Source organism: Camelus ferus, chromosome 36, assembly GCF_009834535.1.
Source record: "Camelus ferus isolate YT-003-E chromosome 36, BCGSAC_Cfer_1.0, whole genome shotgun sequence".
Taxonomy (NCBI): domain Eukaryota; kingdom Metazoa; phylum Chordata; class Mammalia; order Artiodactyla; family Camelidae; genus Camelus; species Camelus ferus.
Window position 1 is genome coordinate 7,476,012 of NC_045731.1, and position 72,089 is coordinate 7,548,100.

The window sequence follows — 72,089 nt, forward strand, 5'->3', positions numbered from 1 at the left end:
TACCTCCCCATATATATGTATGGAGTGGAGATTGTGACTGGAAAGAAACTTTGTGTTTCCAACATGGAAGGTGAAGGACGGCTTTCACACACTCTTATAACTCAGAAATGAGCATGAGGAGAGACGTTCGTTCATCTAGCACACTGGGAACGGGTTGCAGGTGAAACTTTTACTCTGGTTTCTCAGGCTGTTTCCCAGTGCCGGTTTGAATTTCCTGCAGTTTTCACTGTAAAACCGAGTTGGAGCTAGGACCTCCCCATATAAATGTATGGAGTGGAATTTGCGACTGAAAATAAATTTGTATTCCCTACAAGGTAGTTGAAGGACGGCTTTCACCCACAATTATCTCTCAGAACAGAACATGTTGAGAGACGTTCGTTCATCTAGCACAAAGGGAACGGGTTGCAGGAGATATTTTTACTCTGGTTTCTCAGGCTTTTTCCTAGTGCCGGTTTGAACTTCCTGCTGTTTTCACTGTAAAACCTATTCGCAGCTAGTCCCTACCCATATATAAGCATGGAGTGGGATTTGCAACTGAAAAGAATCTATGTGTTCCCAATAAGCTAGTTGAATGACGGCTTTCACCCACACTGATCTCTCAGAAAAAATCATGATGAGAGACTTTCGTTCATCTAGCACAAAATGAACGGGTTGCGGGGGAAACCTGTATTCTTGTTTCTCAGAGTGTTTCCTAGTGCCGGTTTGAATTTCCTGCAGTTTTCACTGTAATAACGAGTTGGAGCTAGTACCTCCCCATAGATATGCATGGAGTGGAGTTTGCAACTGAAAAGAAACTTTGTGTTCCCAACAAGCTAGGTGAAGAACGGCTTTCACACACACTTATCTCTCAGAACAGAACCTGTTGAGAGACGTTCGTTCATCTAGCACAAAATGAACGGGTTGCAGGAGAAACCTTTTCTCTGGTTTCTCAGGCTGTTTCCTAGTGCCGGTTTGAAGTTCCTGCATTTTTCACTCTACAACCGAGTTAGAGCTAGTACCTCCCCATATATATGTATGGAGTGGAGATTTCGACTGAAAAGAAACTTTGTGTTTCCAACACGGAAGGTGAAGGACGGCTTTCACACACTCTTATCACTCAGAAATTAGCATGCGGAGAGACGTTCGTTCATCTAGCACAAATGGAACGTGTTGGAGGAGAAACTTTTACTCTGGTTTCTCAGGCTGTTTACTAGTGCCAGTTTGAATTTCCTGCAGTTTTCACTGTAAACCTGATTCGCAGCTAATCCCTACCCATATATATGCATGGAGTGGAGTTTGCAACTGAAAAGAAATTATGTGTTCCCAATAAGCTAGTTGAATTACGGCTTTTACCCACACTTATCTCTCAGAACAAAAGATGTTGAAAGACGTTCGATCATCTAGCACAAAATGAACGGGTTGCAGGGGAAAACTTTATTCTGGTTTCTCAGATTGTTTCCTAGTGCCGGTTTGAAGTTCCTGCAGTTTTCACAGTAAAACCGATTTGGAGCTAGGACTTCCCCATCTATATGTATGGAGTGGAGTTTTCGACTGAAAAGAAACTTTGATTTCCCAACAAGATAGGTGAAGGACGGCTTTCACACACACTTATCTCTCTGAACTGAGCATGTGGAGACACGTTCGTTCATCTAGCACAAAATGAACAGGTGGCTTGGGAAAACTCTACTCTGGGTTTTCAGTCTGATTCCTAGTGCCGGTTTGAATTTCCTGCAGTTTTCACTGAAATAATGAGTTGTAGCTAGAACCTCCCCATAGATATGCATGGAATGGAGTTTGCAACTGAAAAGAAACTTTGTGTTCCCAACAAGCCAAGTGAAGGACGGCTTTCACACACACTTATCTCTCAGAACTGAGCATGTGGTCAGACGTTGGTTCATCTAGCACAAAATGAACGGTTTGCAGGAGAAACCATTTCTCTTGTTTCTCAGGCTGTTTCCTAGTGCCTGTTTGAAGTTCCTGCATTTTGCACTGTACAACCGAGTTAGAGCTAGTACCTCCCCATATATATGTATGGAGTGGAAATTGCGACTGGAAAGAAACTTTGTGTTTCCAACATGGAAGGTGAAGGACGGCTTTCACACACTCTTATAACTCAGAAATGAGCATGAGGAGAGACGTTCGTTCATCTAGCACACTGGGAACGGGTTGCAGGTGAAACTTTTACTCTGGTTTCTCAGGCTGTTTCCCAGTGCCGGTTTGAACTTCCTGCAGTTTTCACTGTAAAAACGAGTTGGAGCTAGGACTTCCCCAAATATATGTATGGAGTGGAATTTGTGACTGAAAAGAAACTTTGTGTACCCAACAAGCTAGGTGAAGTACGGCATTCACACACAAATATCTCTCAGAACTGAGCATGTGGAGACACGTTCGTTCATCTAGCACAAATGAACGGGTTGCAGGAGAAAACTTTACTCTGGTTTCTCAGTCTGATTCCTAGTGCCTGTTTGAATTTCCTGCAGTTTTCACTGTAATATCGAGTTGGATCTAATACCTCCCCATAGATATGCATGGAGTGTAAGTTGCGACTGAAAAGTAACTTTGTGTTCCCAGCAAGCTAGGTGAAGGACGGCTTTCACCCACACATATCTCTCAGAAGAGAACCTGTTGAGAGACGTTCGTTCATCTAGCAGAAAATGAACGGGTTGCAGGAGAAACCATTTCTCTGGTTTCTCAAACTGTTTCTTAGTGCCGGTTTGAAATTCCTGCAGTTTTCACTGTAAAACAGAGTTGGAGCTAGGACTTCCCCATCTATATGTATGGAGTGGAGTTATCGACTGAAAATAAACTTTGTGTTCCCAACAAGGTAGGTGAAGTACGGCTTTCACACTCACTTAACTCTCAGAACTGAGTATGTTCGGAGACGTTCGTTCATCTAGCACAAATTGAATGGGTGGCAGGAGAAACTTTTACTCTGATTACTCAGGATGTTTCCTAGTGCCGGTTTGAAGTTCCTGCAGTTTTCAGTGTAAAACCGGGTTGGAGATAGTACCTAACCATAGATATGCATGGAGTGGAGTTTGCAACTGAAAAGAAACTTTGTGTTCCCAACAAGCTAGGTGAAGGACGGCTTTCACACACACTTATCTCTCAGATCTTAGCATGTGGAGACACGTTCGTTCATCTAGCACAAAATGAACGGGGTGCAGGAGAAAACATTACTCTGGTTTCTCAGTCTGATTCCTAATGCCGGTTTGAATTTCCTCTATTTTTCACTGTAATAACGAGTTGGAGCTAGAACCTCCCCATAGATATGCATGGAGTGGAGTTGGCAACCTAAAAGAATCTATGTGTTCCCAACAAGCTAGGTGAAGGACGGCTTTAACACTCACAGACCTGTCAGATCTGAGCATGTGGAGAGACGTTCGTTCATCTAGCACAAAATGAACGGGTTGCCGGAGAAACTTTTACTCTGGTTTCTCAGGCTGTTTCCTAGTGCCCGTTTGAAATTCCTGCAGTTTTCACTGTAAAACCGATTCGCAGCTAGTCCCTACCCATATATATGCATGGAGTGGAGTTTGCAACCGAAAAGAAACTATGTGTTCCCAATAAGCTAGTTAAATTACGGCTTTCACAAACACTTATCTCTCAGAACAAAACATGTTGAGAGACGTTCGTTCATCTAGCACAAAATGAACGGTTTGCAGGGGAAAACTTTACTCTGGTTTCTCAGAGTGTTTCCTAGTGCCGGTTTGATGTTCCTGCAGTTTTCAGTGTAAAACCGGGTTGGAGATAATACCAAAACATAGATATGCATGGAGTGGAGTTTGCAACTGAAAAGAAACTTTGTGTTCCCAACAAGCTAGGTGAAGGACGGCTTTCACACACACTTATCTCTCAGAACAGAACCTGTTGGGAGACGTTCGTTCATCTAGCACAAAATGAACGGGTTGCAGGAGAAACCTTTTCTCTGGTTTCTCAGGCTGTTTCCTAGTGCCGGTTTGAAGTTCCTGCATTTTTCACTGTACAACCGTGTTAGAGCTAGTACCTCCCCTTATGTATGTATGGAGTGGAGATTGCGACTGAAAAGAAACTTTGTGTTTCCAACAAGGAAGGTGAAGGACGGCTTTCACACACTCTTATCATTCAGAAATGAGCATGAGGAGAGACGTTCTTTCATCTAGAACAAAGGGAACGGGTTGCAGGAGAAACTTTTACTCTGGTTTCTCAGGCTGTTTCCTATTGCCGGTTGGAAGTTCCTGCAGTTCTCAATGTAAAACCGAGTCGCAGCTAGTCCCTACCCATATATATGCATCGAGTGGAGTTTGCAACTGAAAAGAAACTATATGTTCCCAATAAGCTAGGTGAAGGACGGCTTTCACACTCACTTATGTCTCAGAACTGAGCATGAGGAGAGACGTTCTTTCATCTAGCAAAATGGAACGTGTTGCAGGAGAAAACTTTACTCATTTTTCTCAGTCTGTTTCCTAGTGCCGGTTTGAATTTCCTGCAGTTTTCACTGTAAAACCGAGTTGGAGCTAGGACTTTCCCATCTATATGTATGGATTGGAGTTTACGACTGAAAAGAGTCTTTGTGTTCCCAACAAGGTAGGTGAAGGACGGCTTTCATACTCAATTACCTCTCAGAACTGAGCATGTGGGGAGAAGTTTGTTCATCTAGCACAAATTGAACGGGTGTCAATAGAAACTTTTTCTCTGATTACTCAGGATGTTTCCTAGTGCCGGTTTGAAGTTCCTGCAGTTTTCACTGTAAAACCGAGTTGGAGCTAGGACCTCCCCATATAAATGTATGGAGTGGAATTTGCGACTGAAAATAAATTTGTATTCCCTACAAGGTAGTTGAAGGACGGCTTTCACACACACTTATCTCTCAGAACTGAGCATGTGGAGACACGTTCGTTCATCTAGCACAAAATGAACGGGTTGCAGGAGAAAACTTTACTCCGTTGTCTCAGTCTGTTTCCTAGTGCCGGTTTGAATTTCCTGCAGTTTTCACTGTAATACCGAGTTGGAGCTAGGACCTCCCCATAGATATGCATGGAGTGGAATTTGCAAATGAAAAGAAACTTTTTGTTCCCAACAAGCTATGTGAAGGACGGCTTTCACACTCACTTACATCTCAGAACTGAGCATTTGGGGAGACGTTCGTTCATCTAGCACAAATTGAACGGTTTGCAGGAGAAACATTTTCTCTTGTTTCTCAGGCTGTTTCCTAGTGCCTGTTTGAAGTTCCTGCATTTTGCACTGTACAACCGATTTAGAGCTAGTACCTCCCCGTATATATGTACGGAGTGGAGATTGCGACTGGAAAGAAACTTTGTGTTTCCAACATGGAAGGTGAAGGAAGGCTTTCACACACTCTTATAACTCAGAAATGAGCATGAGGAGAGACGTTCGTTCATCTAGCACATAGGGAACGAGTTGCAGGTGAAAATTTTACTCTGGTTTCTCTGGCTTTTTCCTAGTGCTGGTTTGAAGTCCCTGCATTTTTCACTGTAAAAAAGAGTTGGAGATAGGACCTCCCCATATATATGTATGGAGTGGAGTTTGCGACTGAAAACAAATTTTGTGTTCCCAACAAGTTATGTGAAGGACGGCTTTCACACACACTTATCCCCCAGAAGTGAGCATGTGGAGAGACGTTCGTTCATCTATCACAAAATGAACGGGTTGCCGGAGAAACTTTTACTCTGGTTCTCAGTCTGTTTCCTAGTGCCGGTTTGAAGTTCCTGCAGTTTTCACTGTAAAACCGAGTTTGAACTAGGACCCTCCCCTTATATATGTATGGAGTGGAGTATGCGACTGAAAATAAATTTGTGTTCCCAACAAGCTAGTTGAAGGACGGCTTTCACACACACTTATCTCTCAGAACTGAGCATGTGGAGAGACGTTCGTTCAGCTAGCACAAATTGAACGGGTGTCAGGAGAAACTTTTACTCTGATTACTCAGGATGTTTCCTAGTGCCGGTTTGATGTTCCTGCAGTTTTCACTGTAAAACCGAGTTGGATCAAGGACCTCCCCATATAAATGTGTGGAGTGGAATCAGCGACTGAAAAGAAACTTTGTTTTCCCAACAAGCTAGTTGAAGGGCGGCTTTCACACACACTTATCTCTCAGAACTGAGCATGTGTAGACACGTTCGTTCATCTAGCACAAAATGAACGGTTTGCCGGAGAAACTTTTTCTCTGGTTCTCAGTCTGTTTCCTAGTGCCGGTTTGAAGTTCCTGCAGTTTTCACTGTAAAACCGAGTTTGAACTAGGGCCTCCCCTTATATATGTATGGAGTGGAGTATGCGACTTTAAATAAATTTGTATTCCCGACAAGCTAATTGAAGGACGGCTTTCCCACACACTTATCTCTCAGAACTGAGCATGTGGAGACACATTCGTTCTACTAGCACAAAGAGAACGGGTTGCAGGAAAAACTTTTACTCTGATTTCTCCGGCTGTTTCCTAGACACGGTCGGACGTTCCTGCAGTTTTCACTGTAAAACCGAGTTGCAGCAACTATCTCCCCATATATATGTATGAAGTGAAGTTTGCGACTGCAAAGAAACTTTTTTTTCCCAAAAAGCTAGGTGAAGGACGGCTTTCACACACACTTATCTCTCAGAACTGAGCATGTGGAGAGACGTTCGTTCAGCTAGCACAAAGGGAACGGGTTGCAGGAGAAACTTTTACTCTGGCTTCTCAGTCTGTTTCCTAGTGCCGTTTTGATGTTCCTGCATTTTTCACTGTAAAACCGAGTTGGAGCTAGTACCTCCCCATAGATATGCATGGAGTGGAGTTTGCAACTGAAAAGAAACTTTGTGTTCCCAACAAGCTATGTGAAGTACGGCTTTCACCCTCACATATCTCTCAGAACAGAACATGTAGAGAGAAGTTCGTTCATCTAGCACAAAATGAACCGGTTGCAGGAGAACACTTTTCTCTGCTTTCTCAGGCTGTTTCCTAGTGCCGGTTTGAAGTTCCTGCAGTTTACACAGTAAAAACGAGTTTGAACTAGGACCTCCCCTTATATATGTATGGAGTGGAGTATTCGACTTAAAATAAATTTGTATTCCCAACAAGCTAGTTGAAGGACGGATTTCACACACACTTATCTCTCAGAACTGAGCATGTGGAGACACATTCGTTCTACTAGCACAAAGGGAACGGGTTGCAGGAAAAACTTTTACTCTGATTTCTCCGGCTGTTTCCTAGAGACGGTTTGACGTTCCTGCACTTTTCACTGTAAAACCGAGTTGCAGCAACTACCTCCCCATATATATGTATCAACTGAAGTTTGCGACTGCAAAGAAACTTTTTTTTCCCAACAAGCTAGGTGAAGGACGGCTTTCACACACACTTATCTCTCAGAACTGAGCATGTGGAGAGACGTTCGTTCAGCTAGCACAAATGGAACGGATTGCAGGAGAAACTTTTACTCTGGTTTCTCAGTCTGTTTCCTAGTGTCGTTTTGATGTTCCTGCAGTTTTCACTGTAAAACCGAGTTGGAGCTAGTACCCTCCCCATAGATATGCATGGAGTGGAGTTTGCAACTGAAAAGAAACTTTGTGTTCCCAACAAGCTATGTGAAGGATGGCTTTCACCCTCACATATCTCTCAGAACAGAACATGTAGAGAGACGTTCGTTCATCTTGCACAAAATGAACGGGTTGCAGGAGAAAACTTTATTCTGGTTTCTCAGGCAGTTTCCTAGTGCCGGTTTGAAGTTCCTGCAGTTTTCACTGTAAAAAAGGGTTGGAGTTACTACCTCCCCATATATATGTATGGATTGGAATCTGCGAATGAAAAGAAACTTGGTTTTTTCAACAAGCTAGGTGAAGGACGGCTTACACACACTCTTATCTCTCAGAACTGAGTATGTGGAGAGACGTTCGTTCATCTAGAAGAAAATGAACCTGTGGAGGAGAAAACTTTACTCTGGTTTCTCAGAGTGTTTCCTAGTGCCGGTTTGAATTTCCTGCAGTTTTCACTGTAAAACCGAGTTGGAGCTAGGACTTTCCCATCTATATGTATGGATTGGAGTTTACGACTGAAAAGAGACTTTGTGTTCCCAACAAGGTAGGTGAAGGACGGCTTTCATACTCAATTACCTCTCAGAACTGAGCATGTGGGGAGAAGTTTGTTCATCTAGCACAAATTGAACGGGTGTCAATAGAAACTTTTTCTCTGATTACTCAGGATGTTTCCTAGTGCCGGTTTGAAGTTCCTGCAGTTTTCACTGTAAAACCGAGTTGGAGCTAGGACCTCCCCATATAAATGTATGGAGTGGAATTTGCGACTGAAAATAAATTTGTATTCCCTACAAGGTAGTTGAAGGACGGCTTTCACACACACTTATCTCTCAGAACTGAGCATGTGGAGACACGTTCGTTCATCTAGCACAAAATGAACGGGTTGCAGGAGAAAACTTTACTCCGTTGTCTCAGTCTGTTTCCTAGTGCCGGTTTGAATTTCCTGCAGTTTTCACTGTAATACCGAGTTGGAGCTAGGACCTCCCCATAGATATGCATGGAGTGGAATTTGCAAATGAAAAGAAACTTTTTGTTCCCAACAAGCTAGGTGAAGGACGGCTTTCACACTCACTTACATCTCAGAACTGAGCATTTGGGGAGACGTTCGTTCATCTAGCACAAATTGAACGGTTTGCAGGAGAAACATTTTCTCTTGTTTCTCAGGCTGTTTCCTAGTGCCTGTTTGAAGTTCCTGCATTTTGCACTGTACAACCGATTTAGAGCTAGTACCTCCCCGTATATATGTACGGAGTGGAGATTGCGACTGGAAAGAAACTTTGTGTTTCCAACATGGAAGGTGAAGGAAGGCTTTCACACACTCTTATAACTCAGAAATGAGCATGAGGAGAGACGTTCGTTCATCTAGCACAAAGGGAACGAGTTGCAGGTGAAAATTTTACTCTGGTTTCTCTGGCTTTTTCCTAGTGCTGGTTTGAAGTCCCTGCATTTTTCACTGTAAAAAAGAGTTGGAGATAGGACCTCCCCATATATATGTATGGAGTGGAGTTTGCGACTGAAAACAAACTTTGTGTTCCCAACAAGTTATGTGAAGGACGGCTTTCACACACACTTATCCCCCAGAAGTGAGCATGTGGAGAGACGTTCGTTCATCTATCACAAAATGAACGGGTTGCCGGAGAAACTTTTACTCTGGTTCTCAGTCTGTTTCCTAGTGCCGGTTTGAAGTTCCTGCAGTTTTCACTGTAAAACCGAGTTTGAACTAGGACCTCCCCTTATATATGTATGGAGTGGAGTATGCGACTGAAAATAAATTTGTGTTCCCAACAAGCTAGTTGAAGGACGGCTTTCACACACACTTATCTCTCAGAACTGAGCATGTGGAGAGACGTTCGTTCAGCTAGCACAAATTGAACGGGTGTCAGGAGAAACTTTTACTCTGATTACTCAGGATGTTTCCTAGTGCCGGTTTGATGTTCCTGCAGTTTTCACTGTAAAACCGAGTTGGATCAAGGACCTCCCCATATAAATGTGTGGAGTGGAATCAGCGACTGAAAAGAAACTTTGTTTTCCCAACAAGCTAGTTGAAGGGCGGCTTTCACACACACTTATCTCTCAGAACTGAGCATGTGTAGACACGTTCGTTCATCTAGCACAAAATGAACGGTTTGCCGGAGAAACTTTTTCTCTGGTTCTCAGTCTGTTTCCTAGTGCCGGTTTGAAGTTCCTGCAGTTTTCACTGTAAAACCGAGTTTGAACTAGGGCCTCCCCTTATATATGTATGGAGTGGAGTATTCGACTTAAAATAAATTTGTATTCCCGACAAGCTAATTGAAGGACGGCTTTCCCACACACTTATCTCTCAGAACTGAGTATGTGGAGACACATTGGTTCTACTAGCACAAAGAGAACGGGTTGCAGGAAAAACTTTTACTCTGATTTCTCCGGCTGTTTCCTAGACACGGTCGGACGTTCCTGCAGTTTTCACTGTAAAACCGAGTTGCAGCAACTATCTCCCCATATATATGTATGAAGTGAAGTTTGCGATTGCAAAGAAACTTTTTTTTCCCAAAAAGCTAGGTGAAGGACGGCTTTCACACACACTTATCTCTCAGAACTGAGCATGTGGAGAGACGTTCGTTCAGCTAGCACAAAGGGAACGGGTTGCAGGAGAAACTTTTACTCTGGCTTCTCAGTCTGTTTCCTAGTGCCGTTTTGATGTTCCTGCATTTTTCACTGTAAAACCGAGTTGGAGCTAGTACCTCCCCATAGATATGCATGGAGTGGAGTTTGCAACTGAAAAGAAACTTTGTGTTCCCAACAAGCTATGTGAAGTACGGCTTTCACCCTCACATATCTCTCAGAACAGAACATGTAGAGAGAAGTTCGTTCATCTAGCACAAAATGAACCGGTTGCAGGAGAACACTTTTCTCTGCTTTCTCAGGCTGTTTCCTAGTGCCGGTTTGAAGTTCCTGCAGTTTACACAGTAAAAACGAGTTTGAACTAGGACCTCCCCTTATATATGTATGGAGTGGAGTATTCGACTTAAAATAAATTTGTATTCCCAACAAGCTAGTTGAAGGACGGATTTCACACACACTTATCTCTCAGAACTGAGCATGTGGAGACACATTCGTTCTACTAGCACAAAGGGAACGGGTTTGCAGGAAAACTTTTACTCTGATTTCTCCGGCTGTTTCCTAGAGACGGTTTGACGTTCCTGCAGTTTTCACTGTAAAACCGAGTTGCAGCAACTACCTCCCCATATATATGTATCAACTGAAGTTTGCGACTGCAAAGAAACTTTTTTTTCCCAACAAGCTAGGTGAAGGACGGCTTTCACACACACTTATCTCTCAGAACTGAGCATGTGGAGAGACGTTCGTTCAGCTAGCACAAAGGGAACGGGTTGCAGGAGAAACTTTTACTCTGGTTTCTCAGTCTGTTTCCTAGTGTCGTTTTGATGTTCCTGCAGTTTTCACTGTAAAACCGAGTTGGAGCTAGTACCTCCCCATAGATATGCATGGAGTGGAGTTTGCAACTGAAAAGAAACTTTGTGTTCCCAACAAGCTATGTGAAGGATGGCTTTCACCCTCACATATCTCTCAGAACAGAACATGTAGAGAGACGTTCGTTCATCTTGCACAAAATGAACGGGTTGCAGGAGAAAACTTTATTCTTGTTTCTCAGGAAGTTTCCTAGTGCCGGTTTGAAGTTCCTGCAGTTTTCACTGTAAAAAAGGGTTGGAGTTACTACCTCCCCATATATATGTATGGATTGGAATCTGCGAATGAAAAGAAACTTGGTTTTTTCAACAAGCTAGGTGAAGGACGGCTTACACACACTCTTATCTCTCAGAACTGAGTATGTGGAGAGACGTTCGTTCATCTAGAAGAAAATGAACCTGTGGAGGAGAAAACTTTACTCTGGTTTCTCAGAGTGTTTCCTAGTGCCGGTTTGAAGTTCCTGCAGTTTTCACTGTAAAACTGGGTTGGAGATACTACCTAACCATAGATATGAATGGATTGGTGTTTGCAACTGAAAAGAAACTTTGTGTTCCCAACAAGCTAGGTGAAGGACGGCTTTCACACACACTTATCTCTCAGAACAGAACCTGTTGAGGGACGTTCGTTCATCTAGCACAAAATGCACGGGTTGCAGGTTAAACATTTTCTCTGTTTTCTCAGGCTGTTTCCTAGTGCCGGTTTAAATTTCCTGCAGTTTTCACTGTAAAACAGAGTTGGAGCTAGGACTTCCCCATCTATATGTATGGAGTGGATTTTTCGACTGAAAACAAACTTTGTGTTCCCAACAAGGTAGGTGAAGGACGGCTTTCACACTCACTTACCTCTCAGAACAGAGCATGTGGGGTGACGTTCGTTCATCTAGCACAAATTGAACAGGAGGCAGGAGAAACTTTTACTCTGATTACTCAGGATGTTTCCTAGTGCCGGTTTGAAGTTCCTGCAGTTTTCACTGTAAAACCGTGTTGGAGCTAGGAACTCCCCATATAAATGTATGGAGTGGAATTTGCGACTGTAAAGAAACTTTGTGTTCCCAACAAGCTAGTTGAAGGACGGCTTTCACACACACTTATTCTTAAGAACTGAGCATGTGGAGACACGTTCGTTCATCTAGCACAAAATGAACGGTTTGCAGGAGAAAATATTACTCTGGTTTCTCAGTCTGTTTCCTAGGGCCGGTTTGAATTTCCTGCAGTTTTCACTGTAATAAAGTGTTGGAGGTAGTACCTCCCCATAGATATGCATGGAGTGAAGTTTGCAACTGAAAAGAAGCTTTGTGTTCCCAACAAGCTAGGTGAAGGACGGCTTTAACCCACACATATCTCTCAGAACAGAACATGTTGAGAGACGTTCGTTCATCTAGCACAAAAGGAAATGGTTGCAGGAGAAACCTTTACTCTGGTTTCTCAGGCTGTTTCCTAATGCCGATTTGAAGTTCCTGCAGTTTTCACTGTAAAAGCGAGTTGGAGATAGGACATCCCCATATATATATATGGAGTGGAGTTTGCGAATGAAAACAAACTTTGTGTTCCCAACAAGTTATGTGAAGGTCGGATTTCACACAAACTTATCTCCCAGAACTGAGCATGTGGAGAGACGTTCGTTCATCTAGCACAAAATGAACCTTTGTAGGAGAAATTATTACTCTGGTTTCACAGAGTGTTTCCTAGTGCCGATTTGAAGTTCCTGCAGTTTTCAGTGAAAACCGGGTTGGAGTTAGTACCTAACCATAGATATGCATGGCATAGGGTTTGGAACGCAAAAGAACGTTTGTGTTCCCAACAAGCTAGGTGAAGGACGGCTTTCAAACACTCTTATATCTCAGAACTGAGCATGTGGAGAGACGTTCGTTCATCTAGAACAAAATGAATCTGTGGAGGAGAAAACTTTACTCTGGTTTCTCAGAGTGTTTCCTAGTGCCGGTTTGAAGTTCCTACAGTTTTCACTGTAAAACCGGGTTGGAGATCGTACCTAACCATAGATATGAATGGATTGGAATTTGCAAATGAAAAGAAAATTTGTGTTCCCAACAGGCTAGGTGAAGGACGGCTTTCACACTCACTTATCTCTCAGAACAGAACCTGTTGAGAGACGTTCGTTCATCTAGCACAAATTGAAATGGAGGCAGGAGAAACTTTTACTCTGATTACTCATGATGTTTCCTAGTGCCGGTTTGAAGTTCCTGCAGATTTCACTGTAAAACCGAGTTGGAGCTAGGACCTCCCCATATAAATATATGGAGTGGAATTTGCGACTGAAAAGAAACTTTGTGTTCCCAACAAGCTAGTTGAAGGACGTCATTCACACACATTTATCTCTAAGAACTGAGCATGTGGAGACACGTTCGTTCATCTAGCACAAAATGAACGGTTTGCAGGAGAAAATATTACTCTGGTTTCTCAGTCTGTTTCCTAGGGTCGGTTTGAATTTCCTGCAGTTTTCACTGTAATAAAGAGTTGGAGCTTGTACCACCCCATAGATGTGCATGGAGTGGAGTTTGCAACTGAAAAGAAACTTTGTGTTCCCAACAAGCTAGGTGAAGGACGGCTTTCACCCACACATATCTCTCAGAACAGAACATGTTGAGAGACGTTCGTTTATCTTACACAAAAGGAACGGATTGCAGGAGAAAACTTTACTCTGGTTTCTCAGGCTGTTTCCTAGTGCCGGTTTGAAGTTCCTGCAGTTTTCACTGTAAAAGCGAGTTGGAGATAGGACCTCCCCATATATATATATGGAGTGGAGTTTGCGACTGAAAATAAACTTTGTGTTCCAAACAAGTTATGTGAAGGTCGGCTTTCACACACACTTATCTCCCAGAACTGAGCATGTGGAGAGACGTTCGTTCATCTAGCACAAAATGAACCTTTGGAGGAGAAACTATTACTCTGGTTTCACAGAGTAATTCCTAGTGCCGGTTTGAAGTTCCTGCAGTTTTCAGTGTAAAACCGGGTTGGAATTAGTACCTAACCATAGATATGCATGGCAAAGAGTTTGGAACCCAAAAGAACCTTTGTGTTCCCAACAAGCTAGGTGAAGGACGGCTTTCACACACACTTATCTCTCTGAACAGAACCTGTTGAGAGACGTTCGTTCATCTAGAACAAAATGAACGGTTTGCAGGAGAAAACAATTCTCTGGTTTCTCAGGCTGTTTCCTAGTGCCGGTTTGAATTTCCTGCATTTTTCACTGTACAACCGAGTTAGAGCTAGTACCTCCCCATATATATATATGGAGTGGAGTTTGCGACTGAAAAGAAACTGTGTGTTCCCAAAAAGCTAGGTGAAGGAGGTTTTCAACACTCACAGTCCTGTCAGAACTGAGCATGTGGAGAGACGTTCTTTCATCTAGCACAAAAAGAACGGGTGTCCGAAGAATATTTACTTTGGTTTCTCAGGCTGTTTCCTAGTGCCGGTTTGAAGTTCCTGCAGTTTTCACTGTAAAACCGATTCGCAGCTAGTTCCTACCCATATATATGAAGGGGGTGGAGTTTGCAACTGAAAAGAGACTATGTGTTCCCAATAAGCTAATTGAATGACGTCTTTCACCCACACTTATCTCTCAGAACAAAACATGTTGAGTGACGTTCGTTCATCTAGCACAAAATGAACGGGTGGCAGGGGAAAACTTTATTCTGGTTTCTCAGATTTTTCCCTAGTGCCGGTTTGAATTTCCTGCAGTTTTCACTGTAAAACCGAGTTGGAGCTAGGACTTACCCATCTATATGTATGGAGTGGATTTTTCTACTGAAAAGAAACTTTGTTTTCCCAACAAGCTAGGTGAAGGATGGCTTTCACACTCACTTACATCTCAGAACTGAGCACGTGGGGAGACGTTAGTTCATCTAGCACAAATTTAACGGGTGACAGGAGAAACTTTTACTCTGATTACTCAGGATGTTTCCTAGTGCCGGTTTGAAGTTCCTGCAGTTTTCACTGTAAAAACGAGTTTGAGCTAGGACTTTCCCTTATATTGGTATGGAGTGGAATTTGCGACTGAAAATAAACTTTGTGTTCCCAACAATCTAGGTGAAGAATGGCTTTCACACACTCTTAGCTCTCAGAACTGAGCATGTGGAGAGACGTTCGTTCATCTAGAACAAAATGAAACTATGGAGGAGAAAACTTTACTCTGGTTTCTCCGAGTGTTTCCTAGTGCCGGTTTGAAGTTCCTGCAGTTTTCACTGTAAAACCGATTCACAGCTAGTCCCTACCCATATATATGCATGGAGTGTAGTTTGCAACTGAAAACAAACTTTGTGTTCCCAACAAGTTATGTGAAGGACGGCTTTCACACACACTTATCCCCCAGAAGTGAGCATGTGGAGAGACGTTCGTTCATCTATCACAAAATGAACGGGTTGCCGGAGAAACTTTTACTCTGGTTCTCAGTCTGTTTCCTAGTGCCGGTTTGAAGTTCCTGCAGTTTTCACTGTAAAACCGAGTTTGAACTAGGACCTCCCCTTATATATGTATGGAGTGGAGTATGCGACTGAAAATAAATTTGTGTTCCCAACAAGCTAGTTGAAGGACGGCTTTCACACACACTTATCTCTCAGAACTGAGCATGTGGAGAGACGTTCGTTCAGCTAGCACAAATTGAACGGGTGTCAGGAGAAACTTTTACTCTGATTACTCAGGATGTTTCCTAGTGCCGGTTTGATGTTCCTGCAGTTTTCACTGTAAAACCTAGTTGGATCAAGGACCTCCCCATATAAATGTGTGGAGTGGAATCAGCGACTGAAAAGAAACTTTGATTTCCCAACAAGCTAGTTGAAGGGCGGCTTTCACACACACTTATCTCTCAGAACTGAGCATGTGTAGACACGTTCGTTCATCTAGCACAAAATGAACGGTTTGCCGGAGAAACTTTTTCTCTGGTTCTCAGTCTGTTTCCTAGTGCCGGTTTGAAGTTCCTGCAGTTTTCACTGTAAAACCGAGTTTGAACTAGGGCCTCCCCTTATATATGTATGGAGTGGAGTATTCGACTTAAAATAAATTTGTATTCCCGACAAGCTAATTGAAGGACGGCTTTCCCACACACTTATCTCTCAGAACTGAGCATGTGGAGACACATTGGTTCTACTAGCACAAAGAGAACGGGTTGCAGGAAAAACTTTTACTCTGATTTCTCCGGCTGTTTCCTAGACACGGTCGGACGTTCCTGCAGTTTTCACTGTAAAACCGAGTTGCAGCAACTATCTCCCCATATATATGTATGAAGTGAAGTTTGCGATTGCAAAGAAACTTTTTTTTCCTAAAAAGCTAGGTGAAGGACGGCTTTCACACACACTTATCTCTCAGAACTGAGCATGTGGAGAGACGTTCGTTCAGCTAGCACAAAGGGAACGGGTTGCAGGAGAAACTTTTACTCTGGCTTCTCAGTCTGTTTCCTAGTGCCGTTTTGATGTTCCTGCATTTTTCACTGTAAAACCGAGTTGGAGCTAGTACCTCCCCATAGATATGCATGGAGTGGAGTTTGCAACTGAAAAGAAACTTTGTGTTCCCAACAAGCTATGTGAAGTACGGCTTTCACCCTCACATATCTCTCAGAACAGAACATGTAGAGAGAAGTTCGTTCATCTAGCACAAAATGAACCGGTTGCAGGAGAACACTTTTCTCTGCTTTCTCAGGCTGTTTCCTAGTGCCGGTTTGAAGTTCCTGCAGTTTACACAGTAAAAACGAGTTTGAACTAGGACCTCCCCTTATATATGTATGGAGTGGAGTATTCGACTTAAAATAAATTTGTATTCCCAACAAGCTAGTTGAAGGACGGATTTCACACACACTTATCTCTCAGAACTGAGCATGTGGAGACACATTCGTTCTACTAGCACAAAGGGAACGGGTTGCAGGAAAAACTTTTACTCTGATTTCTCCGGCTGTTTCCTAGAGACGGTTTGACGTTCCTGCAGTTTTCACTGTAAAACCGAGTTGCAGCAACTACCTCCCCATATATATGTATCAACTGAAGTTTGCGACTGCAAAGAAACTTTTTTTTCCCAACAAGCTAGGTGAAGGACGGCTTTCACACACACTTATCTCTCAGAACTGAGCATGTGGAGAGACGTTCGTTCAGCTAGCACAAAGGGAACGGGTTGCAGGAGAAACTTTTACTCTGGTTTCTCAGTCTGTTTCCTAGTGTCGTTTTGATGTTCCTGCAGTTTTCACTGTAAAACCGAGTTGGAGCTAGTACCTCCCCATAGATATGCATGGAGTGGAGTTTGCAACTGAAAAGAAACTTTGTGTTCCCAACAAGCTATGTGAAGGATGGCTTTCACCCTCACATATCTCTCAGAACAGAACATGTAGAGAGACGTTCGTTCATCTTGCACAAAATGAACGGGTTGCAGGAGAAAACTTTATTCTGGTTTCTCAGGCAGTTTCCTAGTGCCGGTTTGAAGTTCCTGCAGTTTTCACTGTAAAAAAGGGTTGGAGTTACTACCTCCCCATATATATGTATGGATTGGAATCTGCGAATGAAAAGAAACTTGGTTTTTTCAACAAGCTAGGTGAAGGACGGCTTACACACACTCTTATCTCTCAGAACTGAGTATGTGGAGAGACGTTCGTTCATCTAGAAGAAAATGAACCTGTGGAGGAGAAAACTTTACTCTGGTTTCTCAGAGTGTTTCCTAGTGCCAGTTTGAAGTTCCTGCAGTTTTCACTGTAAAACTGGGTTGGAGATACTACCTAACCATAGATATGAATGGATTGGTGTTTGCAACTGAAAAGAAACTTTGTGTTCCCAACAAGCTAGGTGAAGGACGGCTTTCACACACACTTATCTCTCAGAACAGAACCTGTTGAGGGACGTTCGTTCATCTAGCACAAAATGCACGGGTTGCAGGTTAAACATTTTCTCTGTTTTCTCAGGCTGTTTCCTAGTGCCGGTTTAAATTTCCTGCAGTTTTCACTGTAAAACAGAGTTGGAGCTAGGACTTCCCCATCTATATGTATGGAGTGGATTTTTCGACTGAAAAGAAACTTTGTGTTCCCAACAAGGTAGGTGAAGGACGGCTTTCACACTCACTTACCTCTCAGAACAGAGCATGTGGGGTGACGTTCGTTCATCTAGCACAAATTGAACGGGAGGCAGGAGAAACTTTTACTCTGATTACTCAGGATGTTTCCTAGTGCCGGTTTGAAGTTCCTGCAGTTTTCACTGTAAAACCGTGTTGGAGCTAGGAACTCCCCATATAAATGTATGGAGTGGAATTTGCGACTGTAAAGAAACTTTGTGTTCCCAACAAGCTAGTTGAAGGACGGCTTTCACACACACTTATTCTTAAGAACTGAGCATGTGGAGACACGTTCGTTCATCTAGCACAAAATGAATGGTTTGCAGGAGAAAATATTACTCTGGTTTCTCAGTCTGTTTCCTAGGGCCGGTTTGAATTTCCTGCAGTTTTCACTGTAATAAAGTGTTGGAGGTAGTACCTCCCCATAGATATGCATGGAGTGAAGTTTGCAACTGAAAAGAAGCTTTGTGTTCCCAACAAGCTAGGTGAAGGACGGCTTTAACCCACACATATCTCTCAGAACAGAACATGTTGAGAGACGTACGTTCATCTAGCACAAAAGGAAATGGTTGCAGGAGAAACCTTTACTCTGGTTTCTCAGGCTGTTTCCTAATGCCGATTTGAAGTTCCTGCAGTTTTCACTGTAAAAGCGAGTTGGAGATAGGACATCCCCATATATATATATGGAGTGGAGTTTGCGAATGAAAACAAACTTTGTGTTCCCAACAAGTTATGTGAAGGTCGGATTTCACACAAACTTATCTCCCAGAACTGAGCATGTGGAGAGACGTTCGTTCATCTAGCACAAAATGAACCTTTGTAGGAGAAATTATTACTCTGGTTTCACAGAGTGTTTCCTAGTGCCGATTTGAAGTTCCTGCAGTTTTCAGTGAAAAACCGGGTTGGAGTTAGTACCTAACCATAGATATGCATGGCATAGGGTTTGGAACGCAAAAGAACGTTTGTGTTCCCAACAAGCTAGGTGAAGGACGGCTTTCAAACACTCTTATATCTCAGAACTGAGCATGTGGAGAGACGTTCGTTCATCTAGAACAAAATGAATCTGTGGAGGAGAAAACTTTACTCTGGTTTCTCAGAGTGTTTCCTAGTGCCGGTTTGAAGTTCCTACAGTTTTCACTGTAAAACCGGGTTGGAGATCGTACCTAACCATAGATATGAATGGATTGGAATTTGCAAATGAAAAGAAAATTTGTGTTCCCAACAGGCTAGGTGAAGGACGGCTTTCACACTCACTTATCTCTCAGAACAGAACCTGTTGAGAGACGTTCGTTCATCTAGCACAAATTGAAATGGAGGCAGGAGAAACTTTTACTCTGATTACTCATGATGTTTCCTAGTGCCGGTTTGAAGTTCCTGCAGATTTCACTGTAAAACCGAGTTGGAGCTAGGACCTCCCCATATAAATATATGGAGTGAAATTTGCGACTGAAAAGAAACTTTGTGTTCCCAACAAGCTAGTTGAAGGACGTCATTCACACACATTTATCTCTAAGAACTGAGCATGTGGAGACACGTTCGTTCATCTAGCACAAAATGAACGGTTTGCAGGAGAAAATATTACTCTGGTTTCTCAGTCTGTTTCCTAGGGTCGGTTTGAATTTCCTGCAGTTTTCACTGTAATAAAGAGTTGGAGCTTGTACCACCCCATAGATGTGCATGGAGTGGAGTTTGCAACTGAAAAGAAACTTTGTGTTCCCAACAAGCTAGGTGAAGGACGGCTTTCACCCACACATATCTCTCAGAACAGAACATGTTGAGAGACGTTCGTTTATCTTACACAAAAGGAACGGATTGCAGGAGAAAACTTTACTCTGGTTTCTCAGGCTGTTTCCTAGTGCCGGTTTGAAGTTCCTGCAGTTTTCACTGTAAAAGCGAGTTGGAGATAGGACCTCCCCATATATATATATGGAGTGGAGTTTGCGACTGAAAATAAACTTTGTGTTCCGAACAAGTTATGTGAAGGTCGGCTTTCACACACACTTATCTCCCAGAACTGAGCATGTGGAGAGACGTTCGTTCATCTAGAACAAAATGAACCTTTGGAGGAGAAACTATTACTCTGGTTTCACAGAGTAATTCCTAGTGCCGGTTTGAAGTTCCTGCAGTTTTCAGTGTAAAACCGGGTTGGAATTAGTACCTAACCATAGATATGCATGGCAAAGAGTTTGGAACCCAAAAGAACCTTTGTGTTCCCAACAAGCTAGGTGAAGGACGGCTTTCACACACACTTATCTCTCTGAACAGAACCTGTTGAGAGACGTTCGTTCATCTAGAACAAAATGAACGGTTTGCAGGAGAAAACAATTCTCTGGTTTCTCAGGCTGTTTCCTAGTGCCGGTTTGAATTTCCTGCATTTTTCACTGTACAACCGAGTTAGAGCTAGTACCTCCCCATATATATATATGGAGTGGAGTTTGCGACTGAAAAGAAACTGTGTGTTCCCAAAAAGCTAGGTGAAGGAGGTTTTCAACACTCACAGTCCTGTCAGAACTGAGCATGTGGAGAGACGTTCTTTCATCTAGCACAAAAAGAACGGGTTTCCGAAGAATATTTACTTTGGTTTCTCAGGCTGTTTCCTAGTGCCGGTTTGAAGTTCCTGCAGTTTTCACTGTAAAACCGATTCGCAGCTAGTTCCTACCCATATATATGAAGGGGGTGGAGTTTGCAACTGAAAAGAAACTTTGTGTTCCCAACAAGCTAGGTGAAGGACGGCTTTCACCCACACATATCTCTCAGAACAGAACATGTTGAGAGACGTTCGTTTATCTTACACAAAAGGAACGGATTGCAGGAGAAAACTTTACTCTGGTTTCTCAGGCTGTTTCCTAGTGCCGGTTTGAAGTTCCTGCAGTTTTCACTGTAAAAGCGAGTTGGAGATAGGACCTCCCCATATATATATATGGAGTGGAGTTTGCGACTGAAAATAAACTTTGTGTTCCGAACAAGTTATGTGAAGGTCGGCTTTCACACACACTTATCTCCCAGAACTGAGCATGTGGAGAGACGTTCGTTCATCTAGCACAAAATGAACCTTTGGAGGAGAAACTATTACTCTGGTTTCACAGAGTAATTCCTAGTGCCGGTTTGAAGTTCCTGCAGTTTTCAGTGTAAAACCGGGTTGGAATTAGTACCTAACCATAGATATGCATGGCAAAGAGTTTGGAACCCAAAAGAACCTTTGTGTTCCCAACAAGCTAGGTGAAGGACGGCTTTCACACACACTTATCTCTCTGAACAGAACCTGTTGAGAGACGTTCGTTCATCTAGAACAAAATGAACGGTTTGCAGGAGAAAACAATTCTCTGGTTTCTCAGGCTGTTTCCTAGTGCCGGTTTGAATTTCCTGCATTTTTCACTGTACAACCGAGTTAGAGCTAGTACCTCCCCATATATATATATGGAGTGGAGTTTGCGACTGAAAAGAAACTGTGTGTTCCCAAAAAGCTAGGTGAAGGAGGTTTTCAACACTCACAGTCCTGTCAGAACTGAGCATGTGGAGAGACGTTCTTTCATCTAGCACAAAAAGAACGGGTTTCCGAAGAATATTTACTTTGGTTTCTCAGGCTGTTTCCTAGTGCCGGTTTGAAGTTCCTGCAGTTTTCACTGTAAAACCGATTCGCAGCTAGTTCCTACCCATATATATGAAGGGGGTGGAGTTTGCAACTGAAAAGAGACTATGTGTTCCCAATAAGCTAATTGAATGACGTCTTTCACCCACACTTATCTCTCAGAACAAAACATGTTGAGTGACGTTCGTTCATCTAGCACAAAATGAACGGGTGGCAGGGGAAAACTTTATTCTGGTTTCTCAGATTTTTCCCTAGTGCCGGTTTGAATTTCCTGCAGTTTTCACTGTAAAACCAAGTTGGAGCTAGGACTTACCCATCTATATGTATGGAGTGGATTTTTCTACTGAAAAGAAACTTTGTTTTCCCAACAAGCTAGGTGAAGGATGGCTTTCACACTCACTTACATCTCAGAACTGAGCACGTGGGGAGACGTTAGTTCATCTAGCACAAATTTAACGGGTGACAGGAGAAACTTTTACTCTGATTACTCAGGATGTTTCCTAGTGCCGGTTTGAAGTTCCTGCAGTTTTCACTGTAAAAACGAGTTTGAGCTAGGACTTTCCCTTATATTGGTATGGAGTGGAATTTGCGACTGAAAATAAACTTTGTGTTCCCAACAATCTAGGTGAAGAATGGCTTTCACACACTCTTAGCTCTCAGAACTGAGCATGTGGAGAGACGTTCGTTCATCTAGAACAAAATGAAACTATGGAGGAGAAAACTTTACTCTGGTTTCTCCGAGTGTTTCCTAGTGCCGGTTTGAAGTTCCTGCAGTTTTCACTGTAAAACCGATTCACAGCTAGTCCCTACCCATATATATGCATGGAGTGTAGTTTGCAACTGAAAAGAAACTATGTTTTCCCTACAAGCTAGTTGAATGCCGGCTTTCACCCAAACTTATCTCTCAGAACAGAACATGTTGAGAGACGTTCGTTCATCTAGCACAAAATGAACGGGTTGCAGGGGAAACATTTAATCTCTTTTCTCAGAGTGTTTCCTAGTGCCGGTTTGAAGTTCCTGCAGTTTTCACAGTAAAACCGAGTTGGAGCTAGTACCTCCCCATATATATGTATGGAGTGGAGGTTGTGACTGAAAAGAAACTTTGTGTTCCCAGCAAGCTAGTTGAAGGACCGCTTTCACACACTCATATCTCTCAGAAATGAGCATGTGGAGAGACGTTCGTTCATCTAGAACAAAATGAACCTATGGAGGAGAAAACTTTACTCTGGTTTCTCCGAGTGTTTCCTAGTGCCGGTTTGAAATTCCTGCAGTTTTCATTGTAAAACCGGTTTGGAAATAGTACATAACCATAGATATGCAAGGAGTGGAGTTTGCAACTAAAAAGAAACTTTGTGTTCCCAACAAGCAAGGTGAAGGAAGGCTTTCAAACACTCTTATCTCTCAGAACTTAAAATATGGAGAGACGTTCGTTCATCTAGCACAAAATGAACGGGCTGCAGGAGAAAACTTTTCTCTGGTTTCTCAGGCTGTTTCCTAGTGCCGGTTTGAATTTCCTGCAGTTTTCACTGTAAAACCGGGTTGGAGCTAGGACTTCCCCATCTATATGTATGGAGTGGAGTTTTCGACTGAATAGAAACTTTGTGTTCCCAACAAGCTTGGTGTAAAACGGCTTTCACACTCACATACTTCTCAGAACTGAGCATGGTGAAGACGTTCGTTCATCTAGCACAAATTGAACGGGTGGCAGGAGAAACTTTTACTCTGGTTTCTCATTCTGTTTCCTAATGCCGTTTTGAAGTTCCTGCAGTTTTCAGTGTACAACCGATTTGGAGCTAGGACATTCCTATATATATGTATGGAGTGGAGGTTTCGACTGAAAAGGAACTTTGTGTTCCCAGCAAGCTAGGTGATGGACCGCTTTCACACACTCATATCTCTCAGAACTGAGCATGTGTAGAGACGTTCATTCATCAAGCACAAAGGGAACGGGTTGCAGGAGAAACTTTTACTCTAGTTTCTCAGGCTGTTTCCTAGTGCCGGTTTGAATTTCCTGCAGTTTTCACTGTAAAACCGACTTGGAGCTAGTACCTCCCCAAAGATATGCATGGAGTGGAGTTTGCCACTGAAAAGAAACTTTGTGTTCCCAACAAGCAAGTTGAAGTACGGCTTTCACACACTCTTATCTCTCAGAACTGAGCATGTGGAGAGACGTTCGTTCATCTAGAACAAAATGAAACTGTGGAGGAGAATACTTTACTCTGGTTTCTCAGAGTGTTTCCTAGTGCCGGTTTGAAGTTCCTGCATTTTTCACTGTACAACCGAGTTAGAGCTAGTACCTCCCCATAGATATGCATGGAATGGAGTTTGCAACTGAAAAGAAACTTTGTGTTCCCAACAAGCCAAGTGAAGGACGGCTTTCACACACACTTATCTCTCAGAACTGAGCATGTGGTCAGACGTTGGTTCATCTAGCACAAAATGAACGGTTTGCAGGAGAAACCATTTCTCTTGTTTCTCAGGCTGTTTCCTAGTGCCTGTTTGAAGTTCCTGCATTTTGCACTGTACAACCGAGTTAGAGCTAGTACCTCCCCATATATATGTATGGATTGGAGATTGTGACTGGAAAGAAACTTTGTGTTTCCAACATGGAAGGTGAAGGACGGCTTTCACACACTCTTATAACTCAGAAATGAGCATGAGGAGAGACGTTCGTTCATCTAGCACACTGGGAACGGGTTGCAGGTGAAACTTTTACTCTGGTTTCTCAGGCTGTTTCCCAGTGCCGGTTTGAAGTTCCTGCAGTTTTCACTGTAAAACCGAGTTGGAGCTAGGACCTCCCCATATAAATGTATGGAGTGGAATTTGCGACTGAAAATAAATTTGTATTCCCTACAAGGTAGTTGAAGGACGGCTTTCACCCACAATTATCTCTCAGAACAGAACATGTTGAGAGACGTTCGTTCATCTAGCACAAAGGGAACGGGTTGCAGGAGATATTTTTACTCTGGTTTCTCAGGCTTTTTCCTAGTGCCGGTTTGAACTTCCTGCTGTTTTCACTGTAAAACCTATTCGCAGCTAGTCCCTACCCATATATAAGCATGGAGTGGGATTTGCAACTGAAAAGAATCTATGTGTTCCCAATAAGCTAGTTGAATGACGGCTTTCACCCACACTTATCTCTCAGAAAAAATCATGATGAGAGACTTTCGTTCATCTAGCACAAAATGAACGGGTTGCGGGGGAAACCTGTATTCTTGTTTCTCAGAGTGTTTCCTAGTGCCGGTTTGAATTTCCTGCAGTTTTCACTGTAATAACGAGTTGGAGCTAGTACCTCCCCATAGATATGCATGGAGTGGAGTTTGCAACTGAAAAGAAACTTTGTGTTCCCAACAAGCTAGGTGAAGAACGGCTTTCACACACACTTATCTCTCAGAACAGAACCTGTTGAGAGACGTTCGTTCATCTAGCACAAAATGAACGGGTTGCAGGAGAAACCTTTTCTCTGGTTTCTCAGGCTGTTTCCTAGTGCCGGTTTGAAGTTCCTGCATTTTTCACTCTACAACCGAGTTAGAGCTAGTACCTCCCCATATATATGTATGGAGTGGAGATTGCGACTGAAAAGAAACTTTGTGTTTCCAACACGGAAGGTGAAGGATGGCTTTCACACACTCTTATCACTCAGAAATTAGCATGCGGAGAGACGTTCGTTCATCTAGCACACTGGGAACGGGTTGGAGGAGAAACTTTTACTCTGGTTTCTCAGGCTGTTTACTAGTGCCAGTTTGAATTTCCTGCAGTTTTCACTGTAAACCTGATTCGCAGCTAATCCCTACCCATATATATGCATGGAGTGGAGTTTGCAACTGAAAAGAAATTATGTGTTCCCAATAAGCTAGTTGAATTACGGCTTTCACCCACACTTATCTCTCAGAACAAAAGATGTTGAAAGACGTTCGATCATCTAGCACAAAATGAACGGGTTGCAGGGGAAAGCTTTATTCTGGTTTCTCAGATTGTTTCCTAGTGCCGATTTGAAGTTCCTGCAGTTTTCACAGTAAAACCGATTTGGAGCTAGGACTTCCCCATCTATATGTATGGAGTGGAGTTTTCGACTGAAAAGAAACTTTGATTTCCCAACCAGATAGGTGAAGGACGGCTTTCACACACACTTATCTCTCTGAACTGAGCATGTGGAGACACGTTCGTTCATCTAGCACAAAATGAACAGGTGGCTTGGGAAAACTTTACTCTGGGTTTTCAGTCTGATTCCTAGTGCCGGTTTGAATTTCCTGCAGTTTTCACTGAAATAATGAGTTGTAGCTAGAACCTCCCCATAGATATGCATGGAATGGAGTTTGCAACTGAAAAGAAACTTTGTGTTCCCAACAAGCCAAGTGAAGGACGGCTTTCACACACACTTATCTCTCAGAACTGAGCATGTGGTCAGACGTTGGTTCATCTAGCACAAAATGAACGGTTTGCAGGAGAAACCATTTCTCTTGTTTCTCAGGCTGTTTCCTAGTGCCTGTTTGAAGTTCCTGCATTTTGCACTGTACAACCGAGTTAGAGCTAGTACCTCCCCATATATATGTATGGAGTGGAAATTGCGACTGGAAAGAAACTTTGTGTTTCCAACATGGAAGTTGAAGGACGGCTTTCACACACTCTTATAACTCAGAAATGAGCATGAGGAGAGACGTTCGTTCATCTAGCACACTGGGAACGGGTTGCAGGTGAAACTTTTACTCTGGTTTCTCAGGCTGTTTCCCAGTGCCGGTTTGAACTTCCTGCAGTTTTCACTGTAAAAACGAGTTGGAGCTAGGACTTCCCCAAATATATGTATGGAGTGGAATTGTGACTGAAAAGAAACTTTGTGTACCCAACAAGCTAGGTGAAGTACGGCATTCACACACAAATATCTCTCAGAACTGAGCATGTGGAGACACGTTCGTTCATCTAGCACAAATGAACGGGTTGCAGGAGAAAACTTTACTCTGGTTTCTCAGTCTGATTCCTAGTGCCTGTTTGAATTTCCTGCAGTTTTCACTGTAATATCGAGTTGGATCTAATACCTCCCCATAGATATGCATGGAGTGTAAGTTGCGACTGAAAAGTAACTTTGTGTTCCCAGCAAGCTAGGTGAAGGACGGCTTTCACCCACACATATCTCTCAGAAGAGAACCTGTTGAGAGACGTTCATTCATCTAGCACAAAATGAACGGGTTGCCGGAGAAATTTTACTCTGGTTTCTCAGGCTGTTTCCTAGTGCCGGTTTGAAATTCCTGCAATTTTCACTGTAAAACCGATTCACACCTAGTCCATACCCATATATATGCATGGAGTGGGGTTTGAAACTGAAAACAAACTATGTGTTCCCAATAAGCTTTTTGAATGACGGCTTTCACCCACACTTATCTCTCAGAACAAAACATGTTGAGAGACGTTCGTTCATCTAGCACAAAATGAACGGTTTGCAGGTGAAACCTTTATTCTGGTTTCTCAGAGTGTTTCCTTGTGCCGGTTTGAAGTTCCTGCATTTTTCACTGTAAAACGGAGTTGGAGCTGGGACTTCCCCATCTATATGTATGGAGTGGAATTTTCGACTGAAAAGAAACTTTGTGTTCCCAACAAGCTAGGTGAAGGACGGCTTTCACCCTCACTTACATCTCAGAATTGAGCATGTGGGGAGACGTTCGTCCATCTAGCACAAATTGAACGGGAGACAGGAGAAACTTTTACTATGATTACTCAGGATATTTCCTAGTGCCGGTTTGAAGTTCCTGCATGTTTCACTGTAAAAACGAGTTGGAGCTAGTACCTCCCCATATATATGTATGGAGTGGAATTTGCGACTGAAAAGAAACTTTGTGTTCCCAACAAGCTAGGTGAATGACGGCTTTCACACACTCTTATCGCTCAGAACTGAGAATGTGGAGAGACGTTCGTTCATCTAGAACAAAATGAACCTGTGGAGGAGAAAACTTTACTCTGGTTTCTCAGAGTGTTTCCTAGTGACTTTTTGAAGTTCCTGCAGTTTTCAGTGTAAAACCGGGTCGTAGATAATACCAAAACATAGATATGCATGGAGTGGAGTTTGCAACTGAAAAGAAAATTTGTGTTCCCAACAAGTTAGGTGAAGGACGGTTTTCACACACACATATCTCTCAGAACTGAGCAAATGGATAGAAGTTCGTTCAGCTAGTACAAAGGGAACGGGTTGCAGGAGAAACTTTTACTTTGGTTTCTCAGTCTGTTTCCTAGTGCCGTTTTGAAGTTCCTGCAGTTTTCACTGTACAACCGAGGTGGAGCTAGGACATCCCTATATATATGTATGGAGTGGAGGTTGCGACTGAAAAGAAACTTTGTGTTCCCAGCAAGCTAGGTGATGGACCGCTTTCACACACTCATAACTCTCAGAACTGAGCATGTGGAGAGACGTTCATTCATCTAGCACAAAGGGAACGGGTTGCAGGAGAAACTTTTACTGTAGTTTCTCAGGCTGTTTCCTAGTGCCGGTTTGAATTTTCTGCAGTTTTCTCTGTAAAACCGAGTTGGAGCTAGTACCTCCCCATAGATATGCATGGAGTGGAGTTTGCAACTGAAAAGAAACTTTGTGTTCCCAACAAGCAAGTTGAAGTGCGGCTTTCACACACTCTTATCTCTCAGAACTGAGCATGTGTAGAGACGTTCGTTCATCTAGAACAAAATGAACCTTTGGAGGAGAAATCTTTACTCTGGTTTCTCAGAGTGTTTCCTAGTGCCGGTTTGAAGTACCTGCATTTTTCACTGTACAACCGAGTTAGAGCTAGTACCTCCCCATATATATGTATGGTGTGGAGATTGCGACTGAACAGAAACTTTGTGTTCCCAACAAGCTAAGTGAAAGACGGCTTTCACACACACATATCCCTCAGAACATAGCATGTGGAGAGACGTTCGTTTATCTAGCACAAAATGAACGGGTTGCAGGGGAAACGTTTATTCTGGTTTCTCAGAATGTTTCCTAGTGCCGGTTTGAAGGTCCTGCAGTTTTCACAGTAAAACCGAGTTGGAGCTAGCACTTCCCCAACTATATGTATGGAGTGGAGTTTTCGACTGAAAAGAAACTTTGTTTTCCCAACAAGCTAGGTGAAGGACGGCTTTCACAAACACTTATCTCTCAGAACTGAGCATGTGGAGACACGTTCGTTCAACTAGCACAAAATGAACGGGTTGCAGGGGAAAACTTTACTGGGTTTTCAGTCTGATTCCTAGTGCCGGTTTGAATTTCCTGCAGTTTTCACTGTAATAACGAGTTGGAGCTAGTACCCTCCCCATAGATATGCATGGAGTGGAGTTTGCAACTGAAAAGAAACTTTGTGTTCCCAACAAGCTAGGTGAAGAAAGGCTTTCACACACACTTATCCCTCAGAACTGAGCATGTGGTCAGACGTTGGTTCATCTAGCACAAAATGAACGGTTTGCAGGAGAAAATTTTCTCTTTTTTCTCAGGCTGTTTCCTAGTGACTGTTTGAAGTTCCTGCAGTTTTCACTGTAAAACCTATTCGCAGCTAGTCCCTACCCATATATATGCATGGAGTGGATTTTGCAACTGAAAAGAAACTATGTGTTCCCAATAAGCTTGTTGAATTACGGTTTTCACCCACACTTATCTCTCAGAACAACACATGTTGAGAGACGTTCGTTCATCTAGCACAAAATGAACGGGTTGCAGGGAAACCTTTATTCTGGTTTCTCAGAATGTTTCCTAGTGCCGGTTTGAAATTCCTGCAGTTTTCACAGTAAAACCGAGTTGGAGCTAGCACTTCCCCATCTATATGTATTTAGTGGAGTTTTCGACTGAAAAGAAAATTTGTTTTCCCAACATGCTAGGTGAAGGACGGCTTTCACAAACACTTAACTCTCAGAACTGAGCATGTGAAGACACGTTCGTTCATCTAGCACAAAATGAACGGGTTGCAGGGGAAAACTTTACTCTGGGTTTTCAGTCTGATTCCTAGTGCCTGTTTGAAGTTCCTGCATTGCACTGTACAACCGAGTTAGAGCTAGTACCTCCCCATATATATGTATGGAGTGGGGATTTCGACTGGAAAGAAACTTTGTGTTTCCAACATGGAAGTTGAAGGACGGCTTTCACACACTCTTATAACTCAGAAATGAGCATGAGGAGAGACGTTCGTTCATCTAGCACACTGGGAACGGGTTGCAGGTGAAACTTTTACTCTGGTTTCTCAGGCTGTTTCCTAGTGCCGGTTTGAACTTCCTGCAGTTTTCACTGTAAAAACGAGTTGGAGCTAGGACTTCCCCAAATATATATATGGAGTGGAATTTGCGACTGAAAAGAAACTTTGTGTTCCCAACAAGAGAATGTGAAGTACGGCTTTCACACACACTTATCTCTCAGAACTGAGCATGTGGAGACACGTTCGTTCATCTAGCACAAATGAACGTGTTGCAGGAGAAAACTTTACTCTGGTTTCTCAGTCTGATTCCTAGTGCCGGTTTGAATTTCCTGCAGTTTTCACTGTAATATCGAGTTGGAGCTAATACCTCCCCATAGATATGCATGGAGTGGAGGTTGCGACTGAAAAGAAACTTTGTGTTCCCAGCAAGCTAGGTGAAGGACGGCTTTAACCCACACATATCTTTCAGGAGAGAACCTGTTGAGAGACCTTCATTCATCTAGCACAAAATGAACGGGTTTCAGGAGAAAACGTTACTCTGATTTCTCAGGCTGTTTCCTAGTGCCAGTTTGAAATTCCTGCATTTTTCACTGTACAAGCGAGTTAGAGCTATTACCTCCCCATATATATGTATGGAGTGGAGTTTGTGGCTGAAAAGGATCTATGTGTCCCAACAAGCTAGATGAAGTACGGCTTTCACACTCACAGACCTGTCAGAACTGAGCATGTGGAGATACGTTCGTTCATCTAGCACAAAATGAACAGGTTGCCGGAGAATCTTTTACTCTGGTTTCTCAGGCTGTTTCCTAGTGCCGGTTTGAAGTTCCTGCAGTTTTCACTGTAAAACCGATTCACACCTAGTCCATACCCATATATATGCATGGAGTGGTGTTTGCAACTGAAAAGAATCTATGTGTTCCCAATAAGCTAGTTGAATGACGGCTTTCACCCACACTTATCTCTCAGAACAGAACCTGTTGAGAGAAGTTCGTTCATCTAGCACAAAATGATCGGGTTGCAGGAGAAACATTTTCTCTGGTTTCTCAGGCTGTTTTATAGTGCCGGTTTGAAGTTCCTGCAGTTTTCACTGTAATAACGTGTTGGAGCTAGTACCTCCCCATAGATATGCATGGAGTGGAGTTTGCAACTGAAAAGAAACTTTGTGTTCCCAACAAGCTAGGTGAATGACCACTTTCACACTCACTTACTTCTCAGAACTGAGCATGAGGAGAGACGTTCGTTCATGTAGCACACTGGGAATGGGTTGCAGGTGAAATTTTTACTCTGGTTTCTCAGGCTGTTTCCTAGTGCCGGTTTGATCTTCCTGCTGTTTTCACTGTAAAAACGAGTTGGAGCTAGGACTTCCCCATATATATGTATGGATTGGAATTTGCGACCTAAAAGAAACTTTGTGTTCCCACAAGCTAGGTGAAGGACGGCTTCCACACACTCTTATTTCTCAGAAATGAGCATGTGGAGAGACGTTGGTTCATGTAGAACAAAATGAACTTGTGGAGGAGAAAACTTTACTCTGGTTTCTCAAAGTGTTTCCTAGTGCCGATTTGAAGTTCCAGCAGTTTACAGTGTAAAACCGGGTTGGAGATAGTACCTAACCATAGATATGCTTGGAGTGTAGTTTGCAACTGAAAAGAAACTTTGTGTTCCCAACAAGCTATGTGAAGGACGGCTTTCACACACACTTATGTCTCCGAACAGAACCTGTTGAGAGACGTTCTTTCATCTAGCACAAAATGAACCAGCTGCAGGAGAAACCTTTTCTCTGGTTTCTCAGGATTTTTCCTAGTGCCGGTTTGAATTTCCTGCAGTTTTCACTGTACAACCGAGTTGGAGCTAGTACATCCCTATATATATGTATGGAGTGGAGGTTGCGACTGAAAAGAAACTTTGTGTTCCCAGCAAGCTAGGTGATGGACCGCTTTTACACACTCATATCTCTCAGAACTGAGCATGTGGAGAGACGTTCATTCATCTAGCACAAAGGGAACGGGTTGCAGGAGAAACTTTTACTCTAGTTTCTCAGGCTGTTTCCTAGTGCCGGTTTGAAGTTCCTGCAGTTTTCACTGTAAAACCGAGTTGGAGCTTGTAACTCCCCATAGATATGCATGGAGTGGAGTTTGCAACTGAAAAGAAACTTTGTGTTCCCAACAAGCATTTTGAAGTACGGCTTTCACACACTCTTATCTCTCAGAAATGAGCATGTGGAGAGACGTTCGTTCATCTACAACAAAATGAACCTGTGGAGGAGAAAACTTTACTCTGGTTTCTCAGATTGTTTCCTAGTGCCGGTTTGAAGTTCCTGCATTTTTCACTGTACAACCGAGTTAGAGCTAGTACGTCCCCATATATATGTATGGTGTGGAGATTGCGACTGAACAGAAACTTTGTGTTCCCAACAAGCTAGGTGAAGTCGGCTTTCACACACACTTATCCCTCAGAATATAGCATGTGGAGAGACGATCGTTCATCTAGCACAAAATAAACGGGTTGCAGGAGAAAACATTTCTCTGGTTTCTCAGGCTGTTTCCTAGTGCCGGTTTGAATTTCCTGCAGTTTTCATTGTAAAACAGAGTTTGAGCTAGGACTTCCCCATCTATATGTATGGAGTGGAGTTTTCGACTGAAAAGAAACTTTGTGTTCCCAACAAGGTATGTGAAGGACGGCTTTCACACTGACTTACCTCTCAGAATTGAGCATGTGGGGAGACGTTCGTTCATCTAGCACAAATTGAACGGGAGGTAGGAGAAAATTTTACTCTGATTACTCAGGATGTTTCCTAGTGCCGGTTTGAAGTTCCTGCAGTTTTCACTGTAAAACCGAGTTGGAGCTAGGACTTCCCCATATAAATGTATAGAGTGGAATTTGCGACTGAAAAGAAACTTTGTGTTCCCAACAAGCTAGTTGAAGGACGGCTTTCACACACACTTATCTCTCAGAACTGAGCATGTGGAGACACGTTCGTTCATCTAGCACAAATGAACGGGTTGCAGGAGAAAACTTTACTCTGGTTTCTCAGTCTGTTTCCTAGTGCCGGTTTGAAGTTCCTGCAGATTTCACTGTAATAAAGAGTTGGAGCTAGTACCTCCCCATAGATATTCATGGAGTGGAGTTTGCAACTGAAAAGAAACTTTGTGTTCCCAACAAGCTAGGTGAAGAACGGCTTTCACACATACTTATCTCTCAGAAGAGAACCTCTTGAGAGACGTTCGTTCATCAAGCACAAAATGAACGGGTTGCAGGAGAAACCTTTTCTCTGGTTTCTCAGGCTGTTTCCTAGTGCCGGTTTGAAGTTCCTGCAGTTTTCACAGTAAAACCGATTTGGAGCTAGCAATTCCCCATCTATATGTATGTAGTGGATTTTTCGACTGAAAAGAAACTTTGTGTTCCCAACAAGTTAGGTGAAGGACGGCTTTCACACTCTCCTCTCAGAACTGAGCATGTGGGGAGACGTTCGTTCATCTAGCAAAAATTGAATAGGTGGCAGGAGAGACTTTACTCTGATTACTCAGGATGTTTCTTAGTACCGGTTTGAAGTTCCTGCAGATTTCACTGTAAAACCGAGTTGGAGCTAGGACATCCCCATAGATATGCATGGAGTGGAGTTTGCAACTGAAAAGAAACTTTGTGTTCCCAAGAAGCTAGGTGAAGAACGGCTTTCACACATACTTATCTCTCAGAAGAGAACCTGTTGAGAGACGTTCCTTCATCTAGCACAAAATGAACGGGTTGCAGGAGAAACCTTTTCTCTGGTTTCTCAGGCTGTTTCCTAGTGCCGGTTTGAAGTTCCTGCAGTTTTCACAGTAAAACCGAGTTGGAGCTAGCAATTCCCCATCTATATGTATGTAGTGGAATTTTCGACTGAAAAGAATCTTTGTGTTCCCAAGAAGTTAGGTGAAGGACGGCTTTCACACTCACCTCTCAGAACTGAGCATGTGGGGAGACGTTCGTTCATCTAGCAAAAATTGAATAGGTGGCAGGAGAGAGTTTTACTCTGATTACTCAGGATGTTTCCTAGTGCCGGTTTGAAGTTCCGGCATTTTTTCACTGTACAACCGAGTTAGAGCTTGTACCTCCCCATATATATGTATGGAGTGGAGTTTGCGACTGAAAGAAACTATGTGTTCCCAACAAGCTAGGTGAAGGAAGGCTTTCACACTCACAGACCTGTCAGAACTGAGCATGTGGAGAGACGTTCGTTCATCTAGAACAAAATGAAGGGGTTGCCAGAGAAATTTTTACTCTGGTTCTCAGTCTGTTTCCTAGTGCCGGTTTGAAGTTCCTGCAGTTTTCACTGTAAAACCGAGTTGGAACTAGGTCCTCCCCTTATATATGTATGGAGTGGAGTTTGCGACTGAAAATAAATTTGTATTCCCAAGAAGCTAGTTGAAGGACGGCTTTCAAACACACTTATCTCTGAGAACTGAGCATGTGGATACACTTTCGTTCTACTAGCACAAAGGGAACGGGTTGCAGGAAAAATTTTTGCTCTCATTTCTCAGGCTGTTTCCTAGAGACGGTTTGACGTTCCTGAAGTTTTCACTGTAAAACCGAGTAGCAGCAAGAACCTCCCCATATATATGTATGGATTGGAGTTTGCGACTGCAAAGAAACTTTGTTTTCCCAACAAGCTAGGTGAAGAACGGCTTTCACACACTCTTATCACTCAGAACAGAGCATGTGCAGAAACGATCGTTCATCTAGCACAAAGGTAACGGTTTGCAGTAGAAAAATTTATTCTGGTTTCTCAGAGTGTTTCCTAGTGCCGGTTAGAAGTTCCTGCAGTTTTCAGTGTAAAACAGAGTTGGAGCTAGGACCTCCCCATATATATGCATGGAGTAGAGTTTGCAACTGAAAAGAAATTTTGTGTTCCCAACAAGCATGTTGAAGTTCGGCTTTCACACACTCTTATCTCTCAGAACTGAGCATGTGGAGAGACGTTCATTCATCTACAACAAAATGAACCTGTGGAGGAGAAAACTTTACTCTGGTTTCTCAGATTGTTCCTAGTGCCGGTTTGAAGTTCCTGCATTTTTCACTGTACAACCGAGTTAGAGCTAGTACCTCCCCATAGATATGCATGGAATGGAGTTTGCAACTGAAAAGAAACTTTATGTTCCCAACCAGCCAAGTGAAGGATGGCTTTCACACACACTTATCTCTCAGAACTGAGCATGTGGTCAGACGTTGGTTCATCTAGCACAAAATGAACGGTTTGCAGGAGAAACCATTTCTCTTGTTTCTCAGGCTGTTTCCTAATGCCTGTTTGAAGTTCCTGCATTTTGCACTGTACAAACGAGTTAGAGCTAGTACCTCCCCATATATATGTATGGAGTGGAGATTGTGACTGGAAAGAAACTTTGTGTTTCCAACATGGAAGTTGAAGGATGGCTTTCACACACTCTTATAACTCAGAAATGAGCATGAGGAGAGACGTTCGTTCATCTAGCACACTGGGAACGGGTTGCAGGTGAAACTTTTACTCTGGTTTCTCAGGCTGTTTCCCAGTGCCGGTTTGAAGTTCCTGCAGTTTTCACTGTAAAACCGAGTTGGAGCTAGGACCTCCCCATATAAATGTATGGAGTGGAATTTGCGACTGAAAATAAATTTGTATTCCCTACAAGGTAGTTGAAGGACGGCTTTCACCCACAATTATCTCTCAGAACAGAACATGTTGAGAGACGTTCGTTCATCTAGCACAAAGGGAACGGGTTGCAGGAGATATTTTTACTCTGGTTTCTCAGGCTTTTTCCTAGTGCCGGTTTGAACTTCCTGCTGTTTTCACTGTAAAACCTATTCGCAGCTAGTCCCTACCCATATATAAGCATGGAGTGGGATTTGCAACTGAAAAGAATCTATGTGTTCCCAATAAGCTAGTTGAATGACGGCTTTCAACCACACTTATCTCTCAGAAAAAATCATGATGAGAGACTTTCGTTCATCTAGCACAAAATGAACGGGTTGTGGGGGAAACCTGTATTCTTGTTTCTCAGAGTGTTTCCTAGTGCCGGTTTGAATTTCCTGCAGTTTTCACTGTAATAACGAGTTGGAGCTAGTACCTCCCCATAGATATGCATGGAGTGGAGTTTGCAACTGAAAAGAAACTTTGTGTTCCCAACAAGCTAGGTGAAGAACGGCTTTCACACACACTTATCTCTCAGAACAGAACCTGTTGAGAGACGTTCGTTCATCTAGCACAAAATGAACGGGTTGCAGGAGAAACCTTTTCTCTGGTTTCTCAGGCTGTTTCCTAGTGCCGGTTTGAAGTTCCTGCATTTTTCACTCTACAACCGAGTTAGAGCTAGTACCTCCCCATACATATGTATGGAGTGGAGATTGCGACTGAAAAGAAACTTTGTGTTTCCAACACGGAAGGTGAAGGACGGCTTTCACACACTCTTATCACTCAGAAATTAGCATGCGGAGAGACGTTCGTTCATCTAGCACAAATGGAACGTGTTGGAGGAGAAACTTTTACTCTGGTTTCTCAGGCTGTTTACTAGTGCCAGTTTGAATTTCCTGCAGTTTTCACTGTAAACCTGATTCGCAGCTAATCCCTACCCATATATATGCATGGAGTGGAGTTTGCAACTGAAAAGAAATTATGTGTTCCCAATAAGCTAGTTGAATTTCGGCTTTCACCCACACTTATCTCTCAGAACAAAAGATGTTGAAAGACGTTCGATCATCTAGCACAAAATGAACGGGTTGCAGGGGAAAACTTTATTCTGGTTTCTCAGATTGTTTCCTAGTGCCGGTTTGAAGTTCCTGCAGTTTTCACAGTAAAACCGATTTTGAGCTAGGACTTCCCCATCTATATGTATGGAGTGGAGTTTTCGACTGAAAAGAAACTTTGATTTCCCAACAACATAGGTGAAGGACGGCTTTCACACACACTTATCTCTCTGAACTGAGCATGTGGAGACACGTTCGTTCATCTAGCACAAAATGAACAGGTGGCTTGGGAAAACTTTACTCTGGGTTTTCAGTCTGATTCCTAGTGCCGGTTTGAATTTCCTGCAGTTTTCACTGAAATAATGAGTTGTAGCTAGAACCTCCCCATAGATATGCATGGAATGGAGTTTGCAACTGAAAAGAAACTTTGTGTTCCCAACAAGCCAAGTGAAGGACGGCTTTCACACACACTTATCTCTCAGAACTGAGCATGTGGTCAGACGTTGGTTCATCTAGCACAAAATGAACGGTTTGCAGGAGAAACCATTTCTCTTGTTTCTCAGGCTGTTTCCTAGTGCCTGTTTGAAGTTCCTGCATTTTGCACTGTACAACCGAGTTAGAGCTAGTACCTCCCCATATATATGTATGGAGTGGAAATTGCGACTGGAAAGAAACTTTGTGTTTCCAACATGGAAGGTGAAGGACGGCTTTCACACACTCTTATAACTCAGAAATGAGCATGAGGAGAGACGTTCGTTCATCTAGCACACTGGGAACGGGTTGCAGGTGAAACTTTTACTCTGGTTTCTCAGGCTGTTTCCCAGTGCCGGTTTGAACTTCCTGCAGTTTTCACTGTAAAAACGAGTTGGAGCTAGGACTTCCCCAAATATATGTATGGAGTGGAATTTGTGACTGAAAAGAAACTTTGTGTACCCAACAAGCTAGGTGAAGTACGGCATTCACACACAAATATCTCTCAGAACTGAGCATGTGGAGACACGTTCGTTCATCTAGCACAAATGAACGGGTTGCAGGAGAAAACTTTACTCTGGTTTCTCAGTCTGATTCCTAGTGCCTGTTTGAATTTCCTGCAGTTTTCACTGTAATATCGAGTTGGATCTAATACCTCCCCATAGATATGCATGGAGTGTAAGTTGCGACTGAAAAGTAACTTTGTGTTCCCAGCAAGCTAGGTGAAGGACGGCTTTCACCCACACATATCTCTCAGAAGAGAACCTGTTGAGAGACGTTCATTCATCTAGCACAAAATGAACGGGTTGCCGGAGAAACTTTTACTCTGGTTTCTCAGGCTGTTTCCTAGTGCCGGTTTGAAATTCCTGCAATTTTCACTGTAAAACCGATTCACACCTAGTCCATACCCATATATATGCATGGAGTGGGGTTTGAAACTGAAAACAAACTATGTGTTCCCAATAAGCTTGTTGAATGACGGCTTTCACCCACACTTATCTCTCAGAACAAAACATGTTGAGAGACGTTCGTTCATCTAGCACAAAATGAACGGGTTGCAGGTGAAACCTTTATTCTGGTTTCTCAGAGTGTTTCCTTGTGCCGGTTTGAAGTTCCTGCATTTTTCACTGTAAAACGGAGTTGGAGCTAGGACTTCCCCATCTATATGTATGGAGTGGAATTTTCGACTGAAAAGAAACTTTGTGTTCCCAACAAGCTAGGTGAAGGACGGCTTTCACCCTCACTTACATCTCAGAATTGAGCATGTGGGGAGACGTTCGTCCATCTAGCACAAATTGAACGGGTGACAGGAGAAACTTTTACTATGATTACTCAGGATATTTCCTAGTGCCGGTTTGAAGTTCCTGCAGGTTTCACTGTAAAAACGAGTTGGAGCTAGTACCTCCCCATATATATGTATGGAGTGGAATTTGCGACTGAAAAGAAACTTTGTGTTCCCAACAAGCTAGGTGAATGACGGCTTTCACACACTCTTATCTCTCAGAACTGAGAATGTGGAGAGACGTTCGTTCATCTAGAACAAAATGATCCTGTGGAGGAGAAAACTTTACTCTGGTTTCTCAGAGTGTTTCCTAGTGCCTTTTTGAAGTTCCTGCAGTTTTCAGTGTAAAACCGGGTCGTAGATAATACCAAAACATAGATATGCATGGAGTGGAGTTTGCAACTGAAAAGAAACTTTGTGTTCCCAACAAGCTAGTTGAAGGAAGGCTTTCACAAACACTTTTCTCTCAGAACAGAACCTGTTGAGAGAAGTTCGTTCATCTAGCACAAAATGAACGGGTTGCAGGAGAAACCTTTTCTCTGGTTTCTCAGGCTGTTTTCTAGTGCCGGTTTGAAGTTCCTGCAGTTTTCACTGTAATAACGTGTTGGAGCAATACGTCCCCATAGATATGCATGGAGTGGAGTTTGCAACTGAAAAGAAAATTTGTGTTCTCAACAAGTTAGGTGAAGGACGGTTTTCACACACACATATCTCTCAGAACTGAGCAAATGGATAGAAGTTCGTTCAGCTAGTACAAAGGGAACGGGTTGCAGGAGAAACTTTTACTTTGGTTTCTCAGTCTGTTTCCTAGTGCCGTTTTGAAGTTCCTGCAGTTTTCACTGTACAACCGAGGTGGAGCTAGGACATCCCTATATATATGTATGGAGTGGAGGTTGCGACTGAAAAGAAACTTTGTGTTCCCAGCAAGCTAGGTGATGGACCGCTTTCACACACTCATAACTCTCAGAACTGAGCATGTGGAGAGACGTTCATTCATCTAGCACAAAGGGAACGGGTTGCAGGAGAAACTTTTACTGTAGTTTCTCAGGCTGTTTCCTAGTGCCGGTTTGAATTTTCTGCAGTTTTCTATGTAAAACCGAGTTGGAGCTGGTACCTCCCCATAGATATGCATGGAGTGGAGTTTGCAACTGAAAAGAAACTTTGTGTTCCCAACAAGCAAGTTGAAGTGCGGCTTTCACACACTCTTATCTCTCAGAACTGAGCATGTGTAGAGACGTTCGTTCATCTAGAACAAAATGAACCTGTGGAGGAGAAATCTTTACTCTGGTTTCTCAGAGTGTTTCCTAGTGCCGGTTTGAAGTACCTGCATTTTTCACTGTACAACCGAGTTAGAGCTAGTACCTCCCCATATATATGTATGGTGTGGAGATTGCGACTGAACAGAAACTTTGTGTTCCCAACAAGCTAAGTGAAAGACGGCTTTCACACACACATATCCCTCAGAACATAGCATGTGGAGAGACGTTCGTTTATCTAGCACAAAATGAACGGGTTGCAGGGGAAACGTTTATTCTGGTTTCTCAGAATGTTTCCTAGTGCCGGTTTGAAGGTCCTGCAGTTTTCACAGTAAAACCGAGTTGGAGCTAGCACTTCCCCAACTATATGTATGGAGTGGAGTTTTCGACTGAAAAGAAACTTTGTTTTCCCAACAAGCTAGGTGAAGGACGGCTTTCACAAACACTTATCTCTCAGAACTGAGCATGTGGAGACACGTTCGTTCATCTAGCACAAAATGAACGGGTTGCAGGGGAAAACTTTACTGGGTTTTCAGTCTGATTCCTAGTGCCGGTTTGAATTTCCTGCAGTTTTCACTGTAATAACGAGTTGGAGCTAGTACCTCCCCATAGATATGCATGGAGTGGAGTTTGCAACTGAAAAGAAACTTTGTGTTCCCAACAAGCTAGGTGAAGAAAGGCTTTCACACACACTTATCCCTCAGAACTGAGCATGTGGTCAGACGTTGGTTCATCTAGCACAAAATGAACGGTTTGCAGGAGAAAATTTTCTCTTTTTTCTCAGGCTGTTTCCTAGTGACTGTTTGAAGTTCCTGCAGTTTTCACTGTAAAACCTATTCGCAGCTAGTCCCTACCCATATATATGCATGGAGTGGATTTTGCAACTGAAAAGAAACTATGTGTTCCCAATAAGCTTGTTGAATTACGGTTTTCACCCACACTTATCTCTCAGAACAACACATGTTGAGAGACGTTCGTTCATCTAGCACAAAATGAACGGGTTGCAGGGAAACCTTTATTCTGGTTTCTCAGAATGTTTCCTAGTGCCGGTTTGAAATTCCTGCAGTTTTCACAGTAAAACCGAGTTGGAGCTAGCACTTCCCCATCTATATGTATTTAGTGGAGTTTTCGACTGAAAAGAAAATTTGTTTTCCCAACAAGCTAGGTGAAGGACGGCTTTCACAAACACTTAACTCTCAGAACTGAGCATGTGAAGACACGTTCGTTCATCTAGCACAAAATGAACGGGTTGCAGGGGAAAACTTTACTCTGGGTTTTCAGTCTGATTCCTAGTGCCTGTTTGAAGTTCCTGCATTGCACTGTACAACCGAGTTAGAGCTAGTACCTCCCCATATATATGTATGGAGTGGGGATTTCGACTGGAAAGAAACTTTGTGTTTCCAACATGGAAGTTGAAGGACGGCTTTCACACACTCTTATAACTCAGAAATGAGCATGAGGAGAGACGTTCGTTCATCTAGCACACTGGGAACGGGTTGCAGGTGAAACTTTTACTCTGGTTTCTCAGGCTGTTTCCTAGTGCCGGTTTGAACTTCCTGCAGTTTTCACTGTAAAAACGAGTTGGAGCTAGGACTTCCCCAAATATATATATGGAGTGGAATTTGCGACTGAAAAGAAACTTTGTGTTCCCAACAAGAGAAGGTGAAGTACGGCTTTCACACACACTTATCTCTCAGAACTGAGCATGTGGAGACACGTTCGTTCATCTAGCACAAATGAACGTGTTGCAGGAGAAAACTTTACTCTGGTTTCTCAGTCTGATTCCTAGTGCCGGTTTGAATTTCCTGCAGTTTTCACTGTAATATCGAGTTGGAGCTAATACCTCCCCATAGATATGCATGGAGTGGAGGTTTGCGACTGAAAAGAAACTTTGTGTTCCCAGCAAGCTAGGTGAAGGACGGCTTTAACCCACACATATCTTTCAGGAGAGAACCTGTTGAGAGACCTTCATTCATCTAGCACAAAATGAACGGGTTTCAGGAGAAAACGTTACTCTGATTTCTCAGGCTGTTTCCTAGTGCCAGTTTGAAATTCCTGCATTTTTCACTGTACAAGCGAGTTAGAGCTATTACCTCCCCATATATATGTATGGAGTGGAGTTTGTGGCTGAAAAGGATCTATGTGTCCCAACAAGCTAGATGAAGTACGGCTTTCACACTCACAGACCTGTCAGAACTGAGCATGTGGAGATACGTTCGTTCATCTAGCACAAAATGAACAGGTTGCCGGAGAATCTTTTACTCTGGTTTCTCAGGCTGTTTCCTAGTGCCGGTTTGAAGTTCCTGCAGTTTTCACTGTAAAACCGATTCACACCTAGTCCATACCCATATATATGCATGGAGTGGTGTTTGCAACTGAAAAGAATCTATGTGTTCCCAATAAGCTAGTTGAATGACGGCTTTCACCCACACTTATCTCTCAGAACAGAACCTGTTGAGAGAAGTTCGTTCATCTAGCACAAAATGATCGGGTTGCAGGAGAAACTATTTCTCTTGTTTCTCAGGCTGTTTCCTAGTGCCTGTTTGAAGTTCATGCATTTTGCACTGTACAACCGAGTTAGAGCTAGTACCTCCCCATATATATTTATGGAGTGGAGATTGTGACTGGAAAGAAACTTTGTGTTTCCAACATGGAAGGTGAAGGACGGCTTTCACACACTCTTATAACTCAGAAATGAGCATGAGGAGAGACGTTCGTTCATCTAGCACACTGGGAACGGGTTGCAGGTGAAACTTTTACTCTGGTTTCTCAGGCTGTTTCCCAGTGCCGGTTTGAAGTTCCTGCAGTTTTCACTGTAAAACCGAGTTGGAGCTAGGACCTCCCCATATAAATGTATGGAGTGGAATTTGCGACTGAAAATAAATTTTTATTCCCTACAAGGTAGTTGAAGGACGGCTTTCACCCACAATTATCTCTCAGAACAGAACATGTTGAGAGACATTCGTTCATCTAGCACAAAGGGAACGGGTTGCAGGAGATATTTTTACTCTGGTTTCTCAGGCTTTTTCCTAGTGCCGGTTTGAACTTCCTGCTGTTTTCACTGTAAAACCTATTCGCAGCTAGTCCCTACCCATATATAAGCATGGAGTGGGATTTGCAACTGAAAAGAATCTATGTGTTCCCAATAAGCTAGTTGAATGACGGCTTTCACCCACACTTATCTCTCAGAAAAAATCATGATGAGAGACTTTCGTTCATCTAGCACAAAATGAACGGGTTGCGGGGGAAACCTGTATTCTTGTTTCTCAGAGTGTTTCCTAGTGCCGGTTTGAATTTCCTGCAGTTTTCACTGTAATAACGAGTTGGAGCTAGTACCTCCCCATAGATATGCATGGAGTGGAGTTTGCAACTGAAAAGAAACTTTGTGTTCCCAACAAGCTAGGTGAAGAACGGCTTTCACACACACTTATCTCTCAGAACAGAACCTGTTGAGAGACGTTCGTTCATCTAGCACAAAATGAACGGGTTGCAGGAGAAACCTTTTCTCTGGTTTCTCAGGCTGTTTCCTAGTGCCGGTTTGAAGTTCCTGCATTTTTCACTCTACAACCGAGTTAGAGCTAGTACCTCCCCATACATATGTATGGAGTGGAGATTGCGACTGAAAAGAAACTTTGTGTTTCCAACACGGAAGGTGAAGGACGGCTTTCACACACTCTTATCACTCAGAAATTAGCATGCGGAGAGACGTTCGTTCATCTAGCACAAATGGAACGTGTTGGAGGAGAAACTTTTACTCTGGTTTCTCAGGCTGTTTACTAGTGCCAGTTTGAATTTCCTGCAGTTTTCACTGTAAACCTGATTCGCAGCTAATCCCTACCCATATATATGCATGGAGTGGAGTTTGCAACTGAAAAGAAACTATGTGTTCCCAATAAGCTAGTTGAATTACGGCTTTCACCCACACTTATCTCTCAGAACAAAAGATGTTGAAAGACGTTCGATCATCTAGCACAAAATGAACGGGTTGCAGGGGAAAACTTTATTCTGGTTTCTCAGATTGTTTCCTAGTGCCGGTTTGAAGTTCCTGCAGTTTTCACAGTAAAACCGATTTGGAGCTAGGACTTCCCCATCTATATGTATGGAGTGGAGTTTTCGACTGAAAAGAAACTTTGATTTCCCAACAACATAGGTGAAGGACGGCTTTCACACACACTTATCTCTCTGAACTGAGCATGTGGAGACACGTTCGTTCATCTAGCACAAAATGAACAGGTGGCTTGGGAAAACTTTACTTTGGGTTTTAAGTCTGATTCCTAGTGCCGGTTTGAATTTCCTGCAGTTTTCACTGAAATAATGAGTTGTAGCTAGAACCTCCCCATAGATATGCATGGAATGGAGTTTGCAACTGAAAAGAAACTTTGTGTTCCCAACAAGCCAAGTGAAGGACGGCTTTCACACACACTTATCTCTCAGAACTGAGCATGTGGTCAGACGTTGGTTCATCTAGCACAAAATGAACGGTTTGCAGGAGAAACCATTTCTCTTGTTTCTCAGGCTGTTTCCTAGTGCCTGTTTGAAGTTCCTGCATTTTGCACTGTACAACCGAGTTAGAGCTAGTAGCTCCCCATATATATGTATGGAATGGAAATTGCGACTGGAAAGAAACTTTGTGTTTCCAACATGGAAGTTGAAGGACGGCTTTCACACACTCTTATAACTCAGAAATGAGCATGAGGAGAGACGTTCGTTCATCTAGCACACTGGGAACGGGTTGCAGGTGAAACTTTTACTCTGGTTTCTCAGGCTGTTTCCCAGTGCCGGTTTGAACTTCCTGCAGTTTTCACTGTAAAAACGAGTTGGAGCTAGGACTTCCCCAAATATATGTATGGAGTGGAATTTGTGACTGAAAAGAAACTTTGTGTACCCAACAAGCTAGGTGAAGTACGGCATTCACACACAAATATCTCTCAGAACTGAGCATGTGGAGACACGTTCGTTCATCTAGCACAAATGAACGGGTTGCAGGAGAAAACTTTACTCTGGTTTCTCAGTCTGATTCCTAGTGCCTGTTTGAATTTCCTGCAGTTTTCACTGTAATATCGAGTTGGATCTAATACCTCCCCATAGATATGCATGGAGTGTAAGTTGCGACTGAAAAGTAACTTTGTGTTCCCAGCAAGCTAGGTGAAGGACGGCTTTCACCCACACATATCTCTCAGAAGAGAACCTGTTGAGAGACGTTCATTCATCTAGCACAAAATGAACGGGTTGCCGGAGAAACTTTTACTCTGGTTTCTCAGGCTGTTTCCTAGTGCCGGTTTGAAATTCCTGCAATTTTCACTGTAAAACCGATTCACACCTAGTCCATACCCATATATATGCATGGAGTGGGGTTTGAAACTGAAAACAAACTATGTGTTCCCAATAAGCTTGTTGAATGACGGCTTTCACCCACACTTATCTCTCAGAACAAAACATGTTGAGAGACGTTCGTTCATCTAGCACAAAATGAACGGTTTGCAGGTGAAACCTTTATTCTGGTTTCTCAGAGTGTTTCCTTGTGCCGGTTTGAAGTTCCTGCATTTTTCACTGTAAAACGGAGTTGGAGCTGGGACTTCCCCATCTATATGTATGGAGTGGAATTTTCGACTGAAAAGAAACTTTGTGTTCCCAACAAGCTAGGTGAAGGACGGCTTTCACCCTCACTTACATCTCAGAATTGAGCATGTGGGGAGACGTTCGTCCATCTAGCACAAATTGAACGGGTGACAGGAGAAACTTTTACTATGATTACTCAGGATATTTCCTAGTGCCGGTTTGAAGTTCCTGCAGGTTTCACTGTAAAAACGAGTTGGAGCTAGGACTTCCCCATATATATGTATGGATTGGAATTTGCGACCTAAAAGAAACTTTGTGTTCCCACAAGCTAGGTGAAGGACGGCTTCCACACACTCTTATTTCTCAGAAATGAGCATGTGGAGAGACGTTGGTTCATGTAGAACAAAATGAACTTGTGGAGGAGAAAACTTTACTCTGGTTTCTCAAAGTGTTTCCTAGTGCCGATTTGAAGTTCCAGCAGTTTACAGTGTAAAACCGGGTTGGAGATAGTACCTAACCATAGATATGCTTGGAGTGTAGTTTGCAACTGAAAAGAAAATTTGTGTTCCCAACAAGCTATGTGAAGGACAGCTTTCACACACACTTATGTCTCCGAACAGAACCTGTTGAGAGACGTTCTTTCATCTAGCACAAAATGAACCAGCTGCAGGAGAAACCTTTTCTCTGGTTTCTCAGGATTTTTCCTAGTGCCGGTTTGAATTTCCTGCAGTTTTCACTGTACAACCGAGTTGGAGCTAGGACATCCCCATAGATATTCATGGAGTGGAGTTTGCAACTGAAAAGAAACTTTGTGTTCCCAACAAGCTAGGTGAAGAAGGGCTTTCACACATACTTATCTCTCAGAAGAGAACCTGTTGAGAGACGTTCCTTCATCTAGCACAAAATGAACGGGTTGCAGGAGAAACCTTTTCTCTGGTTTCTCAGGCTGTTTCCTAGTGCCGGTTTGAAGTTCCTGCAGTTTTCACAGTAAAACCGAGTTGGAGCTAGCAATTCCCCATCTATATGTTTGTAGTGGAATTTTCGACTGAAAAGAAACTTTGTGTTCCCAAGAAGTTAGGTGAAGGACGGCTTTCACACTCACCTCTCAGAACTGAGCATGTGGGGAGACGTTCGTTCATCTAGCAAAAATTGAATAGGTGGCAGGAGAGACTTTTACTCTGATTACTCAGGATGTTTCCTAGTGCCGGTTTGAAGTTCCGGCATTTTTTCACTGTACAACCGAGTTAGACCTTGTACCTCCCCATATATATGTATGGAGTGGAGTTTGCGACTGAAAGAAACTATGTGTTCCCAACAAGCTAGGTGAAGGACGGCTTTCACACTCACAGACCTGTCAGAACTGAGCATGTGGAGAGACGTTCGTTCATCTAGAACAAAATGAAGGGGTTGCCAGAGAAACTTTTACTCTGGTTCTCAGTCTGTTTCCTAGTGCCGGTTTGAAGTTCCTGCAGTTTTCACTGTAAAACCGAGTTGGAACTAGGTCCTCCCCTTATATATGTATGGAGAGGAGTTTGCGACTGAAAATAAATTTGTATTCCCAAGAAGCTAGTTGAAGGACGGCTTTCAAACACACTTATCTCTGAGAACTGAGCATGTGGATACACTTTCGTTCTACTAGCACAAAGGGAACGGGTTGCAGGAAAAATTTTTGCTCTGATTTCTCAGGCTGTTTCCTAGAGACGGTTTGACGTTCCTGAAGTTTTCACTGTAAAACCGAGTTGCAGCAAGAACCTCCCTATATATATGTATGGATTGGAGTTTGCGACTGCAAAGAAACTTTGTTTTCCCAACAAGCTAGGTGAAGAACGGCTTTCACACACTCTTATCACTCAGAACAGAGCATGTGCAGAAACGATCGTTCATCTAGCACAAAGGTAACGGTTTGCAGTAGAAAATTTTATTCTGGTTTCTCAGAGTGTTTCCTAGTGCCGGTTAGAAGTTCCTGCAGTTTTCACTGTAAAACAGAGTTGGAGCTAGGACCTCCCCATATATATGCATGGAGTAGAGTTTGCAACTGAAAAGAAATTTTGTGTTCCCAACAAGCATGTTGAAGTACGGCTTTCACACACTCTTATCTCTCAGAACTGAGCATGTGGAGAGACGTTCATTCATCTACAACAAAATGAAACTGTGGAGGAGAAAACTTTACTCTGGTTTCTCAGATTGTTTCCTAGTGCCGGTTTGAAGTTCCTGCATTTTTCACTGTACAACCGAGTTAGAGCTAGTACCTCCCCATATATATGTATGGTGTGGAGATTGCGACTGAACAGAAACTTTGTGTTCCCAACAAGCTAGGTGAAGGACGGCTTTCACACACACTTATCCCTCAGAACATAGCATGTGGAGAGACGTTCGTTCATCTAGCACAAAATAAACGGGTTGCAGGAGAAAACATTTCTCTGGTTTCTCAGGCTGTTTCCTAGTGCCAGTTTGAATTTCCTGCAGTTTTCATTGTAAAACAGAGTTGGAGCTAGTACTTCCCCATCTATATGTATGGAGTGGAGTTTTCGACTGAAAAGAAACTTTGTGTTCCCAACAAGCTAGTTGAAGGACGGCTTTCACACACACTTATCTCTCAGAAGAGAACCTGTTGAGAGACGTTCGTTCATCTAGCACAAAATGAACAGGTTGCTGGAGAAACCTTTTCTCTGGTTTCTCAGGCTGTTTCTTAGTGCCGGTTTGAAGTTCCTGCAGTTTTCACAGTAAAACCGAGTTGGAGCTAGCAATTCCCCATCTATATATATGTAGTGGAATTTTCGACTGAAAAGAAACTTTGTGTTCCCAACAAGTTAGGTGAAGGACGGCTTTCACACTCACCTCTCAGAACTGAGCATGTGGGGAGACGTTCGTTCATCTAGCAAAAATTGAATAGGTGGCAGGAGAGACTTTTACTCTGATTACTCAGGATGTTTCCTAGTGCTGGTTTGAAGTTCCTGCAGATTTCACTGTAAAACCGAGTTGGAGCTAGGACCTCCCGATATAAATGAATTGTGTGGAGTTTGCGACTGAAAGAAAATATGTGTTCCCAACAAGCTAGTTGAAGGACGGCTTTCACACTCACAGACATGTCAGAACTGAGCATGTGGAGAGACGTTCGTTCATCTAGCACAAAATGAATGGGTTGCCGGAGAAACTTTTCTCTGGTTCTCAGTCTGTTTTCTAGTGCCGGTTTGATGTTCCTGCAGTTTTCACTGTAAAACTGAGTTGGAACTAGGACCTCCCCTTATATATGAATGGAGTGGAGTTTGCGACTGAAAATAAATTTGTATTCCAAAGAAGCTAGTTGAAGGACGGCTTTCACACAAACGTATCTCTGAGAACTGAGCATGTGGATACACTTTCGTTCTACTAGCACAAAGGGAACGGGTTGCAGGAAAAACTTTTACTCTGATTTCTCAGGCTGTTTCCTAGAAACGGTTTGACGTTCCTGAAGTTTTCACTGTAAAAACGAGTTGCAGCAAGAACCTCCCCATATATATGTATGGATTGGAGTTTGCGACTGCTAAGAAACTTTGTTTTCCCAACAAGCTAGTTGAAGATCGGCTTTCACACACTCTTATCACTCAGAACACAGCATGTGTAGAGACGATCGTTCATCTAGCACAAAGGTAACGGTATGCAGTAGAAAACTTTATTCTGGTTTCTCAGAGTGTTTCCTAGTGCCGGTTTGAAGTTCCTGCAGTTTTCAGTGTAAAACAGAGTTGGAGCTAGGACCTCCCCATATATATGCATGGAGTAGAGTTTGCAACAGAAAAGAAACTTTGTGTTCCCAACAAGCAAGTTGAAGGACGGCTTTCAACCACAATTATCTCTCAGAACAGAACATGTTGATAGACGTTCGTTCATCTAGCACAAATTGAACGGTTTGCATGAGAAAAATTTCTGTGTTTTTTCAGGCTGTTTTCTAGTGCCGGTTTGTATTTCCTGCAGTTTTCAGTGTAAAACCGGGTTGGAGATAGTACCTAACCATAGATATGCAAGGAGTGGTGCTTGCAAATGAAAAGAAACTTTGTATTCCCAACAAGCTAGTTGAAGGACGGCTTTCACGCACACTTATCTCTCAGAACTGAGCATGTGGAGACACGTTCATTCATCTAGCACTAAATGAACGGGTTGCAGGAGAAAACTTTACTATGGTCTCTCAGTCCGTTTCCTAGTGCCGGGTTTAAATTCCTGCAGTTTTAACTGTAGAACCGAGTTGGAGCTAGGACATCCCTAAATATATGTATGGAGTGGAGGTAGCGTTGAAAAGAACCTTTGTGTTCCCAGCAAGCTAGGTGAAGGACCGCTTACACACACTCATATTTCTCAGAACTGAGCATGTGGAGAGACGTTCGTTCATCTAGCACAAAATGAACGGGTTGCAGGAGAAACATTTTCTCTGGTTTCTGAGGCTGTTCCCTAGTGCCGGTTTGACGTTCCTGCAGTTTTCACTGTACAACCGAGTTAGAGCTAGTACCTACCCATATATATGTATGGAGTGGAGATTGCGAGTGAAAAGAAATTTTGTTTTTCCAACATGGAAGTTGAAGGACGGCTTTCACACAATCTTATCACTCAGAAATGAGCATGAGGAGAGACGTTCGTTCATCTAGCACAAAGGAACGGGTTGCAAGAGAAACTTTTACTCTGGTTTATCAGGCTGTTTCCTAGTGCCGGTTTGAATTTCCTGCAGTTTTTACTGTAAAACCGAGTCACAGCTAGTCCCTACCCATATATATGCATGGAGTGGGGTTTGCAACTGAAAAGAAACTATATGTTCCCAATAAGATAGGTGAAGAACGGCTTTCACATACACTTATGTCTCAGAACTGAGCATGAGGAGAGACGTTCTTTCATCAAGCAAAAAGGGAACGGTTTGCAGGAGAAACTTTAATTCTGGTTTCGCAGACTGTTTCCTAGTGCCGGTTTGAATTTCCTGCAGTTTTTACTGTAAAACCGTGTTGGAACTAGGACCTCCCCATATAAATGTATGGAGTGGAATTTGCTACTGAAAGAAACTTTGTGTTCCCAACTAGCTAGTTGAAGTACGGCTTTCACACACATTTATCTCTCAGAACTGAGCATGTGGAGACACGTTCGTTCATCTAGCACAAAATGAACGGGTTGCAGGAGAAAACTTTTCTCTGGTTTCTCAGTCTTTTTTCTAGTGCCGGTTTTATTTCCTGCAGTTTTCACTGTAATACCGTGTTGGAGCTAGTACCTCCCCATAGATATGCATGGAGTGGAGTTTGCAACTGAAAAGAAACTTTTATGTTCCCAACAAGCTATGTGAAGTACGGCTTTCACCAACAAATATCTCCCAGAAGAGAACCTGTTGAGAGTCGTTCGTTCATCTAGCACAAAATGAACCTGTGGTGGAGAAACTTTTACTCTGGATTCTCAGAGTGTTTCCTAGTGCCGATTTGATGTTCCTGCAGTTTTCAGTGTAAAACCGGGTTGGAGATAGTACCTAACCATAGATATGCATGGAGTGGAGTTCGCAACTCAAAAGAATCTTTGTGTTCCCAACAAGCTAGGTGAAGACGGCTTTCACACACACTTAACTCTCAGAACAGAACCTGTTGAGAGACGTTCGTTCATCTAGCACAAAATGAACGGGTTGCAGGAGAAAACTTTACTCTGATTTCTCAGGCTGTTTCCTAATGCCGGTTTGAAGTTCCGGCATTTTTTCACTGTACAACCGAGTTAGAGCTTGTACCTCCCCATATATATGTATGGAGTGGAGTTTGCGACTGAAAGAAACTATGTGTTCCCAACAAGCTAGGTGAAGGACGGCTTACACACTCACAGACCTGTCAGAACTGAGCATGTGGAGAGACGTTCGTTCATCTAGCACAAAATGAAGGGGTTGCCAGAGAAACTTTTACTCTGGTTCTCAGTCTGTTTCCTAGTGCCGGTTTGAAGTTCCTGCAGTTTTCACTGTAAAACCGAGTTGGAACTAGGTCCTCCCCTTATATATGTATGGAGTGGAGTTTGAGACTGAAAATAAATTTGTATTCCCAAGAAGCTAGTTGAAGGACGGCTTTCAAACACACTTATCTCTGAGAACTGAGCATGTGGAGACACTTTCGTTCTACTAGCACAAAGGGAACGGGTTGCAGGAAAAACTTTTACTCTGATTTCTCAGGCTGTTTCCTAGAGACGGTTTGACGTTGCTGAAGTTTTCACTGTAAAACCGAGTTGCAGCAAGAACTTCCCCATATATATGTATGGATTGGAGTTTGCGACTGCAAAGAAACTTTGTTTTCCCAACAAGCTAGGTGAAGAACGGCTTTCACACACTCTTATCACTCAGAACAGAGCATGTGTAGAAACGATCATTCAACTAGCACAAAGGTAACGGTTTGCAGTAGAAAATTTTATTCTGGTTTCTCAGAGTGTTTCCTAGTGCCGGTTTGAAATTCCTGCAGTTTTCAGTGTAAAACAGAGTTGGAGCTAGGACCTCCCTATATATATGCATGGAGTAGAGTCTGTAACTGAAAAGAAAGTTTGTGTTCCCAACAAGCTAGTTGAATGACGGCTTTCACCCACACTTATCTCTCAAAACAGAACATGTTGATAGACGTTCGTTCATCTAGCACAAATTGAACGGGTTGCATGGGAAAACTTTCTCTGTTTTCTCAGGCTGTTTCCTAGTGCCAGTTTGAATTTCCTGCAGTTTTCAGTGTAAAACCGGGTTGGAGATAGTACCTAACCATAGATATGCATGGAGTGGAGTTTGCAACTGAAAAGAAACTTTGTGTTCCCAACAAGCTAAGTGAAGGACGGCTTTCACACACACTTGTCTCTCAGAACAGAACCTGTTGAGAGACGTTCGTTCATCTAGCACAAAATGAACGGGTTGCAGGAGAAACCTTTTCTCTGGTTTCTCAGGCTTTTTTCTAGTGCCGGTTTGAAGTTCCTGCAGTTTTCACTGTACAACTGATTTAGAGCAAGCACCTCCCCATATATATGTACGGAGTGGAAATTGCGAGTGAAAAGAAACTTTGTTTTTCCAACAAGGAAGGTGAAGGACGGCTTTCACACACCCTTATCACTCAGAAATTAGCATGAGGAGAGACGTTCGTTCATCTATCACAAAGGGACCGGGTTGCAGGGAAACTTTCACTCTGGTTTCTCAGGCTGTTTCCTAGTGCCGGTTTGAAGTTCCTGCAGTTTTCACTGTAAAACCGAGTTGGAGCTTGTAACAACCCATATATATGTATGGATTGGAGTTTGCACCTGAAAAGAAACTTTGTGTTCCCAACAAGCTAGGTGTAGGTCGGCTTTCCCACACACTTATCTCTCAGATCTGAGCATGTGGAGAGACGTTCATTCATGTAGCATAAAGGGAACGGGTTGCAGGAGAAACTTTTACTCTGGATTGTCAAGCAGTTTTCTAGTGCTGGTTTGAAATTCCTGCAATTTTCACTGTAAAACCGAGGTGGAGCTAGGACCTCCCCATATAAATTTAAGGAGTGGAGTTTGCGACTGAAAAGAAACTTTGTGTTCCCAACAAGCTAGTTGAAGGACGGCTTTCACCCACACATATCTCCCAGAACAGAACCTGTTGAGAGACATTCGTTCATCTAGCACAAAATGAACGGGTTGCAGGGGAAACCTTTTCTCTTGTTTCTCAGGCTGTTTCCTAGTGCCAGATTGAAGTTCCTGCAGTTTTCACTGTAGAAAAGATTTGGAGATAGGACCTCCCCATATATATGTATGGAGTGGAGTTTGCGACTGAAAACAAACATTGTGTTCCCAACAAGTATTGTGAAGGATGGCTTTCACACACACTTATCTCTTAGAACTGAGCATGTGGAGAGACGTTCTTTCATCTAGCACAAAATGGACCTGTGGAGGAGAAACTTTCACTCTGTTTTCTCAGAGTGTTTCCTAGTGCCGATTTGAAGTTCCTGCAGTTTTCAGTGTAAAACCGGGTTGGAGATAGTACCTAACCATAGATATGCATGGAGTGGATTTTGCAACTCAAAAGAAAATTTGTGTTCCCAACAAGCTAGGTGAAGGACGGCTTTAACACACACTTATCTCTCAGTACTGAGCATGTGGAGAGACGTTCGTTCATCTAGCACAAAGGGAACGGGTTGCAGGAGAAAATTTTACTCTGGTTCTCAGGCTGTTTCCTAGTGCCGGTTTGAAGTTCCTGCAGTTTTCACTGTAAAACCGAGTTGGAGCTAGGAACTACCCATATATATGTATGGATTTGAGTTGGCAACTGAAAAGAAACTGTTTGTTCCCAACAACCTAGGTGAAGGACGGCTTTCACACCCACTTATCTCTCAGAACTGAGCATGTGGACTGACGCTTGTTAATCTAGCACAAAGGAACGGGTTCCATGAGACACTTTTACTCTGGATTTGCAGGCTGTTTCCTTCTGCCAGTTTGAAGTTCCTGCAGTTTTCAGTGTAAAACAGATTTGGAACTATTTAATCCCCATATATATGTATGGAGTGGAGTTGGTGACTTAAAACAAACTTTGTGTTCCCAACAAGCTAGGTGAAGTACGGCTTTCACACACACTTATCTCTCAGAGCTGAGCATGTGGAGAGACTTTCTTTCATCTAGCACAAAGGGAACGGGTTGCAGGAGAAACTTTCACTCTGGTTTCTCAGGCTGTTACCTAGTGCCGGTTTGAAGTTCCTGCAGTTTTCACTATAAAACCGATTTGAAGCTAGGACCTCCCAATATATTTGTAAGGAGTGGAGTTTGCAACTGAAAAGGAACTTTGTGTTTCCAAGAAGCTATGTGAAGGACGGCTTTCAGACACTCTTATCTCTCAGAGCTGAGCATGTGGAGAGACCTTCGTTCATCTAGCACAAAGGGAACTGATTGCAGGCCAAATAATTACTCTGGATTCTCAGCCTGTTTCCTAGTGCCGGTTTGAAATTCCTGCAGCTTTCACTGTAAAACCGTGTTGGAGCTTGTACCTCCCCATATATTTGTATGAAGTGGTGTTGGCAACTGAATAGAAACTTTGTTTATCCAACAAGCTAGGTGATGGAAGGCTTTCACAATCCTTTTTCTCTCAGAACTGAGCTTGTGGAGAGACGTTCTTTCAGCTAGCACAAAGGGAACGGGTTTCAGGAAATTTTTACTCTGGTTTCTCAGTGTGTTTCCTAGGGCCGGTTTGACGTTCCTGCAGTTTTCACTGTAAAACCGAGTTGGTGCTACGATCCCTCCATATATATGTATGGATTAGATTTAGCGACAGAAAAGAATCTTTGTGTTCCCAACAAGCTAGCTGAAGGACGGCGTTCACACACACTTATCTCTCTGAACTGAGCATGTGGAAAGGCTTTCGTTCATGTAGCACAAAGGGAACGGGTTGCAGGAGAAACTTTTACTCTGGTTTCTCAGGCTGTTTCCTAGTGCCGGTTTGAATTTCCTGCAGTTTTCACTGTAAAACCGAGTTGGAGCTAGGACTTCCCCATCTATATGTATGGAGAGGAGTTTTCGACTGAAAAGAAACTTTGTGTTCCCAACAAGGTAGGTGAAGTACGGCTTTCACTCTCACTTACCTCTCAGAACTGAGCATGTGGGGAGACGTTCGTTCATCTAGCACAAATTGAACGTGTGGCAGGAGAAACATTTTCTCTGATTACTCAGGATGTTTCCTAGTGCCGGTTTGAAGTTCCTGCAGTTTTTACTGTAAAACCGTGTTGGAACTAGGACCTCCCCAAATAAATGTATGGATTGGAATTTGCTACTGAAAAGAAACTTTGTGTTCCCAACTAGCTAGTTGAAGGACGGCTTTCACACACACTTATCTCTCAGAACTGAGCATGTGGAGACACGTTCGTTCATCTCGCACTAAATGAACGGGTTGCAGGAGAAAACTTTACTCTGGTCTCTCAGTCTGTTTCCAAGTGCCGGTTTTAAATTCCTGCAGTTTTAACTGTACAACCGAGTTGGAGCTAGGACATCCCTAAATATATGTATGGAGTGGAGGTAGCGTTGAAAAGAACCTTTGTGTTCCCAGCAAGCTAGGTGAAGGACTGCTTACACACACTCATATTTCTCAGAACTGAGCATGTGGAGAGACGTTCGTTCATCTAGCACAAAATGAACGGGTTGCAGGAGAAACATTTTCTCTGGTTTCTGAGGCTGTTCCCTAGTGCCGGTTTGACGTTCCTGCAGTTTTCACTGTACAACCGAGTTAGAGCTAGTACCTACCCATATATATGTATTGAGTGGAGATTGCGAGTGAAAAGAAATTTTGTTTTTCCAACATGGAAGTTGAAGGACGGCTTTCACACACTCTTATCACTCAGAAATGAGCATGAGGAGAGACGTTCGTTCATCTAGCACAAAGGGAACGGGTTGCAAGAGAAACTTTTACTCTGGTTTATCAGGCTTTTTCCTAGTGCCGGTTTGAATTTCCTGCAGTTTTTACTGTAAAACCGAGTCGCAGCTAGTCCCTACCCATATATATGCATGGAGTGGGGTTTGCAACTGAAAAGAAACTATATGTTCCCAATAAGATAGGTGAAGAACGGCTTTCACATACACTTATGTCTCAGAACTGAGCATGAGGAGAGACGTTCTTTCATCAAGCAAAAAGGGAACGGTTTGCAGGAGAAACTTTAATTCTGGTTTCGCAGACTGTTTCCTAGTGCCGGTTTGAATTTCCTGCAGTTTTCACTGTAAAACCGAGTTGGAGCTAGGACTTCCCCATCTATATGTATGGAGAGGAGTTTTCGACTGAAAATAAACTTTGTGTTCCCAACAAGGTAGGTGAAGTACGGCTTTCACTCTCACTTACCTCTCAGAACTGAGCATGTGGGGAGACGTTCGTTCATCTAGCACAAATTGAACGTGTGGCAGGAGAAACTTTTTCTCTGATTACTCAGGATGTTTCCTAGTGCCGGTTTGAAGTTCCTGCAGTTTTTACTGTAAAACCGTGTTGGAACTAGGACCTCCCCATATAAATGTATGGAGTGGAATTTGCTACTGAAAAGAAATTTTGTGTTCCCAACTAGCTAGTTGAAGTACGACTTTCACACACATTTATCTCTCAGAACTGAGCATGTGGAGACACGTTCGTTCATCTAGCACAAAATGAACGGGTTGCAGGAGAAAACTTTTCTCTGGTTTCTCAGTCTGTTTCCTAGTGCCGGTTTGAATTTCCTGCAGTTTTCACTGTAATACCGTGTTGGAGCTAGTACTTCCACATAGATATGCATGGAGTGGAGTTTGCAACTGAAAAGAAACTTTTATGTTCCCAACAAGCTATGTGAAGTACGGCTTTCACCCACAAATATCTCCCAGAAGAGAACCTGTTGTGAGTCGTTCGTTCATCTAGCACAAAATGAACCTGTGGTGGAGAAACTTTTACTCTGGATTCTCAGAGTGTTTCCTAGTGCCGATTTGAAGTTCCTGCAGTTTTCAGTGTAAAACCGGGTTGGAGATAGTACCTAACCATAGATATGCATGGAGTGGAGTTCGCAACTCAAAAGAATCTTTGTGTTCCCAACAAGCTAGGTGAAGACGGCTTTCACACACACTTAACTCTCAGAACAGAACCTGTTGAGAGACGTTCGTTCATCTAGCACAAAATGAACGGGTTGCAGGAGAAAACTTTACTCTGATTTCTCAGTCTGTTTCCTAATGCCGGTTTGAAGTTCCGGCATTTTTTCACTGTACAACCGAGTTAGAGTTTGTACCTCCCCATATATATGTATGGAGTGGAGTTTGCGACTGAAAGAATCTATGTGCTCCCAACAAGCTAGGTGAAGGACGGCTTACACACTCACAGACCTGTCAGAACTGAGCATGTGGAGAGACGTTCATTCATCTAGCACAAAATGAAGGGGTTGCCAGAGAAACTTTTACTCTGGTTCTCAGTCTGTTTCCTAGTGCCGGTTTGAAGTTCCTGCAGTTTTCACTGTAAAACCGAGTTGGAACTAGGTCCTCCCCTTATATATGTATGGAGTGGAGTTTGCGACTGAAAATAAATTTGTATTCCCAAGAAGCTAGTTGAAGGACGGCTTTCAAACACACTTATCTCTGAGAACTGAGCATGTGGATACACTTTCGTTCTACTAGCACAAAGGGAACGGGTTGCAGGAAAAACTTTTACTCTGATTTCTCAGGCTGTTTCCTAGAGACGGTTTGACGTTGCTGAAGTTTTCACTGTAAAACCGAGTTGCAGCAAGAACCTCCCCATATATATGTATGGATTGGAGTTTGCGACTGCAAAGAAACTTTGTTTTTCCAACAAGCTAGGTGAAGAACGGCTTTCACACACTCTTATCACTCAGAACAGAGCATGTGCAGAAACGATCGTTCATCTAGCACAAAGGTAACGGTTTGCAGTAGAAAATTTTATTCTGGTTTCTCAGAGTGTTTCCTAGTGCCGGTTTGAAGTTCCTGCAGTTTTCACAGTAAAACTGAGTTGGAGCTAGGACCTCCCCATATATATGCATGGAGTAGAGTTTGCAACTGAAAAGAAATTTTGTGTTCCCAACAAGCATGTTGAAGTACGGCTTTCACACACTCTTCTATCTCAGAACTGAGCATGTGGAGATACGTTCGTTCATCTACAACAAAATGAACCTGTGGAGGAGAAAACTTTACTCTGGTTTCTCAGATTGTTTCCTAGTGCCGGTTTGAAGTTCCTGCATTTTTCACTGTACAAACGAGTTAGAGCTAGTACATACCCATATATATGTATGGTGTGGAGATTGCGACTGAACAGAAACTTTGTGTTCCCAACAAGCTAGGTGAAGGACGGCTTTCACACACACATATCCCTCAGAACATAGCATGTGGAGAGACGTTCGTTCATCTAGCACAAAATAAACGGGTTTCAGGAGAAAACATTTCTCTGGTTTCTCAGGCTGTTTCCTAGTGCCGGTTTGAATTTCCTGCAGTTTTCATTGTAAAACAGAGTTGGAGCTAGGACTTCCCCATCTATATGTATGGAGTGGAGTTTTCGACTGAAAAGAAACTTTGTGTTCCCTACAAGGTATGTGAAGGACGGCTTTCACACTGACTTACCTCTCAGAATTGAGCATGTGGGGAGACGTTCGTTCATCTAGCACAAATTGAACGGGAGGTAGGAGAAAATTTTACTCTGATTACTCAGGATGTTTCCTAGTGCCGGTTTGAAGTTCCTGCAGTTTTCACTGTAAAACCGAGTTGGAGCTAGGACTTCCCCATATAAATGTATAGAGTGGAATTTGCGACTGAAAAGAAACTTTGTGTTCCCAACAAGCTAGTTGAAGGACGGCTTTCACACACACTTATCTCTCAGAACTGAGCATGTGGAGACACGTTCGTTCATCTAGCATAAAAGGAACGGTTTGCAGGAGAAAACTTTACTCTGGTTTCTCAGTCTGTTTCCTAGTTCCGGTTTGAAGTTCCTGCAGATTTCACTGTAATAAAGAGTTGGAGCTAGTACCTCCCCATAGATATTCATGGAGTGGAGTTTGCAACTGAAAAGAAACTTTGTGTTCCCAACAAGCTAGGTGAAGAACGGCTTTCACACATACTTATCTCTCAGAAGAGAACCTGTTGAGAGACGTTCGTTCATCTAGCACAAAATGAACGGGTTGCAGGAGAAACCTTTTCTCTGGTTTCTCAGGCTGTTTCCTAGTGCCGGTTTGAAGTTCCTGCAGTTTTCACAGTAAAACCGAGTTGGAGCTAGCAATTCCCCATCTATATGTATGTAGCGGAATTTTCGACTGAAAAGAAACTTTGTGTTCCCAACAAGTTAGGTGAAGGACGGCTTTCACACTCACCTCTCAGAACTGAGCATGTGGGGAGACGTTCGTTCATCTAGCAAAAATTGAATAGGTGGCAGGAGAGACTTTTACTCTGATTTCTCAGGATGTTTCCTAGTGCCGGTTTGAAGTTCCTGCAGATTTCACTGTAAAACCGAGTTGGAGCTAGTACCTCCCCATATAAATGAATTGTGTGGAGTTTGCGACTGAAAGAAAATATGTGTTACCAACAAGCTAGTTGAAGGACGGCTTTCACACTCACAGACATGTCAGAACTGAGCATGTGGAGAGACGTTCGTTCATCTAGCACAAAATGAAGGGGTTGCCGGAGAAACTTTTCCTCTGGTTCTCAGTCTGTTTTCTAGTGCCGGTTTGATTTTCCTGCAGTTTTCACTGTAAAACTGAGTTGGAACTAGGACCTCCCCTTATATATGAATGGAGTGGAGTTTGCGACTGAAAATAAATTTGTATTCCAAAGAAGCTAGTTGAAGGACGGCTTTCACACAAACATATCTCTGAGAACTGAGCATGTGGAGACACTTTCGTTCTACTAGCACAAAGGGAACGGGTTGCAGGAAAAACTTTTACTCTGATTTCTCAGGCTGTTTCCTAGAAACGGTTTGACGTTCCTGAAGTTTTCACTGTAAAACCGAGTTGCAGCAAGAACCTCCCCATATATATGTATGGATTGGAGTTTGCGACTGCTAAGAAACTTTGTTTTCCCAACAAGCTAGGTGAAGATCGGCTTTCACACACTCTTATCACTCAGAACACAGCATGTGTAGAGACGATCGTTCATCTAGCACAAAGGTAACGGTATGCAGTAGAAAACTTTATTCTGGTTTCTCAGAGTGTTTCCTAGTGCCGGTTTGAAGTTCCTGCAGTTTTCAGTGTAAAACAGAGTTGGAGCTAGGACCTCCCCATATATATGCATGGAGTAGAGTTTGCAACAGAAAAGAAACTTTTGTTCCCAACAAGCAAGTTGAAGGATGGCTTTCAAGCACAATTATCTCTCAGAACAGAACATGTTGATAGACGTTCATTCATCTAGCACAAATTGAACGGTTTGCATGAGAAAAATTTCTGTGTTTTCTCAGGCTGTTTTCTAGTGCCGGTTTGTATTTCCTGCAGTTTTCAGTGTAAAACCGGGTTGGAGATAGTACCTAACCATAGATATGCAAGGAGTGGTGTTTGCAAATGAAAAGAAACTTTGTGTTCCCAACAAGCTAGTTGAAGGACGGCTTTCACACACACTTATCACTCAGAAATGAGCATGAGGAGAGACGTTCGTTCATCTAGCACAAAGGGAACGTGTTGCAAGAGAAACTTTTACTCTGGTTTCTCAGGCTGTTTCCTAGTGCCGGTTTGAATTTCCTGCAGTTTTCATTGTAAAACAGAGTTGGAGCTAGGACTTCCCCATCTATATGTATGGAGTGGAGTTTTCGACTGAAAAGAAACTTTGTGTTCCCTACAAGGTATGTGAAGGACGGCTTTCACACTGACTTACCTCTCAGAATTGAGCATGTGGGGAGACGTTCGTTCATCTAGCACAAATTGAACGGGAGGTAGGAGAAAATTTTACTCTGATTACTCAGGATGTTTCCTAGTGCCGGTTTGAAGTTCCTGCAGTTTTCACTGTAAAACCGAGTTGGAGCTAGGACTTCCCCATATAAATGTATAGAGTGGAATTTGCGACTGAAAAGAAACTTTGTGTTCCCAACAAGCTAGTTGAAGGACGGCTTTCACACACACTTATCTCTCAGAACTGAGCATGTGGAGACACGTTCGTTCATCTAGCATAAAAGGAACGGTTTGCAGGAGAAAACTTTACTCTGGTTTCTCAGTCTGTTTCCTAGTTCCGGTTTGAAGTTCCTGCAGATTTCACTGTAATAAAGAGTTGGAGCTAGTACCTCCCCATAGATATTCATGGAGTGGAGTTTGCAACTGAAAAGAAACTTTGTGTTCCCAACAAGCTAGGTGAAGAACGGCTTTCACACATACTTATCTCTCAGAAGAGAACCTGTTGAGAGACGTTCGTTCATCTAGCACAAAATGAACGGGTTTGCAGGAGAAACCTTTTCTCTGGTTTCTCAGGCTGTTTCCTAGTGCCGGTTTGAAGTTCCTGCAGTTTTCACAGTAAAACCGAGTTGGAGCTAGCAATTCCCCATCTATATGTATGTAGCGGAATTTTCGACTGAAAAGAAACTTTGTGTTCCCAACAAGTTAGGTGAAGGACGGCTTTCACACTCACCTCTCAGAACTGAGCATGTGGGGAGACGTTCGTTCATCTAGCAAAAATTGAATAGGTGGCAGGAGAGACTTTTACTCTGATTTCTCAGGATGTTTCCTAGTGCCGGTTTGAAGTTCCTGCAGATTTCACTGTAAAACCGAGTTGGAGCTAGTACCTCCCCATATAAATGAATTGTGTGGAGTTTGCGACTGAAAGAAAATATGTGTTACCAACAAGCTAGTTGAAGGACGGCTTTCACACTCACAGACATGTCAGAACTGAGCATGTGGAGAGACGTTCGTTCATCTAGCACAAAATGAAGGGGTTGCCGGAGAAACTTTTCCTCTGGTTCTCAGTCTGTTTTCTAGTGCCGGTTTGATTTTCCTGCAGTTTTCACTGTAAAACTGAGTTGGAACTAGGACCTCCCCTTATATATGAATGGAGTGGAGTTTGCGACTGAAAATAAATTTGTATTCCAAAGAAGCTAGTTGAAGGACGGCTTTCACACAAACATATCTCTGAGAACTGAGCATGTGGAGACACTTTCGTTCTACTAGCACAAAGGGAACGGGTTGCAGGAAAAACTTTTACTCTGATTTCTCAGGCTGTTTCCTAGAAACGGTTTGACGTTCCTGAAGTTTTCACTGTAAAACCGAGTTGCAGCAAGAACCTCCCCATATATATGTATGGATTGGAGTTTGCGACTGCTAAGAAACTTTGTTTTCCCAACAAGCTAGGTGAAGATCGGCTTTCACACACTCTTATCACTCAGAACACAGCATGTGTAGAGACGATCGTTCATCTAGCACAAAGGTAACGGTATGCAGTAGAAAACTTTATTCTGGTTTCTCAGAGTGTTTCCTAGTGCCGGTTTGAAGTTCCTGCAGTTTTCAGTGTAAAACAGAGTTGGAGCTAGGACCTCCCCATATATATGCATGGAGTAGAGTTTGCAACAGAAAAGAAACTTTTGTTCCCAACAAGCAAGTTGAAGGATGGCTTTCAAGCACAATTATCTCTCAGAACAGAACATGTTGATAGACGTTCATTCATCTAGCACAAATTGAACGGTTTGCATGAGAAAAATTTCTGTGTTTTCTCAGGCTGTTTTCTAGTGCCGGTTTGTATTTCCTGCAGTTTTCAGTGTAAAACCGGGTTGGAGATAGTACCTAACCATAGATATGCAAGGAGTGGTGTTTGCAAATGAAAAGAAACTTTGTGTTCCCAACAAGCTAGTTGAAGGACGGCTTTCACACACACTTATCACTCAGAAATGAGCATGAGGAGAGACGTTCGTTCATCTAGCACAAAGGGAACGTGTTGCAAGAGAAACTTTTACTCTGGTTTATCAGGCTGTTTCCTAGTGCCGGTTTGAATTTCCTGCAGTTTTTACTGTAAAACCGAGTCGCATCTAGTCCCTACCCATATATATGCATGGAGTGGTGTTTGCAACTGAAAAGAAACTATATGTTCCCAATAAGATAGGTGAAGAACGGCTTTCACATACACTTATGTCTCAGAACTGAGCATGAGGAGAGACGTTCTTTCATCAAGCAAAAAGGGAATGGTTTGCAGGAGAAACTTTAATTCTGGTTTCGCAGACTGTTTCCTAGTGCCGGTTTGAATTTCCTGCAGTTTTCACTGTAAAACCGAGTTGGAGCTAGGACTTCCCCATCTATATGTATGGAGAGGAGTTTTCGACTGAAAAGAAACTTTGTGTTCCCAACAAGGTAGGTGAAGTACGGCTTTCACTCTCACTTACCTCTCAGAACTGAGCATGTGGGGAGACGTTCGTTCATCTAGCACAAATTGAACGTGTGGCAGGAGAAACTTTTTCTCTGATTACTCAGGATGTTTCCTAGTGCCGGTTTGAAGTTCCTGCAGTTTTTACTGTAAAACCGTGTTGGAACTAGGACCTCCCCATATAAATGTATGGAGTGGAATTTGCTACTGAAAAGAAACTTTGTGTTCCCAACTAGCTAGTTGAAGTACGGCTTTCACACACATTTATCTCTCAGAACTGAGCATGTGGAGACACGTTCGTTCATCTAGCACAAAATGAACGGGTTGCAGGAGAAAACTTTTCTCTGGTTTCTCAGTCTGTTTCCTAGTGCTGGTTTGAATTTCCTGCAGTTTTCACTGTAATACCGTGTTGGAGCTAGTACCTCCCCATAGATATGCATGGAGTGGAGTTTGCAACTGAAAAGAAACTTTTATGTTCCCAACAAGCTATGTGAAGTACGGCTTTCACCCACAAATATCTCCCAAAGAGAACCTGTTGTGAGTCGTTCGTTCATCTAGCACAAAATGAACTTGTGGTGGAGAAACTTTTACTCTGGATTCTCAGAGTGTTTCCTAGTGCCGATTTGAAGTTCCTGCAGTTTTCAGTGTAAAACCGGGTTGGAGATAGTACCTAACCATAGATATGCATGGAGTGGAGTTCGCAACTCAAAAGAATCTTTGTGTTCCCAACAAGCTAGGTGAAGACGGCTTTCACACACACTTAACTCTCAGAACAGAACGTGTTGAGAGACGTTCGTTCATCTAGCACAAAATGAACGGGTTGCAGGAGAAAACTTTACTCTGATTTCTCAGGCTGTTTCCTAATGCCGGTTTGAAGTTCCGGCATTTTTTCACTGTACAACCGAGTTAGAGCTTGTACCTCCCCATATATATGTATGGAGTGGAGTTTGCGACTGAAAGAAACTATGTGTTCCCAACAAGCTAGGTGAAGGACGGCTTACACACTCACAGACCTGTCAGAACTGAGCATGTGGAGAGACGTTCGTTCATCTAGCACAAAATGAAGGGGTTGCCAGAGAAACTTTTACTCTGGTTCTCAGTCTGTTTCCTAGTGCCGGTTTGAAGTTCCTGCAGTTTTCACTGTAAAACCGAGTTGGAACTAGGTCCTCCCCTTATATATGTATGGAGTGGAGTTTGCGACTGAAAATAAATTTGTATTCCCAAGAAGCTAGTTGAAGGACGGCTTTCAAACACACTTATCTCTGAGAACTGAGCATGTGGATACACTTTCGTTCTACTAGCACAAAGGGAACGGGTTGCAGGAAAAACTTTTACTCTGATTTCTCAGGCTGTTTCCTAGAGACGGTTTGACGTTGCTGAAGTTTTCACTGTAAAACCGAGTTGCAGCAAGAACCTCCCCATATATATGTATGGATTGGAGTTTGCGACTGCAAAGAAAATTTGTTTTCCCAACAAGCTAGGTGAAGATCGGCTTTCACACACTCTTATCACTCAGAACACAGCATGTGCAGAAACGATCGTTCATCTAGCAAAAAGGTAACGGTATGCAGTAGAAAACTTTATTCTGGTTTCTCAGAGTGTTTCCTAGTGCCGGTTTGAAGTTCCTGCAGTTTTCAGTGTAAAACAGAGTTGGAGCTAGGACCTCCCCATATATATGCATGGAGTAGAGTTTGCAACAGAAAAGAAACTTTTGTTCCCAACAAGCAAGTTGAAGGACGGCTTTCAACCACAATTATCTCTCAGAACAGAACATGTTGATACACGTTCATTCATCTAGCACAAATTGAACGGTTTGCATGAGAAAAATTTCTGTGTTTTCTCAGGCTGTTTTCTAGTGCCGGTTTGTATTTCCTGCAGTTTTCAGTGTAAAACCGGGTTGGAGATAGTACCTAACCATAGATATGCAAGGAGTGGTGTTTGCAAATGAAAAGAAACTTTGTGTTCCCAACAAGCTAGTTGAAGGACGGCTTTCACACACACTTATCTCTCAGAACTGAGCATGTGGAGACACGTTCGTTCATCTCGCACTAAATGAACGGGTTGCAGGAGAAAACTTTACTCTGGTCTCTCAGTCCGTTTCCTAGTGACGGTTTTAAATCCCTGCAGTTTTAACTGTAGAACCGATTTGGAGCTAGGACATCCCTAAATATATGTATGGAGTGGAGGTAGCGTTGAAAAGAACCTTTGTGTTCCCAGCAAGCTAGGTGAAGGACCGCTTACACACACTCATATTTCTCAGAGCTGAGCATGTGGAGAGACGTTCGTTCATCTAGCACAAAATGAACGGGTTGCAGGAGAAACATTTTCTCTGGTTTCTGAGGCTGTTCCCTAGTGCCGGTTTGACGTTCCTGCAGTTTTCAATGTACAACCGAGTTAGAGCTAGTACCTACCCATATATATGTATGGAGTGGAGATTGCGAGTGAAAAGAAATTTTGTTTTTCCAACATGGAAGTTGAAGGACGGCTTTCACACACTCTTATCACTCAGAAATGAGCATGAGGAGAGACGTTCGTTCATCTAGCACAAAGGGAACGGGTTGCAAGAGAAACTTTTACTCTGGTTTATCAGGCTGTTTCCTAGTGCCGGTTTGAATTTCCTGCAGTTTTTACTGTAAAACCGAGTCGCAGCTAGTCCCTGCCCATATATATGCATGGAGTGGTGTTTGCAACTGAAAAGAAACTATATGTTCCCAATAAGATAGGTGAAGAACGGCTTTCACATACACTTATGTCTCAGAACTGAGCATGAGGAGAGACGTTCTTTCATCAAGCAAAAAGGGAACGGTTTGCAGGAGAAACTTTAATTCTGGTTTCGCAGACTGTTTCCTAGTGCCGGTTTGAATTTCCTGCAGTTTTCACTGTAAAACCGAGTTGGAGCTAGGACTTCCCCATCTATATGTATGGAGAGGAGTTTTCGACTGAAAAGAAACTTTGTGTTCCCAACAAGGTAGGTGAAGTACGGCTTTCACTCTCACTTACCTCTCAGAACTGAGCATGTGGGGAGACGTTCGTTCATCTAGCACAAATTGAACGTGTGGCAGGAGAAACTTTTTCTCTGATTACTCAGGATGTTTCCTAGTGCCGGTTTGAAGTTCCTGCAGTTTTTACTGTAAAACCGTGTTGGAACTAGGACCTCCCCATATAAATGTATGGATTGGAATTTGCTACTGAAAAGAAACTTTGTGTTCCCAACTAGCTAGTTGAAGTACGGCTTTCACACACATTTATCTCTCAGAACTGAGCATGTGGAGACACGTTCGTTCATCTAGCACAAAATGAACGGGTTGCAGGAGAAAACTTTTCTCTGGTTTCTCAGTCTGTTTCCTAGTGCCGGTTTGAATTTCCTGCAGTTTTCACTGTAATACCGTGTTGGAGCTAGTACCTCCCCATAGATATGCATGGAGTGGAGTTTGCAACTGAAAAGAAACTTTTATGTTCCCAACAAGCTATGTGAAGTACGGCTTTCACCCACAAATATCTCCCAGAAGAGAACCTGTTGTGAGTCGTTCGTTCATCTAGCACAAAATGAACCTGTGGTGGAGAAACTTTTACTCTGGATTCTCAGAGTGTTTCCTAGTGCCGATTTGAAGTTCCTGCAGTTTTCAGTGTAAAACCGGGTTGGAGATAGTACCTAACCATAGATATGCATGGAGTGGAGTTCGCAACTCAAAAGAATCTTTGTGTTCCCAACAAGCTAGGTGAAGACGGCTTTCACACACACTTAACGCTCAGAACAGAACCTGTTGAGAGACGTTCGTTCATCTAGCACAAAATGAACGGGTTGCAGGAGAAAACTTTACTCTGATTTCTCAGGCTGTTTCCTAATGCCGGTTTGAAGTTCCGGCATTTTTTCACTGTACAACCGAGTTAGAGCTTGTACCTCCCCATATATATGTATGGAGTGGAGTTTGCGACTGAAAGAAACTATGTGTTCCCAACAAGCTAGGTGAAGTACGGCTTACACACTCACAGACCTGTCAGAACTGAGCATGTGGAGAGACGTTCGTTCATCTAGCACAAAATGAAGGGGTTGCCAGAGAAACTTTTACTCTGGTTCTCAGTCTGTTTCCTAGTGCCGGTTTGAAGTTCCTGCAGTTTTCACTGTAAAACCGAGTTGGAACTAGGACCTCCCCTTATATATGTATGGAGTGGAGTTTGCGACTGAAAATAAATTTGTATTCCCAAGAAGCTAGTTGAAGGACGGCTTTCAAACACACTTATCTCTGAGAACTGAGCATGTGGATACACTTTCGTTCTACTAGCACAAAGGGAACGGGTTGCAGGAAAAACTTTTACTCTGATTTCTCAGGCTGATTCCTAGAGACGGTTTGACGTTGCTGAAGTTTTCACTGTAAAACCGAGTTGCAGCAAGAACCTCCCCATATATATGTATGGATTGGAGTTTGCGACTGCAAAGAAACTTTGTTTTCCCAACAAGCTAGGTGAAGATTGGCTTTCACACACTTTATCACTCAGAACACAGCATGTGCAGAAACGATCGTTCATCTAGCACAAAGGTAAGGGTTTGCAGTAGAAAATTTTATTCTGGTTTCTCAGAGTGTGTCCTAGTGCCGGTTTGAAGTTCCTGAAGTTTTCAGTGTAAAACAGAGTTGGAGCTAGGACCTCCCCATATATATGCATGGAGTAGAGTTTGCAACAGAAAAGAAACTTTGTGTTCCGAACAAGCAAGTTGAAGGACGGCTTTCAACCACAATTATCTCTCAGAACAGAACATGTTGATAGACGTTCGTTCATCTATCACAAATTGAACGGGTTGCATGAGAAAAATTTCTGTGTTTTCTCAGGCTGTTTTCTAGTGCTGGTTTGTATTTCCTGCAGTTTTCAGTGTAAAACCGGGTAGGAGATAGTACCTAACCATAGATATGCAAGTAGTGGTGTTTGCAAATGAAAAGAAACTTTGTGTTCCCAACAAGCTAGTTGAAGGACGGCTTTCACACACACTTATCTCTCAGAACTGAGCATGTGGAGACACGTTCGTTCATCTCGCACTAAATGAACAGGTTGCAGGAGAAAACTTTACTCTGGTCTCTCAGTCTGTTTCCAAGTGCCAGTTTTAAATTCCTGCAGTTTTAACTGTACAACCGAGTTGGAGCTAGGACATCCCTAAATATATGTATGGAGTGGAGGTAGCGTTGAAAAGAACCTTTGTGTTCCCAGCAAGCTAGGTGAAGGACCGCTTACACACACTCATATTTCTCAGAACTGAGCATGTGGAGAGACGTTCGTTCATCTAGCACAAAATGAACGGGTTGCAGGAGAAACATTTTCTCTGGTTTCTGAGGCTGTTCCCTAGTGCCGGTTTGACGTTCCTGCAGTTTTCACTGTACAACCGAGTTAGAGCTAGTACCTACCCATATATATGTATGGAGTGGAGATTGCGAGTGAAAAGAAATTTTGTTTTTCCAACATGGAAGTTGAAGGACGGCTTTCACACACTCTTATCACTCAGAAATGAGCATGAGGAGAGACGTTCGTTCATCTAGCACAAAGGGAACGTGTTGCAAGAGAAACTTTTACTCTGGTTTATCAGGCTGTTTCCTAGTGCCGGTTTGAATTTCCTGCAGTTTTTACTGTAAAACCGAGTCGCAGCTAGTCCCTACCCATATATATGCATGGAGTGGTGTTTGCAACTGAAAAGAAACTATATGTTCCCAATAAGATAGGTGAAGAACGGCTTTCACATACACTTATGTCTCAGAACTGAGCATGAGGAGAGACGTTCTTTCATCAAGCAAAAAGGGAACGGTTTGCAGGAGAAACTTTAATTCTGGTTTCGCAGACTGTTTCCTAGTGCCGGTTTGAATTTCCTGCAGTTTTCACTGTAAAACCGAGTTGGAGCTAGGACTTCCCCATCTATATGTATGGAGAGGAGTTTTCGACTGAAAAGAAACTTTGTGTTCCCAACAAGGAAGGTGAAGTACGGCTTTCACTCTCACTTACCTCTCAGAACTGAGCATGTGGGGAGACGTTCGTTCATCTAGCACAAAATGAACGGGTTGCAGGAGAAAACTTTTCTCTGGTTTCTCAGTCTGTTTCCTAGTGCCGGTTTGAATTTCCTGCAGTTTTCACTGTAATACCGTGTTGGAGCTAGTACCTCCCCATAGATATGCATGGAGTGGAGTTTGCAACTGAAAAGAAACTTTTATGTTCCCAACAAGCTATGTGAAGTACGGCTTTCACCCACAAATATCTCCCAAAGAGAACCTGTTGTGAGTCGTTCGTTCATCTAGCACAAAATGAACTTGTGGTGGAGAAACTTTTACTCTGGATTCTCAGAGTGTTTCCTAGTGCCGATTTGAAGTTCCTGCAGTTTTCAGTGTAAAACCGGGTTGGAAATAGTACCTAACCATAGATATGCATGGAGTGGAGTTCGCAACTCAAAAGAATCTTTGTGTTCCCAACAAGCTAGGTGAAGACGGCTTTCACACACACTTAACTCTCAGAACAGAACGTGTTGAGAGACGTTCGTTCATCTAGCACAAAATGAACGGGTTGCAGGAGAAAACTTTACTCTGATTTCTCAGGCTGTTTCCTAATGCCGGTTTGAAGTTCCGGCATTTTTTCACTGTACAACCGAGTTAGAGCTTGTACCTCCCCATATATATGTATGGAGTGGAGTTTGCGACTGAAAGAAACTATGTGTTCCCAACAAGCTAGGTGAAGGACGGCTTTCACACTCACAGACCTGTCAGAACTGAGCATGTGGAGAGACGTTCGTTCATCTAGCACAAAATGAAGGGGTTGCCAGAGAAACTTTTACTCTGGTTCTCAGTCTGTTTCCTAGTGCCGGTTTGAAGTTCCTGCAGTTTTCACTGTAAAACCGAGTTGGAACTAGGTCCTCCCCTTATATATGTATGGAGTGGAGTTTGCGACTGAAAATAAATTTGTATTCCCAAGAAGCTAGTTGAAGGACGGCTTTCAAACACACTTATCTCTGAGAACTGAGCATGTGGATACACTTTCATTCTACTAGCACAAAGGGAACGGGTTGCAGGAAAAACTTTTACTCTGATTTCTCAGGCTGTTTCCTTGAGACGGTTTGACGTTGCTGAAATTTTCACTGTAAAACCGAGTTGCAGCAAGAACCTCCCCATATATATGTATGGATTGGAGTTTGCGACTGTAAAGAAACTTTGTTTTCCCAACAAGCTAGGTGAAGAACGGCTTTCACACACTCTTATCACTCAGAACAGAGCATGTGTAGAAACGATCATTCATCTAGCACAAAGGTAACGGTTTGCAGTAGAAAATTTTATTCTGGTTTCTCAGAGTGTTTCCTAGTGCCGGTTTGAAGTACCTGCAGTTTTCAGTGTAAAACAGAGTTGGAGCTAAGACCTCCCTATATATATGCATGGAGTAGAGTTTGTAACTGAAAAGAAAGTTTGTGTTCCCAACATGCTAGTTGAATGACGGCTTTCACCCACACTTATCTCTCAAAACAGAACATGTTGATAGACGTTCGTTCATCTAGCACAAATTGAACGGGTTGCATGAGAAAACTTTCTATGTTTTCTCAGGCTGTTTCCTAGTGCCAGTTTGAATTTCCTGCAGTTTTCAGTGTAAAACCGGGTTGGAGATAGTACCTAACCATATATATGCATGGAGTGGAGTTTGCAACTGAAAAGAAACTTTGTGTTCCCAACAAGCTAGGTGAAGGACGGCTTTCACACACACTTGTCTCTCAGAACAGAACCTGTTGAGAGACGTTCGTTCATCTAGCACAAAATGAACGGGTTGCAGGAGAAACCTTTTCTCTGGTTTCTCAGGCTTTTTCCTAGTGCCGGTTTGAAGTTCCTGCAGTTTTCACTGTACAACCGATTTAGAGCAAGCACCTCCCCATATATATGTACGGAGTGGAAATTGCGAGTGAAAAGAAACTTTGTTTTTCCAACAAGGAAGGTGAAGGACGGCTTTCACACACCCTTATCACTCAGAAATTAGCATGAGGAGAGACGTTCGTTCATCTATCACAAAGGGAATGGGTTGCAGGGAAACTTTCACTCTGGTTTCTCAGGCTGTTTCCTAGTGCCGGTTTGAAGTTCCTGCAGTTTTCACTGTAAAACCGAGTGGGAGCTTGTAACAACCCATATATATGTATGGATTGGAGTTTGCACCTGAAAAGAAACTTTGTGTTCCCAACAAGCTAGGTGTAGGTCGGCTTTCCCACACACTTATCTCTCAGATCTGAGCATGTGGAGAGACGTTCATTCATGTAGCATAAAGGGAACGGGTTGCAGGAGAAATTTTTACTGTGGATTGTCAAGCTGTTTTCTAGTGCTGGTTTGAAATTCCTGCAATTTTCACTGTAAAATCGAGTTGGAGCTAGGACCTCCCCATATAAATTTATGGAGTGGAGTTTGCGACTGAAAAGAAACTTTGTGTTCCCAAAAAGCTAGTTGAAGGAAGGCTTTCACACACACTTATCTCTCAGAACTGAGCATGTGGAGACACGTTCGTTCATCTAGCACAAAATGAACGGGTTGCAGGAGAAAACTTTACTCTGCATTCTCAGTGTTTTTCCTAGAGCCGGTTTGAATTTCCTGCAGTTTTCACAGTAAAACGGAGTTGGAGCTAGTACCACCCCATAGATATGCATGGAGTGGAGTTTGCAAATGAAAAGAAACTTTGTGTTCCCAACAAGCTAGGTGAAGGACGGCTTTCACCCACACATATCTCCCAGAACAGAACCTGTTGAGAGACGTTCGTTCATGTAGCACAAAATGAACGGGTTGCAGGGGAAACCTTTTCTCTTGTTTCTCAGGCTGTTTCCTAGTGCCAGATTGAAGTTCCTGCAGTTTTCACTGTAGAAACGAGTTGGAGATAGGACCTCCCCATATATATGTATGGAGTGGAGTTTGCTACTGAAAACAAACACTGTGTTCCCAACAAGTAATGTGAAGGATGGCTTTCACACACACTAATCTCTTAGAACTGAGCATGTGGAGAGACGTTCGTTCATCTAGCACAAAATGGACCTGTGGAGGAGAAACTTTCACTCTGTTTTCTCAGAGTGTTTCCTAGTGCCGATTTGAATTTCCTGCAGTTTTCAGTGTAAAACCGGGTTGGAGATAGTACCTAACCATAGATATGCATGGAGTGGAGTTTGCAACTCAAAGAAAATTTGTGTTCCCAACAAGCTAGGTGAAGGACGGCTTTAACACACACTTATCTCTCAGTACTGAGCATGTGGAGAGACGTTCGTTCATCTAGCACAAAGGGAATGGGTTGCAGGAGAAACTTTTACTCTAGTTTCTCAGGCTGTTTCCTAGTGCCGGTTTGAAGTTCCTGCAGTTTTCACTGTAAAACCGAGTTGGAGCTAGGACCTACCCATATATATGTATGGATTTGAGTTGG